This window comes from Triticum aestivum, chromosome 6A (assembly GCF_018294505.1).
Source record: "Triticum aestivum cultivar Chinese Spring chromosome 6A, IWGSC CS RefSeq v2.1, whole genome shotgun sequence".
Taxonomy (NCBI): domain Eukaryota; kingdom Viridiplantae; phylum Streptophyta; class Magnoliopsida; order Poales; family Poaceae; genus Triticum; species Triticum aestivum.
Window position 1 is genome coordinate 20704261 of NC_057809.1, and position 70669 is coordinate 20774929.

The 70669-nt window shown below is 45.5% G+C and overlaps 3 protein-coding genes, 11 non-coding genes and 4 pseudogenes across 14 annotated transcripts; 17 read left to right on the forward strand and 1 right to left on the reverse strand.

Moving 5' to 3' along the window:
• Positions 1-18165: 18165 nt before the first annotated feature.
• On the forward strand, positions 18166-20306 carry LOC123130064 (transcription repressor MYB6). Its single transcript, XM_044550019.1, has 3 exons — positions 18166-18414; positions 18922-19051; positions 19256-20306. The coding sequence occupies exons 1-3, from the start codon at positions 18279-18281 to the stop codon at positions 19914-19916; spliced, it is 927 nt and encodes a 308-aa protein (XP_044405954.1). The 5' UTR covers positions 18166-18278; the 3' UTR covers positions 19917-20306.
• A 295-nt stretch (positions 20307-20601) lies between these two features.
• Positions 20602-24046, reverse strand: LOC123131736 (RNA-binding NOB1-like protein). The gene is made up of 5 exons (XM_044551411.1): positions 23605-24046; positions 22052-22994; positions 21763-21931; positions 21147-21263; positions 20602-20955 (listed from the first exon to the last, which is right to left on the reverse strand). The coding sequence occupies exons 1-5, from the start codon at positions 23987-23989 to the stop codon at positions 20809-20811; spliced, it is 1761 nt and encodes a 586-aa protein (XP_044407346.1). The 5' UTR covers positions 23990-24046; the 3' UTR covers positions 20602-20808.
• Positions 24047-24296: 250 nt separating this feature from the next.
• LOC123131737 (F-box/kelch-repeat protein SKIP4) lies at positions 24297-28814 on the forward strand. The gene is made up of 3 exons (XM_044551412.1): positions 24297-24451; positions 27369-27863; positions 27973-28814. Exons 2-3 carry the CDS (start codon positions 27370-27372, stop codon positions 28568-28570), a joined length of 1092 nt encoding a protein of 363 aa, XP_044407347.1. The 5' UTR covers positions 24297-24451; position 27369; the 3' UTR covers positions 28571-28814.
• LOC123132755 (uncharacterized) lies at positions 24670-24765 on the forward strand (annotated as a pseudogene).
• On the forward strand, positions 24853-24961 carry LOC123132750 (small nucleolar RNA Z118/Z121/Z120). The gene has a single exon (XR_006465019.1). It is a non-coding gene; the product is annotated as a small nucleolar RNA Z118/Z121/Z120 (small nucleolar RNA).
• Positions 25055-25163, forward strand: LOC123132748 (small nucleolar RNA Z118/Z121/Z120). The gene has a single exon (XR_006465017.1). It is a non-coding gene; the product is annotated as a small nucleolar RNA Z118/Z121/Z120 (small nucleolar RNA).
• On the forward strand, positions 25245-25352 carry LOC123132745 (small nucleolar RNA Z118/Z121/Z120). The gene has a single exon (XR_006465014.1). It is a non-coding gene; the product is annotated as a small nucleolar RNA Z118/Z121/Z120 (small nucleolar RNA).
• LOC123132751 (small nucleolar RNA Z118/Z121/Z120) lies at positions 25501-25607 on the forward strand. The gene has a single exon (XR_006465020.1). It is a non-coding gene; the product is annotated as a small nucleolar RNA Z118/Z121/Z120 (small nucleolar RNA).
• Positions 25720-25827, forward strand: LOC123132752 (small nucleolar RNA Z118/Z121/Z120). The gene has a single exon (XR_006465021.1). It is a non-coding gene; the product is annotated as a small nucleolar RNA Z118/Z121/Z120 (small nucleolar RNA).
• Positions 25974-26082, forward strand: LOC123132746 (small nucleolar RNA Z118/Z121/Z120). Its single transcript, XR_006465015.1, has one exon. It is a non-coding gene; the product is annotated as a small nucleolar RNA Z118/Z121/Z120 (small nucleolar RNA).
• On the forward strand, positions 26311-26413 carry LOC123132754 (small nucleolar RNA Z118/Z121/Z120). Its single transcript, XR_006465023.1, has one exon. It is a non-coding gene; the product is annotated as a small nucleolar RNA Z118/Z121/Z120 (small nucleolar RNA).
• LOC123132749 (small nucleolar RNA Z118/Z121/Z120) lies at positions 26530-26636 on the forward strand. The gene has a single exon (XR_006465018.1). It is a non-coding gene; the product is annotated as a small nucleolar RNA Z118/Z121/Z120 (small nucleolar RNA).
• On the forward strand, positions 26961-27068 carry LOC123132753 (small nucleolar RNA Z118/Z121/Z120). The gene has a single exon (XR_006465022.1). It is a non-coding gene; the product is annotated as a small nucleolar RNA Z118/Z121/Z120 (small nucleolar RNA).
• Positions 28815-30240: 1426 nt separating the features above from the next.
• Positions 30241-31355, forward strand: LOC123129331 (F-box/kelch-repeat protein SKIP4-like; annotated as a pseudogene).
• Positions 31356-31887: 532 nt separating this feature from the next.
• Positions 31888-43410, forward strand: LOC123129332 (F-box/kelch-repeat protein SKIP4-like; annotated as a pseudogene).
• Positions 43411-44972: 1562 nt separating this feature from the next.
• On the forward strand, positions 44973-46320 carry LOC123129333 (F-box/kelch-repeat protein SKIP4-like; annotated as a pseudogene).
• Positions 46321-52923: 6603 nt separating this feature from the next.
• LOC123132907 (U2 spliceosomal RNA) lies at positions 52924-53120 on the forward strand. Its single transcript, XR_006465127.1, has one exon. It is a non-coding gene; the product is annotated as a U2 spliceosomal RNA (small nuclear RNA).
• Positions 53121-57957: 4837 nt separating this feature from the next.
• LOC123132905 (U2 spliceosomal RNA) lies at positions 57958-58154 on the forward strand. Its single transcript, XR_006465125.1, has one exon. It is a non-coding gene; the product is annotated as a U2 spliceosomal RNA (small nuclear RNA).
• Positions 58155-70669: the final 12515 nt, after the last annotated feature.

The window sequence follows — 70669 nt, forward strand, 5'->3', positions numbered from 1 at the left end:
ACCGAGACTTAGAGTCATCTAGATTAGTGTCAAAACTTGCATCGGCGTAACCCTTTACGACGAACCGTTTTGCCATGTCCATAATCGAGAAACGTATCCTTATTTCACTAAGGATAATTCTGACCGCTGTCCAGTGATCTACTCCTAGATCACTATTGTACCCCCTTGCCAAATCAGTGCAGGGTATACAATAGATCTGGTACACAGCATAACATACTTTATAGAACCTATGGCCAAGGCATAGGGAATGACTTTCATTCTCTTTCTATCTTCTGCCGTGGTCGGGCTTTGAGTCTTACTCAACTTCACAACTTGTAATACAGGCAAGAACTCTTTCTTTGACTGCTCCATTTTGAACTACTTCAAAATCTTGTTAAGGTATGTACTCATTGAAAAAACTTATCAAGTGTCTTGATCTATCTCTATAGATCTTGAAGCTCAATATGTAAGCAGCTTCACCGAAGTCTTTCTTTGAAAAACTCCTTTAAAACACTCATTTATGCTTTACAGAATAATTCTACATTATTTCTGATCAACAATATGTCATTCACATATACTTATCAGAAATGCTGTAGTGCTCCCACTCACTTTTTTGTAAATACAGGCTTCACCGCAAGTCTGTATAAAACTATATGCTTTGATCAACTTATCAAAGCGTGTATTCCAACTCCGAGATGCTTGCACCAGTCCATAGATGAATCGCTAGAGCTTGCATATTTTGTTAGCACCTTTAGGATTGACAAAACCTACTGGTTGCATCATATACAACTCTTCTTTAAGAAATCCATTAAGGAATGCAGTTTTGTTTATCCATTTGCCAGATTTCATAAAATGCGGCAATTGCTAACATGATTCGGACAGACTTAAGCATAGATACGAGTGAGAAACTCTCATCGTAGTCAACACTTCAAACTTGTCGAAAACCTTTTGCGACAATTCTAGCTTTGTAGATAGTAACACTACTATCAACGTCCGTCTTCCTCTTGAAGATCCATTTATTTCTATGGCTTGCCGATCATCGGGCAAATCCATCAAAGTCCATACTTTGTTCTCATACATGGATCATATCTCAGATTTCATGGCCTCAAACCATTTCGTGGAATCTGGGCTCATCATCGCTTCCTCATAGTTCGCAAGTTCATCATGGTCTAGTAACATGACTTCCAGAACAGGATTACCGTACCACTCTGGTGCGGATCTCACTCTGGTTACCTACGAGATTCGGTAGTAACTTGATCTGAAGTTACATGATCATCATCATTAGCTTCCTCACTAATTGGTGTAGTAGTCACAAGAATAGACTTCTGTGATGAACTACTTTCCAATAAGGAAGAAGGTACAATTACCTTATCAAGTTTTCTAATTTCCTCCCACTCACTTCTTTCGAGAAAAACTCCTTCTCTAGAAAGGATCCATTCTTACCAACGAATGTCTTGCCTTCGGATCTGTGATAGAAGGTGTACCGAACAGTCTCCTTTGGGTATCCTATGAAGACATATTTCTCCGATTTGAGTTTGAGCTTATCGAGATGAAACTTTTTCACATAAGCATCGCAACTCCAAACTTTCAGAAACGACAGCTTAGGTTTCTTGCCAAACCATAGTTCACACGGTGTCGTCTCAACGGATTTATATGGTGCCCTATTTAACGTGAATGCAGTTGTCTCTAATGCATAACCCCAAAACGATAGTGGTAGATCGGTAAGAGACATCATAGATCGCACTATATCTAATAAAGTACGGTTATGACGTTCGGACACACCATTACACTATGGTGTTCCATGTGTCGTGAGTAGTGAAACTATTTCACATTGTTTTTAACTGAAGGCCAAACTCGTAACTCAAATACTCTTCTCTACGATCAGATCACAGAAACTTTATTTTCTTGTTACGATGATTCTTCACTTCACTCTGAAATTCTTTGAACTTTTCAAATGTTTCAGACTTATGTTTCATCAAGTAGATATACTCATATCTGCTCAAATCGTATGTGAAGATCAGAAAATAATGATACTTGTCGCGAGCCTCAATATTCATCGGACCACATACATCAGTATGTGCGATTTCCAACAAATCTGTTGCTCGCTCCATTGTTCCAAAGAATAGAGTTTTAGTCATCTTGCCCATGAGGCATGGTTCGCAAGCATCAACTGATTCATAATCAAGTGATTCAAAAAGCCCATCAGCATGGAGTTTCTTCATGCGCTTTACACCAATATGACCTAAACGTCAGTGCCACAAATAAGTTGCACTATCATTATTAACTTTGCATCTTTTGGTTTCAATATCATGAATATGTGTATCACTACGATCGAGATCCAATGAACTTGTTTCATTGGGTGTATGACCATCGAAGGTTTTATTCATGTAAACAGAATAACAGTTATTCTCTAACTTTAATGGATAACCGTATTGCAATAAACATGATCAAATCATATTCATGCTCAACGCAAAAACCAAATAACACTTATTTAGGTTCAACACTAATCCCGAAATTATAGGGAGTGTGCGATGATGATCATATCAATCTTGGAACTACTTCCAACACACATCGTCACTTCATCCTTAACTAGTCTCTGTTTATTCTGCAACTCCTGTTTCTAGTTACTAATCTTAGCAACTGAACTAGTATCAAATACTGAGGGGTTGCTATAAACACTAGTAAAGTACACATCAATAACATGTATATCAAATATACTTTTGTTCACTTTGCCATCCTTCTTATCTGCCAATCACTTGGGGTAGTTCCGCTTCCAATGACCAGTCCCTTTGCAGTAGAAGCACTTAGTCTCAGGTTTAGGATCAGACTTGGGCTTCTTCACTTGAGCAGCAACTTGCTTGCCATTCTTCTTGAAGTTCCCCTTCTTCCCTTTGCCTTTTTCTTGAAACTAGTGGTCTTGTCAACCATCAACACTTGATGTTTTTCTTGATTTCTACCTTCGTTGATTTCAGCATCACGAAGAGCTTGGGGTTTGTTTCTGTTATCCCTTGCATATTATAGTTCATCACAAAGTTCTACTAACTTGATGATGGTGACTAGAGAATTCTGTCAATCACTATCTTATCTGGAAGATTAACTCCCATTTGATTCAAGCGATTGTAGTACCCAGACAATCTGAGCACGTGCTCACTAGTTGAGCGATTCTCCTCCATCTTTTAGCTATAGAACTTGTTGGAGACTTCATATCTCTCAACTCGGGTATTTGCTTGAAATATTATCTTCAACTCCTGGAACATCTCATATGGTCCATGACGTTCAAAACGTCTTTGAAGTCCCGATTCTAAGCCATTAAGCATGGTGCACTAACTATCAAGTAGTCATCATATTGAGCTAGCCAAACGTTTATAACGTCTGCATTTGCTCCTGCAATAGGTCTGTCACCTAGCGGTGCATCAAGGGCATAATTCTTCTGTACAGCAATGAGGATAAACCTCGGATCACGGATCCAATCCGCATCATTGCTACTAATATCTTTCAACACAATTTTCTCTAGGAACATATCAAAATAAACACAGGGAAGCAACAACGCGAGCTATTGATCTACAACATAATTTGCAAAATACTACCAGGACTAAGTTCATGATAAATTTAAGTTCAATTAATCAAATTACTTAAAGAACTCCCACTTAGATAGACATCCCTCTAATCCTCTAAGTGATCACGTGATCCATATCAACTAAACCATGTCCGATCATCACGTGAGATGGAGTAGTTTCAATGGTGAACATCACTATGTTGATCATATCTACTATATGATTCACGCTCGACCTTTCGGTCTCCGTGTTCCGAGGCCATATCTGTATATGCTTGGCTCGTCAAGTATAACCTGAGTATTCCGTGTGTGCAACTGTTTTGCACCCGTTGTATTTGAATGTAGAGCCTATCACACCCGATCATCACGTGGTGTCTCAGCACGAAGAACTTTCGCAACGGTGCATACTCAGGGAGAACACTTCTTGATAATTTAGTGAGAGATCATCTTATAATGCTACCGTCAATCAAAGCATGATAAGATGCATAAAAGATAAACATCACATGCAATCAATATAAGTGATATGATATGGCCATCATCATCTTGTGCTTGTGATCTCCATCTCTGAAGCACCGTCATGATCACCATCGTCACCGGCGCGACACCTTGATCTCCATCGTAGCATCATTATCGTCTCGCCAATCTTATGCTTCCACGACTATCGCTACCGCTTAGTGATAAAGTAAAGCATTACATCGCGATTGCATTGCATACAATAAAGCGACAACCATATGGCTCCTGCCAGTTGCCGATAACTCGGTTACAAAACATGATCATCTCATACAATAAAATTTAGCATCATGTCTTGGCCATATCACATCACAACATGCCCTGCAAAAACAAGTTAGACGTCCTCTACTTTGTTGTTGCAAGTTTTACGTGGCTGCTACGGGCTTAAGTAAGAACCAATCTCACCTACGCATCAAAACCACAACGATAGTTTGTCAAATAGATTCCGTTTTAACCTTCGCAAGGACCGGGCGTAGCCACACTCGGTTCAACTAAAGTTGGAGAGACAGTCGCCCACAAGCCATCTATGTGCAAAGCACGTCGAGGGAACCGGTCTCGCGTAAGCGTACGCGTAATGTTGGTCCGGGTCGTCTCGTCCAACAATACCGCCGAACCAAAGTATGATATGCTGGTAGGCAGTATGACTTATATCGCCCACAACTCACTTGTGTTCTACTCATGCAAATAACATCAATCCATAAAACCTAGGCTCTGATACCACTGTTGGGGAACGTAGTAATTTCAAAAAAATTCCTACGCACACGCAAGATCATGGTGATGCATAGCAACGAGGGGGAGAGTATGATCTATGTACCCTTGTAGATCGCAACGGAAGCGTTGACACAACATAGAGGAAGTAGTCGTACGTCTTCTTCCCGATCCGGCCGATCCAAGCACCGTTACTCCGGCACCTCCGAGTTCTTAGCACACGTACAACTCGATGACGATCCCCGGGCTCCGATCCAGCAAAGCTTCGGGGAGGAGTTCCGTCAGCACGACGGCGTGGTGACGATCTTGATGTTCTACCAACGTAGGGCTTCGCCTAAGCACTACAACGATATGATCGAGGTGGAATATGGTGGCAGGGGGCACCGCACACGGCTAAGGAACGATCTCAATGATCAACTTGTGTGTCTATGGGGTGCCCCTGCCCCCGTATATAAAGGAGTGGAGGAGGGGAGGGCCGGCCCTCTCTATGGCGCGCCCTAGGGGAGTCCTACTCCCACCGGGAGTAGGATTCCCCCTTTCCTAGTCCAACTAGGAGTCCTTCCATGTATTAGGAGTAGGAGACAAGGAAGAGGAAAAGAGAAGGGAAGGAAGGAGGGGGTGCAGCCCCTCCCCCTAGTCCAATTTGGACTAGACCTTGGGGGGCGCGCGGCCTGCCCTAGGCAGCCCCTCTCTCTTTCCCGTATGGCCCAATAAGGCCCAATACTTCTCCCCCGTATTCCCGTAACTCCCCGGTACTCCGAAAAATACCCGAATCACTCGGAACCTTTCCGATGTCCGAATATAGTCGTCCAATATATCGATCTTTACGTCTCGACCATTTCGAGACTCCTTGTCATGTCCCCGATCTCATCCAGGACTCCGAACTCCTTCGGTACATCAAAACTCATAAACTCATAATATAACTGTCATCGAAACCTTAAGCGTGCGGACCCTACGGTTCGAGAACAATGTAGACATGACCGAGACACGTCTCCGGTCAATAACCAATAGCGGGACCTGGATGCCCATATTGCCTCCTACATATTCTACGAAGGTCTTTTATCGGTCAGACCGCATAACAACATACGTTGTTCCCTTTGTCATCGGTATGTTACTTGCCCGAGATTCGATCGTCGGTATCAAATACCTAGTTCAATCTCGTTACCGGCAAGTCTCTTTACTCGTTCCGTAATACATCATGCCGCAACTAACTTATTAGTTGCAATGCTTGCAAGGCTTATGTGATGTGCATTACTGAGAGGGCCCAGAGATACCTCTCCGACAATCGGAGTGACAAATCCTAATCTCGAAATACGCCAACCCAACATCTACCTTTGGAGACACCTGTAGAGCTCCTTTATAATCACCCAGTTACGTTGTGACGTTTGGTAGCACACAAAGTGTTCCTTCGGTAAACGGGAGTTGCATAATCTCATAGTCATAGGAACATGTATAAGTCATGAAGAAAGCAATAGCAACATACTAAACGATCGGGTGCTAAGCTAATGGAATGGGTCATGTCAATCAGATCATTCAACTAATGATGTGACCTCGTTAATCAAATAACAACTCTTTGTCTATGGTTAGGAAACATAACCATCTTTGATTAACGAGCTAGTCAAGTAGAGGCATACTAGTGACACTCTGTTTGTCTATGTATTCACACATGTATTATGTTTCCGGTTAATACAATTCTAGCATGAATAATAAACATTTATCATGATATAAGGAAATAAATAATAACTTTATTATTGCCTCTAGGGCATATTTCCTTCAGTGCACAAGGCTCCATCTATGCCCACCAATGTCAAGTGGGGTGACGCCTCTTCTTCTAAGGTATTGGGACTTGGCAAGGTTGTCATATCTCATGATCTCACGATCGAGAAGGTCATGCTTGTTGAGTCCCTTGCATACAATTTACTTTCCGTTCGTCAACTTGCAATCATGGGCTTTGCCACCTTCTTTGATATCGATACCGTGGCCCTCTTGTGGAGCAAGACTCTTAAAGTAGCCTTTGTTGGGCATGTCGAGAACGGTTTATATGTGATTAACTTTTCGGAGCGACCCACTAAGACCGCGACATGCCTAATGGCTAAAGTTGATGTGGGATGGCTTTGGCATCGCCGTTTAGCCCATGTCAATATGAGATCTTTGCAAAGTCTCCTAAAGGGGGACCATGTCCGTGGACTAATGAATGTTAGTTTTGCTAAAGATCGTGCTTGCAGTGCCTGTATCGAAGGAAAGCTACATGAGAAGGCTCACCCTCCCACGACTATCATTTATTCAAAGAGGCCTTTGGAGCTCCTTCACATGGATCTCTTTGGGCCTCCATCCTTCGATAGTCTTGGAGGTAGGAAGTATTGCTTGGTGATTGTGGATGACTACTCAAGGTATACGTGGGTGTATTTCTTCAACAGGAAGAGCGAGACCCAACAAACCGTCATTGACTTTGCAAATGAAGCACAACGTCAACACAATGCAAAGATCTTGACAATAAGAAGTGACAACGGCACCGAGTTCAAGAACTACACCTTGGATTAATTTCTTAGTGATGAGGGAATCAAGCATCAATATTCCGCACCATACACCCCTCAACAAAACGGTGTTGCGGAGAGAAAGAACCGGACGTTGATGGATGCGGCAAAGACCATGATGGCGGAGTTCAAGTCTCCGTACAACTTTTGGGCCGAAGCCATCAACACCGCGTGTCATGCATCCAATCGGCTCTACCTCCGCAAGGGCTTGAACAAGACTCCATATGAGATACTCACCGGTAACAAGCCCAACCTCAAGTACTTCCGGGTATTCGGGTGTAAGTGTTTCATTCTCAAGAAAGGTGTTCGGTTGTCTAAATTTGAGGCTAGAGCTCATGAGGGCATATTTGTTGGTTATGCTACAAACTCTCATGCTTACCGTGTCCTCAATAAATCCACGGGACTTATTGAGGAGACGTGTAACGTGGAGTTTGATGAGAATAACGGCTCCCAAGTGGAGCAAAGTGGCACTTGTGATGTAGGTGATGAAATTCCTCCTCAAGCCATAAGAAGAATGGGTGTTGGTTTCATCCTTCCCATTGAGGAACCCCTTGTGGCCGAAGTAGAAGGACAATGCTCCACTCTAGTGGAGCCATCACCAACCCAAGGCCCACACGCTTCCGAAGAACAAAGTGAAGGCCCTCAACCTCATGAACAAGACCAAGGGCAAGATCATACTCAAGACGGTGTTGACACACCAAGGGATGCCCAAGGTCAAGTTCTCTTCCCCGAGCAAGTTCAAGACCAAGAACAAGTTCATGACGACGCTCAAGATGATCAAGTAACCGATCCTCAACTCACCACCGAGGAGGAATTAGAGCGTCATGCCGCCAAGGTTACTTCCAAGCTCTCCACCAAGGATCATCTCATGACGAATGTGCTTGGAAGCTTAAGAAAGGGGGTAAGCACTCGTAGACAATTAGCAAATTATTGTGAGCATCACGCGTTTGTCTCTTGTGTGGAACCTCTCAAGGTGTATGAGGCGCTAGAAGATCCGGATTGGCTCAATGCCATGCATGAAGAACTCAACAACTTCGAGCGCAACAAAGTGTGGAGATTGGTGCCAAGGCCAACGGGGAACCACAATGTCATTGGAACCAAGTGGATATTCAAGAACAAGCAAGATGCCCATGGGATCATCATTCGCAACCAGGCTCGTTTGGTAGCACAAGGCTACTCCCAAGTCGAGGGTATCGACTACGGTGAAACCTTTGCTCCCGTCGCTCGTCTTGAATCCATTCGCATGTTGATTGCATATGCTTCTCATCATAACTTTAAGTTACATCAAATGGATGTGAAGAGTGCTTTCCTTAATGGTCCCATTAATGAATTGGTGTACGTCAAGCAACCCCCCGGGTTCGAGGATCCCTACTTTCCTGATCATGTGTATCAACTCGATAAGGCACTCTATGGCCTTAAACAAGCCCCACGTGCGTGGTATGACCACCTTACCGAGTTGTTGCAAGACCGTGGGTTTGAAGTTGGGATAATCGACCCCACTCTTTTTACTAAGAAGGTCAAAGGGGAGTTGTTTGTGTGCCAATTATATGTTGATGATATTATCTTTGGTTCTCCTAACAAAGCTTTCAATGAGGAATTTGCCGCACTCATGACCTCAAAGTTCGAGATGTCTTCCATGGGGGAGTTGAAGTTCTTTCTAGGGTTCGAAGTGAAGCAAAGAAGAGAAGGAACATTCATCAATCAATCCAAATACACTCAAGACATGCTCAAAAGATTCAAGCTAAGTGACGTCAAGCCGGCTTCCACTCCAATGCCCACCAAGTGCCAACTTGACTTAGACCCCAATGGTAAAGTGGTGGATCAAAAGGTATATCGTTCCATGATTGGATCCTTGCTTTACCTTTGTGCATCTAGACCGGACATCATGTTGAGTGTGGGAATTTGTGCACGGTTTCAAGCTGCACCTAAGGAAAGTCACTATGTGGCGGTCAAACGAATCTTTCGATATTTGGCTCATACCCCAAACTTTGGCTTATGGTACCCAAGAGGATCAAACTTCAAGCTTGTAGGGTACTCGGATTCCGATTGGGCGGGAGACAAAGTGGATAGGAAGTCCACTTCCGGAGGGTGCCAATTCCTTGGCTGCTCTTTGGTAAGTTGGTCTTCCAAAAAGCAAAGTTGTGTGTCTCTCTCGTCCACCGAAGCGGAGTATGTTGCGGCCGGTAGTTGTTGTGCACAACTCTTATGGATGAGGCAAACTTTAAAGGATTATGGTGTCACTTGTGACAAAGTGCCTCTTTGGTGTGACAATGAAAGTGCCATCAAGATCTCTCTCAACCCGGTGCAACACTTCAAGACGAAGCATATTGAGATCCGGTATCACTTCATCCGGGATCACATTAGGCGAGGAGAGATCGAGCTCAACTACGTCAACACTCATGATAACCTTGCAGATATCTTCACGAAGCCCTTGGATGAAGCAAGATTTCGCGAGTTAAGGCATGAGCTAAATATCATTGATTCGAGCAATGTTGCTTGAACCCTTGCACACCCCACTGCACGCAACTTGTTGTCTTGTTTAGATGTAGGCATGGACATAGGGGGAGTGTTGTTCTCTCAATGAACTCTCCCTCCCCCCATTATGCAAAAATTAATCGAGTCTTTCACATTTAGCCATGTTTGATGGTGCTTGTGCTTCAAAGACGAGTTTTGGTCATGGACCCAAGGATAATTCTTCGCGGTGCCATACCACTTGACTCAAACATAGGTGGCTACGGCCACCGCTTTCTCTTTTGGAGAGGTGGTGTCTCGTGTTTGGTTCGTTTGTCGTTTGCCCGTCTGGTTTATGTGTTGCGTGGTTTTGTGGTGTTGTGCTTGCTCGGAGCAGTTTTGTGCAAAGATCCTGTCTTTTTCGTGCTCGAAACATGCATTCTCTTGAGCCCACGGTACTACCGCGCCTTGGCGCGGTACTACCGCTTGGGAGGCACGGTACTACCGCACCCAGCACGGTACTACCGCTCTTCGCGGTACTACCGTGTCTGGGCACGGTACTACCGTGCCGTCAAGGGCGCGTGGGGAGGTTATGACTCGGGCAGGGGAGTTCTAACTCCACATACCCATTCATTGTCTCTCTCTCTCCCTATGTCTCTCCCTCTCAAGAACGGAGCCAGAGGCCCTCGCCGGATCTCCGTCTCCGGCCACTCTCCTCGAATTCTGACCGGTGGGATCGTTCCCCACCACTTCCTCTTGCCATGGACCAAGGTTTTTCCCCAAATCCCTCCTTTTCTTGGCTGTTTTCTCGCTTCTAGGCTTTTGGGGAGAAACTTGTTGTTCTTGAGATTTCAGGCTAAATCTTTGCAAGAGTAGGATGTAGGAGAGTCGTGATGCGTAGGAAACATACTTGATATGCTGTCTTATGGTAGCTTTGTCCAACCGCAGTACCGCCGTGATTTCGCGGGCTTTCTCAGATTTGAACCGTCTCAGATCTAGCACGGTGTGGTACTACCGTGCCCGATGTGCGGTACTACAGCTTGCGCGGTACTACCGCCTGTCAGGCGCGGTACTACCGCGCCGGCCGTACTACCGTAGGGTTCAAAACTCCCTCTAGGCATGTATCATGTGTGCTTTCTATTTATTTCCCTTGTCTTTGTTGCGATCTTTGCATTAATCTCTCTTGGCTTTTGTGGGTATTTTGCGTTGTGTATCTCAGGTGGTGGCTCTCGCCATTCCAATCCCAGCCGTGACACCAGCTCCAAGCGTCTGCGCAACCCCCAAGATGAAGCCCCAGAGGGCTCCAAGGCCCCCAAGCGCAATGTCAAGACTACTGCCAGCAAGCTCAAGGAACCGGCTAAGGCCATGGACGAGATCTCCGCCACTGAGTATGTCGAGCGCCGGAAGATCAATCCCTATGTGAATCCTCGGGCTACCCTCAAAGGCACCGAGTTATTCTGGACCAAGCAACAGGTTCTCATCTATCTGGATGTGATCAAGAACAAGCAGAACACCTATGTGGATGTCAAGTGGATTGATATGCATCACCTACGGAAAGACAAGTTTCGTGACTATTTTGGAGAGGCTCTGGACTTGGTGGAGCAGTTTGCTATTGAGTCGGTGATCTCCTTTCACCTTGACTATGACCCTGAGCTTATCTGTCAGTTCTTTGCCTCAGTGTACTTTCATCCCGGGGTGGAGCGGAGGATGACTTGGATGACCAATGGCCGTCAGCTGTCAGCTACATGGAAAGAGTTCATGGATCTGCTGCACATTCCTGATGACGGGCTCCACACCCCAGTTGGTGTCCGTCCCCATGCCAACTCTGAGTCTGCCAACAAGAACCTGCTTCAGCCCTTCCTTGTTGAGAAGGTACTCCCCAATGGCAAGTCTACTTGGGTGTTGAACTCTTTTCTGGACATCATGCATCGCATCTTCCGCAACACTCTGTTCCCACGCATTGGCGACAAGGACAAGGTTCATGCATATCTAGTGGACATGTTGCTCCTGTGTGCAGAGGCTTGTTCTTCTCAGACTCAGCCACTTGATGTCTCTCACATCATGTGGTGTGAGCTTCGGTTTGCAGTGTTCACTCGCAAGGTTCCTATTTATGGCCCATACCTGCATCTGCTACTCTCTACCACTTGGGAGAAGACGTATCCAGGTGATGAGTTCCTTGCTCCAGACTAGGTCCGCCATGAGTCCATCTGCCTCCGCGTCAAGCCCAACTGGGCCAACACCACTACTCGTGCTGAGGCATCTTCTGCTAGGAGGGCTACTGGTCAGGGGGAGACTGCTGAGGACCGTGCTGAGGATCGTGCTGCTGAGGACCGTGATGCCAGGTTCACCACTTCTTCCTCTAAGCCATCATGGGCCAAGAAGCTGAAGGACAAGATGAAGACTCTCTTCTGCATGCAGGCGAAGGGACAGTACAGGGCTCACGTGTCTGACAAGGAAAGTCGCCGCCGTGACAAGAAAGTGATGAGGCTCTTTGGCGAGGATGTGTCTGGCGGGTCGGAGGACGTCATCACTCCTGAGGCTGCCTGGATGTCTAAGCAGGGCTACACGTGGACCAGTTCAGAGGAGGACGTGGAGGAGACTATCCCAGCCGCCGAGTCTGACGAGGAGCACCAGGAGTAGTGGGACGACTTCTCTGCTTGAGCTACCACTTGTGCTGTAGGTGTCCTCTCTGCCTTTTTGGCGTCTCGATGCCAAAGGGGGAGAGAGTGTAGGGATTTGCGTTTTGCGTGTGTCGTGCTTAGTGTGTGTGGTGTGTTTGCTTGGACCTCGTTTGCTTTTGTTTGGTTTGTGTCTTCGAGACCTATCCTCCATATGGTGTAAAACATATGCACTCTATCTATCTATCTTAGTTATCTTATGTTTGCTACATCTTGTCTAGTGATAGATATGCTTTGTTTCTATAACATAGGGGGAGCTGTGATCCTAGTATTCATGTGCCGTGCAGTCCAAAGCACTCATCTAGGTGGCACACATCTAGGGGGAGCCCGTCTATATTATAGAGAGGAGGGGCTTGCATTTACTTAATATTATTTTCTTTATGCAAATCCAGTTTTGTCATCAATCCACCAAAAAGGGGGAGATTGTAAGGTCATATTTATCCCTAAGTGTTTTGGTGATTGATGACAACGCATTTGCGGACTAATCGTGTGTCATGAGCTTTCCAGACTCTTCTCTGCTAGGCACAAGACGATTGGGTGTCCCTCGAAGACTGACGAAGACGGCATCTTTTCTACGTTTCCTTTTGGTGGATTTGAGTCGTAGGGAAGCAGTACTATTAAGAGGGGGTCCGCGTTGGAAAGGTTTGGGTGGAATCATCACGTACACGTCTCCTTGCATCCCTCTCTTTCTTCCTTGGAGCTTCGTCCATTTTCTCTGCCTCAAGTGACTAGTTGTTCTTGTGCTCGCGGTAGTACCGCTCCCCCTGGAGCCATACTACCGCAGCCCACTCGCTAGTGCCGCCCGGGTGCGGTAGTAGGGGCGGATGTAAAATTTTACATCCGTACCTCCGCGGTACTACCGCTTTCGCTGTACGGTAGTACCGCGCTAGGAAGCCAGGCGGTAGTACTGCCCCTCGGCAGTACTACTGTGTTGCGTTTTTGTTACTTCCGTTATTTTGCGCAAGTATGCTCGGTTGTACCCTGTCCTCCTATCGGGCTCTTGCCTCGTGGTAGTACCGCGTTGTGGGCGCGGTAGTACCGCACCACCGTGCGGTAGTACCGCCTAACCGCAAGCCGTACTACCGCGTGGCCGTGCGGTAGTACCGCTGACCTTGCGCGGTAGTACCGCTGGCCGCGGGCTGGTTGGTGGGCAACGGTTGGATCTTTTCTCCACACTATATAAAGGGTCTCCTTCTTCCCCGTTGACTCACCTCTTCCACCATTAATGCTCCATTATTGCTCCAAGCTCCATTTTCGCCCGATCTCTCTCCCTAGCCAACCAAACTTGTTGATTTGCTCGGGAGAGGTCGAGAAGGCCCCGATCTACACTTCCACCGAGAGATATTTGATTCCCCCTTTCTAATCCCTTGCGGATCTTGTTACTCTTGGGTGTTTGAGCATCCTAGACGGTTGAGGTCACCACGAAGCCATAGTCCATTGTGGTGAAGCTTCGTGGCGTCGTTGGGAGCCTCCAATTAAGTTGTGGAGATTGCCCCAACCTCGTTTGTAAAGGCTCGGTCTCCGCCTCCAAGGGCACCAATAGTGGAATCACGGCATCTCGCATTGTGTGAGGGCGTGAGGAGATTACGGTGGCCTTAGTGGCTTCTTGGGGAGCATTGTGCCTCCACACCGCTCCAACGAAGACGTACTTCCTCTCAAAGGGAAGGAACTTCGGCAACACATCCTCGTCTCCACCGTCTCCACTTTTGGTTATCTCGTGCCTTTACTTGAGTAGCTTATTTGTTTCATATATCTTGCTTGCTTGTGTTCCTACTAGTGTTGCATCATATAGGTTGCTCATCTAGTTGCATATCTAGACAACCTATTTTGATGCAAAGTTTAAATTGCTAAAGAAACGCTAAAAATTGTTAGTTGCCTATTCACCCCCCCCCTCTAGTCAACCATATCGATCCTTTCACACACTCTGTGAGCCTTTTTGGCATTTGAGAGGGCGATGCGGCAATTGTTGGCGCGGGAGCGGGATTGGGCGGCAAAATGTTAGCAAGTGCTGACTAGATCGTGTGGGAGTTTTCTAGGGATGCAACCTGAACGAGAACTTCCTTGGAGAGGTTCCAAAGGAGATAGGCCATGATATGCTGGTCCTGGACGAGCCACGAGTTGTAGGTGGGGTTGGAAACAGTCTCTTCTTTCCCATGGGAGTTCTTGGTCATGATGGTCTTGGTAGGTTCGGGTGTAGATTGATCGATGTACCCATATAGCCCAGCCCCCATGATTTGGGAGCGAGGTTGGGCTTTCTAGAGGACATAGTTGGTTCGGCTGAGAGGCTCGAATGTGGTGTAATTGAGGCCAAGGGAAGAGACTTGGGTGGAGGAGGACATGGCAGCTCAAGGTGAAAGATGAAGGTTGCAGTGGTGAGGGGTCTGCTAGATGTGATGGAAGAAGGAGGCTTTGTATACCATGTCAAGATGGGTAAAGCGTCTCAACTCTCCTGGTGGAGAGCCCACATGTTATATATTCATAGGATGGGGCTTATCCCATAAATGCATACATTTGATTGTTACAATTGTGCATAGTACGTTGAGAGAAAGAGAGATACATGGAGATTTACAGGAGATATTAAAGGAGAGTTAAAGAAGAGAGTTACACTAATAAATACAAGCATCAAGTTCAAATAACCTAATCGTGTACGTTTAATCTTGATGTTTAACAATGATCTGTATATATGCCTGATATTGCTACAAGGTTGATGTCTTGTGTTGTTTGAAATGTTGTCAGGTATTTGGAATGAAGGTTGTCAATTTGTTTATCTGTTTTTTGTTTGAACCAAGCTTGACGAGACTGTTTGAAATGTTGTCCTTTGCTCCTGTCCCCCCTCCCCCTAAACAAAAAAAAAAACGGGTTTTGTTTACATGGGCCTAATCAACTTGCTTATTACTGATCCACTTTGTCAACCATTAATAATCATGATTAGATCTTAGTGGGCTCCGTTTGTTAGCCCATTTATGTATGTGCTGTGATGTAGTGACCATTATTCATTGCTAAGCATGGACCTTAAAGAGATACGTCAAGGATGACGCAAAAACCATTATAATCTAAACAAATAGCTTATCTCTCATTTAGACTCATAAAGCTTTTAAGTAAACTCGATTTATATGATCTAGGTCGGGTTAAGTGGTAGCAGTGTGCTCATGGATCCCCTCTTCTCCTCCACTTAAGCCACTAATCTCATTACATGGCATTAACTGTCATGAACTCATGATAATGTACTTCCATCCATAGGATAATCTTATTCTTTGCCAGTGTGTGTACAGTGTCACATACATGCTTAAACATGGCACAACCTTAATTTTCTATCTGTCGCAGAGACAAAGTGTACTTGTTAGCAGTAATAACCAAGGAAATCAACATCATCTCTAAATCCTCAGGAACTCCTTGAATTTCTTTAATGTGCATGCTTAGCAGGCTGGCCCATTTTTTTTTCCAGCTCCCCTCTTCTTCTACTTAATCCTGCAAAGATATACTGACACAACTTGCAGTGGATTTAACTAATTAAATAACCTATGCATGATGGGTGAGCTGTGCTTGTGTATACAATTAGGCCATCTTGCCTGTCTGATCTGTGGATTAATCTCTGGACCAAAGCATTGACTTGCATCCCATCATTGCCAGTACATCAACAAATCAGAAGCCCCCTCCCCTTTCCTGCTGCATGTTCTTGGCTCACTTATTTAATCAGCAGCATATTTTGCACATCCCCATTCTTTAATCATTCGCCGAAAACATTTTCAAATTTAAATATTTTAAAAAACCATCCTATTAATCTAGAAGATGTGATAAGGGCAGGAAAGTCCTCCTCTTGCAAGTCAGGGAGCTGTTCTCAGTTCTCACTGGGGACAGAAGATTCCTCCCATCCTTCCCTTTGAGAAGAAATGCGCATTAGTTTAACCGGTGGTGCATAATGTATTGTGCAAGATGCTGAGTTTGTATGGAGATTAGGTGTTTGTCCACATGCAACTGTGCCCAAGTCAATTAGGTTTTCTTCTGGTTTTATAGGTGTCGGCTAATTTCAAAGAGGGAGAAATCTCTAGGCTTTGATTCTTTCTTTCTTCTTTTTGTTCTCATCAGCATCAGCAAATCCCCTTGTTTGGTGCTGATGAGATTAGGGTGACCTTGAGCTCACATGGAGCCGCCCCGTTTTGTAGGTCATTGCCGCGTATTAAAATGCGGCGAAGAGAAAGATAGGACCTCATGGCGTATGATTAGTCAATAATCACCCCTCTAGTCAAGGAAATTTACAGATCAGAAACTTTGCTGATATGTGTGTCTTGGCAAATAGTATGCTGCGTACATGCTAGATCATGCTCTTTCTTTTTGGTTCCCGTGTCGAGAAGAACCAAATGGATGGATGTTCTGCAAAACAGAAACCTTGTGGGCTCATGCAGAGAATCAGCAAGACACTGTAAAATTCTGAATCCGAAGACTTTGCACGAGTCCCAAAGCAAAGCGGTTATCGCGCAAACCAAATGGTTGTATGTTCTGCAGAACAGAAACCTTTGTGGATTCATGCAGGGAATGATGTCAAGAGGCGAAGGACATTGACAACTTCCAAACTTGAATGAAGACTTTAGGTTGTTGTGCATGAGCCAAAACTTGTCTTTCTGTTCATCTGTCACTATAGACAGAGTCTTTGTTTTTCATGGGTGAGGAGCTTGAGCAGAGATAAAGAAAAAGGGGGTTAGAGTCACACCCACACTAAGATTTCCTGAAAACAACTGGTGTGCACAAAGGACAAAGTCTCGAGACATGCATGGTGATGTGAGCTGCCAAACTGAAGCAGGTAGCCACTCTGCAGCTTAGCATATAATCTCAGTCCTACTAACCATATGCCATATGGAGTGCCATTCACCGACAGACAGCTGGTGAACACTTGTACTCTTCGTAAACGAGCACACGAAAACAGGTCGATTCGCCTCGATGAATATTACGAGTGGTGCCATTGTGCCAACTCAGTCTGTTCCAGAACTTGGTGAATGTGAAAGAAAAAAAATTATGGTTGGCATCCAAGTCCCTCATCATGGCTAACCTGTGTCAGAAAGGTCCTTGTTTATGGATGCATTTCATCTCTTCTTGATACTTGCAGTGCAAATCCTTCTGGATCCTGACTGTTCTGTCTCTTCCTGGCCTTCGTAATGATTGACATTTGGAAGAGGCCTTGTCATTGATGATTAATCCAAGAGCCCGTTTCATTGCAAGAACAGCTCATGTCAATGCTCCACCCGTATCATTGGTGCACAAAGTCTGACCTTCATCGCGCCGATTATTGGATAATAGTGTTTTCTTACTACGCAAATTTGATCATCCGAAGAGGGCGGCACATTCTCGGATTATCAGCGCTCGCGTTTATCTCAGAATGCTCTCTAAATTTTAAGTCCAGTAAAACTCAGAAGAAAATAAACAAACTGTTGATGATCCAAGTGACCTATCATATAAATAATCGCCGATTAGAGAAACATCCCAGTTACTGACTCGAGAACAAAATGTGTTCCGAGTGCCAGCGAGCATCCTTCCATCCACACAATCATTAGCCCGAGGCCAAAACCGAGTGAATAACCCTCGAGAATCTTTGAGGAAGGAGGTGACATCCTCTGACCAAGCCTCCAAGCTCATGATCTGAACCATGTGCAGCCATTACCAACTCAATTCCACGGGACTAAACTAAGCCGGGCAGCGAAATGCAGCAGCCCTTTAAATCACAGGGTGCACATGGAGCCTGGGGGAAGAAGTCCTAGCGCTGCCACTACCTCTGCTGCTGCAACAGCTCACATTCTTGTCTTGTGGGACAGAAGAGGAGGAGAAAGCTTAGGGGGTATATCAGAGGAAGGAGAGGGGAGGCGGCATCGATCGATGGGGTGCCGGTCCTGCGACAAGCCCAAGATGAACTACAGGAAGGGGCTGTGGTCTCCTGAGGAGGACCAGAGGCTGAGGGACTACATCCTCAAGCACGGCCTCGGCTGCTGGAGTGCTGTTCCTGCAAAAGCTGGTGAGCTCCCTCTCTGTCTCTGAATGTAGGAGTGATTAGTTGATACTTCTTTCCCCTTTCATGCATGGAAATTGCTCCATGCCAATGCTTGCAGAAACAGCTTATGGCTGATTGTGAATCATAGTCTACTAGTCCAGTAGCATTAGCAATAATTTGATCAACCTGCATCGTTTTCAATGGTTTTGTTTGTATTTATCTTGGAGTTCTACTTGGAACCTTACATCCATGATCCAGCTCTAGTCTTGACATATTTAAAAAAAAAATCAATATACTCTGCTATTTAGCACCAATGCACCTACAAAGAGCTAATTGCCTAGAAATCTGTTTGACCTTCACATGATCCAAGCTTGAACATAGTCCCCATGTCAGTCAAGAACTCAAAATTCTAGCACAAAATGTGATGTGGCAATTTGAGCTAGTTGCCTAGTAGTATCTCTGAAACACTTCTTTTTACCTGAATTATGCCTGAATTTGTTGTGCTCTGTGTGTTTGTTTGGTAACTCGCAGGTCTGCAGAGGAATGGCAAGAGCTGCCGGCTGCGTTGGATCAACTACCTGCGGCCCGGATTGAAGCGCGGGATGTTCTCTCAGGAAGAGGAGGACGTTGTCATCAACCTCCAAGCCAAGTTGGGCAACAAGTAAGGAATCCTCACCTAAACATCTCGAAAACTTGAGAACAATACAAAACAAAAAACCAAAATTCCGACTACACAAACAAAAATCAACTGAATTTTGAAATCAAAACCCCTTCGAAAGCGGCATGTTTCGCGGCGAAAAGATGACACAATTCAGACTTGGTTTTCCATGGCGCTGATGGTCTGAGATCTCTGTTCTTTGGTCAGGTGGTCGCAGATCGCGATGCATCTGCCGGGGAGGACGGACAACGAGGTGAAGAACTACTGGAACTCGTACCTCAAGAAGCGGGTGATGCAGCTGGGCTCCAACTCCAGCTCCAACCCGGCCAGCAAGAACGCCTCGCCGGAGCTGCTCACCTCCATGAGCGCCACCACCGAGCTCATCATGACCAGCGGCGGCGGCGGCGGCGGCGGCAGCACGGCGACGTCGACCCACGACCACGACGCCAACATCAGCAGCAGCGGCGCCATCTCGGCCGCGGAGCCGTTCGTCGACCAGCACGAGCACCAGCACCACCACCAGCAGCAGGCCAAGAACTTCGTCTTCGCCGACTGGATGCCGACTGCCGCGGTGACGCCGGCGGGGCCGGAGAGCTACTCCATGTCCGCGCACTGGCCCGCCTCCACGGCCAGCTCCGGCAACGTGACGCCGTCGCACGGCGCCTTCGTCGGGGACCAGATGAGCGGCAGCAGCTACGCCGCGCTGCAGCACCCGCACCAGCACCACCACCACCAGAGCGCGGTCACCGTGGCGGGCGCTCATGCCAGCGCCGGCGGCATGGTCGCCGGAGGCGGCTACTTCGACCTGCTCAACATGGGCGACATCTACGGGGGGTTCAGCACGACGAACGACGATCTGCTCTTCTGAAGCTCAGAGCTAAAATTCTGATGATGCCGTGACCCCTGTGCATGTGTGACAAACAAAATTTGTTCTTTGTGTTCATGTTGTCTATGAAAAATGGAAAGAGGTGGGTATACTGCTTGATTAATTTGATTCTTCTTCTGTAAGGAAAAGTTTAAATGTGATCATGTTAATTAGAGGGAATTCCCCTTAGGTTGGACATAATTCTTTCGTTGTTGTTTTCCCCGCAATAAAAAGGCGTATCGATTTGTATCGTGTAAAGTGCAAATGTGAGCTCAATTGTAATAGATTTGGTAAATTTTAGCAAATATTCGTCCCAGGGGTAAATTTTAACAAGTTATGATGTTGAACTACACTTTATCTACCCATGTGAGTGGAGAAAATGTATGATTGTAATGTCTTGCCATCTTAATTATGAGATTGAATTATGCTCGAGTGCTTCCTAAAAGCAAAGATAAAACTTTTAAAAAGCCAAGGTCAGTTGGAAATTTTCTAAGAAATATAGCTAGCAAAAAGAAGTCAACTGAAATTTCCTACTCCTAAATTCTTATGAAATTTCAAACTGTGCCTTGGCAAATTGTGGCCTGAAACAAACAGGAATTAAATCATGCACAGCTCAGTGCTGCTCCAAGAGTTCTTGCATTCAAAGAATATGGACTTGAACTCAGTGGAGTTGATACAGAAAAGGCAGTAATAAAACACCAACATTTCATAGATGTTCATTCTAAAGTAAACCTTACACAGATGTTGTAAAACTGTGTAACCTTACATGCTTAACTCTAGTAGATATTCTCGCCAAAGGAGAGAGGTATATAGATAGCACTCTGATTTTCTCGTTACATATAATGTGATACTACAATGACATGGATGACAAAGGAACAAAAGGGCAAACAGGAACTTAGTTCTTCTTGCGAGAAAAGTGGTTGTCGTTCGGATTCCGTTTCCCGCTGAACATTGCGAGCGCCTTCCTTACTGGAGGTTTCAGCTCCACCTTCTTCTCGCCGCTGTGCGTGAATATGTCCTCAGCGCCCAAGAAATCATCCCCCTGTAGCAAACAGCAATGGTTATGAGAGTTGTTCCTCTAAGAACTAGCTGATATACTCTGTGCCAGTAGAAGAGGGAACAGAGACGCCATGATAGTATATAAAACTAACTTATGGGTGTTTATGGAATTAACATCTCAAAATTATGTGTCCTTGTCAACACGATGGTGTAAAAACTAGCAGGGGTACTGACCAGCTTGCTTGACTTCTTCGATTTAGGATGCAGAACCTTCTGGGGAAGTTGGTCTTCACGTAAAATGGGATTCTTAATGACGGCATCTCTTCCACCTTGGGGCATTGGAAGGGAAAACTGCAAAGTAAACAGGCAATTAAAAACAACATCATCAATGTCACTACATGAATCAACCAAAGCAAAGGTTAGGCGCAGGGAAAAGTTTTAACCAAAGTATCCAGAAAAAGACATGAAATGAACATGAAGGCACACATGGAAAATCATCACTGCAAGATATTTACAGTCTGCTTCAGCAAAGAGAGATCAGATGTCTCTAACAAATATCAAGGCGTGCATATGGAACTGTTGAAAAGCTCCTGGCAGAGTTCTGGGTATTCATCACCATTGATTCTAAAAAGCACAATTCTTCACTGAACGTCATGGAAAGAAATATGCAGATGTTCTATGATAAACTTATCACATGTGTAATTATTTTAATTTCTTGGAGAACAGTGGAACATACAGGGAAGAGGGAACAATTAACCAGAGCTCACACACTTAATCACAGAAGTGACAGAACAAAAGGTCTAGGGAATAGAAAAAAGAGAGCATTAAGTGTGTAGTTAACCAGACTCACTTTTGTGCCTCGGAGAGTAACACGCGGGCGCCGTGAAGCCATAGTGATCCCATTTTCACCAACTGTTACTGAAACCTTTCGCAAGGTGCCACCATTGCCACACTTTGGACAGAATATTTTTCCAATCTCTTGTGTCACCTTGTAGCAAGCATGACACCTCAGAACCCACCTGGCCAATCAGCACCAACACATGAGAGACAGATAAGAGTGTGCAAGCTTCTATACATAGTATAGAATCTAAATGGCTGTAGAGTGGTAAAAGAGATGCGAAAATGTAAAATTCACATACCTGTGCAACTGCCGTATTTGCATGCCACCTGGTGCCAAGAGACGGAGACCAATCTGGAGGATAACGTTTTGCATGGCATAGTCACTAGTAACACACGCTACAGTAGATTCAGATAAGGACCTCAGGGCCCAACTCTGCTCACTGCTCTCATCATCGACAAAAGATGCACTCACACCTTCCTCTGTCCCACTTTTTATATCCAAATTATCCAATTGTTCAGTGCATGCATCAGTATCATTTCTGCCCTCAACAGTACCAGTATTGCCTACCACATTCTCCCCATTAGCTAGTTGATCTCCAACAATTTTGGGTTCATCCTCTTCCGGAAATTCCAAGCTGTCAGTATTTGACCTTGTTTTCTCTGGAACAACAGAAGGGCCATCCACTGAATCCAAACCATTTTCAGACAAGTTATCTTCATCGACTGATGGAGCAACAGAACTTGTCTCAAAACCTTGTTCAGATGCCTTGAGGGCATCACGCCTCGCTTTCCTCCGCAAATATTTTCTGTGCGTGGTGCGGCCAACAGCAGGCAACCAACCTTCATTGTTCTCATCATCTTCCCAAGGAATACATGCATCCTTCTTTGAAGGCTGAAACTCTTCACCGCCTTGTGTCTCAGAAATACTGTTGGTCTCGCTTGTAGGGATTTCTTGGTTCTCAAGATCCTTCAGTGGGAGGATCCGAGAATTAAGATCCCCGCCTGCCTCAGACATCTTATCCAATGCTTCCCACTCTGCTAGGTTAGGCACATTAGAGCCCCAGCCTGGCAGTGGTGCCTCTTGCAAGGTCCGGACGCTGACCACGTGAAGTGGAGGTGGCTGCTCCCGCAAATGGCTGGTCCCATGGACCTCAGCCTCCAACATGTATGCTAGAGCGATAATCTTCATATCAACATCTGAAAGTGTCTGGAGATCTCCTGTTTCCCTGGCAAACTTGACAACTGCAAGCAATGATGATATACAAAGTTAGTCTCACGACTCTCACCTATGAATATGTGGTTCTTAGGCAAGAGAAATTTTTACAGAGGCATGGTAATTCTATTCTACAGAAGTAACTTCAAGACTATGGACAAACCAAGATAATTTGACAGTAAAATGCTACTTCTATCGAACAGTAGTAACTTCCAGCATACGGGCTACCAAATGTCAACATGTTGCAGTGGGAAAACAAACTATAACAACTACCAAATTCTAGCCAAACAGCAAGTAATGCCGACTCCCAAATGATCTATGGACAGCATGATATCCACCATCCTTTTAAACAGCACCCTGTTGCATACTCAAGGTCACTCCAAACAACAAAACACTGAATAAACACTACTTGATGCCCAATTTCTGCTAATGACAAGTAAGATAAAAAGATGAAAACCAACCCAGTCACGCAAACCATCATCCTGTACATCGTGCAACATAAACTACCTATAATAACCTGGTAAATAATTCGATGACGAAAAATGAACTTTTTAGTCCATGAAACCGCAGTGTTTTAGCTCTATTCAGCAAATGAAAGTGTCAGTATGAATGAAGCTCTGTGCGGGCTAAACAGTGGACCTTTCTTGACGAACTCGGGCGCGGGCTCGACGGTCTCGACGGGGGTGGGCAGGAGCGCCAGCCTCCGGCGCGCGGCGGCGTCGCGCACCTCCTCGAGCACCTCGGGCACGGTGACGAGCCGCCCCGCGGCGGAGGCCAGCGCGGCGCCGCCCGAGATGACGGCGTTGGCGTCGACGACGGCCACGGCCAGGCCGCTCGAGTTGGCGCAGCTGGACACGATCCGGCTCACGGCCTGCGCGGGCGACTCCTTGGCCACCGCCTCCCGCCGCGCCGTCGCGGCCGCGCCCCACGCCACGGGGCCACCGAGCGCTGCGCCGGGCGGTGGCGGGGGCGGGAAGGCCGCGTCGCCGGCCGCCGGGCCGAGGGCCGGCCACGCTTCTTCCATCGCCGAGGAGGGATGCGGCGGCGGGGGTGGCGGCGCGCTAGGGTTTTGGGGTTCCGATTTTCCCTTTGCCCCCTTCTATTTTGCCGCTAAATAAGCTGCCGTTTTTACGCTCAACCCCCCACAACAGCGCTTAATTCCACACTTCTCCCTGAGTGGCGCGGATCGGGTTAGGGTGTGCGAATAGTCGGAACATGAGGGGCCTGTACGGATAACATCCATCTCCACCCACGATATAACGGCCGGCAGACGGAGCCATCCGCTCCCCTCTCCGCATCCATGGCCGCCACCAAACCCTAGCCGCTAACCCTAGCCTCGCCCGCCGCCCGCCGCCACCCCCCACCCCCTCCCCCGCGCCAGATCTAGGTGTCCCCCGCCTCCCCGGCCTCTCGCCGCCGGTAGTTCCCCAGTCCCGCCTCTCCGCACTCCCCTCAGATCCGATGGGCGCGCACGCACCTTCACAAGGTGCGACTGGCTCCCCCCTCCGATGCTACCCCAGTCGTTGTCCGCCTAATGTGCTTTGCTCAGGGTTCGTTCGTGGATTGGATTGGATTAGATCGCTGGTAGGGTTCGTTCGTTGGCCCGATCTGGGCCTGGTTGACGTTGAGTAGCAGTAGCAGGAGCAGTGACCGTTCTCCATTTCTGGATTGGCCCTGGTTCCTCTGCCCCTCGAGGCTGGCGGTTGTTTTGCCGTGATGATTCCGCTAGGACGGTATATGAGCGACGGGTCCGCCCGCCGCGTGATTATACCCAATCTGAGAATAACATCTGAGCAAGCACAACACCCTTCCTTCAGAGCGTTTCTTTGCTTCCATGCACTTAAATGTGCAGCGTACACTCCAGTTATATCTTGTGTTGTCTTGATTTGTTTGCTGTGATGAATCACAGGGACGGTATCTGAGCGAGGCGGCTCTTGGAAAAGGGCCTCCTTCCTTGATTACACACCCTTAACTGATCATAAATTCTGAGCAAATGCACTCCCATGGTTCCCATCACTTTGTTTTGTTTTTGTTCTCTTGCATTGAAATATTAAACATATGCTTACAAGACATGTTGTGTGAACTTAATTGTTTGCTGTGATGAATCACAAGGACGGTATCTGAGCGAGGTGGGTCTTGAAAAAGGGCCTTCTTACTTGATTACACACCCTTAACTGATCATAAATTCTGAGCAAACGCACTCCCATGGTTCTCATCACTTCATTTTGTTTTTCTTCTTTTTCATTGAAATATTAAACATATGCTTGTGTGAACTTAATTGTTTGCTATGATGAATCACAAGGACGGTATCTGAGCAAGGTGGCTCTTGTAAAAGGCCACCTTCCTTGATTATACACCCTAAACTGATCATATATTCTGAGCAAACATATTCGAATCTGAATTGGACATATCAACCAGTCAGTCGCTTTACAATGTTTTTGTTTCTTTTGTCGTGCAACCTTTCTTGTTTGAAATGTAAACCATCTACTTCACTGGTTTCATCGGGTGGTGCATAAGTGTGACTAGCTTTTTTTTTGTTGCTGTGATGAATCGCAAGGACGGTATCTGAGGAAGTTGGCTCTTGAAAAGGCCCTCCTTCCTTGATTATACAACCTAAACTGATCTTAATTTCTGAGCAAACACCCTTCCATGTTTCTTTTTTGTTCTCTTGCATTTGAAATGGAAAGCATGTACTTCGCTGTGTTCAATGGTAGCATGAGTATGACTAGTTTACATAGCTATTTTGTGCTTGCATGGTTGCTGTGATGAATCGCAAGGACGGTATCTGAGTAATTTGGCTCTTGAAAAAGGCCACCTTCCTTGATTACACATCCTAAACTGATCATATATTCTGAGCAGGCATCTGAAAACATGAATTGACAAGTGATCCACAATCACCAAAGTGTGTCTTTACAATGCCTTCTTCATTTGAAGTGTATATCCTGCTTGAAATGTAAATCCATATGATTTGCTAGGTTCATGGGTTATGTAACCTTCGTCTGCTTCTTTGTTTGCTGTGACGAATCACAAGGACGGTATCTGAGTAAGGGTGGCTCTTGAAAAAGTCCTCCTTCATTGATTACACATCCTAAACTGATCATACATTCTGAGCAAACAATGGCAAACCTGAATTCAATGGCAATCCACATGCTCTTCTTGCATTTTAGGCAGAATTACATGTTTTTTCGATGTTTGGTATACATTAAATAATATCTCACCTTGCCCTCATTTGGTGTTTGCTTTGTCATCCTTACAATGTTTTGGCTCTTCAATCAGTGATTAAGCATCCTAAACTGATAAAATATTCATTGCAAAGTGCTGTAATTGAATTATAGAAGAACTAAAATTTTGCTGTGATCACAAGGACGGTATCTGAGAAAGGTGTCTCTTAAAAAGTGCTCCTTCATTGATTATACATTCTGAACTGATCAAATTTTCTCAGCAAATGGATTTCAGACCACAACAGCCTTTTGTCATTTGCACATGTGTCAGCTTAAAGAACAATATATTCTGCTTGTTAGTAGTGCCATTAGAGTATCTGTTTTGTTTCCCAGTTTTTGTGCTTCTTTGCTGTGATGAGATCAAAGGACGGTATCTGAGAAAGGTGTACTTTATAAAGTCCTCTTTCCTTGATTATACCTCCAAAACTGATCAAATTTTCTGAGCAACGATGCGCGTAAACAATTGTTGCAACTAATATTTTGTTGCTTGAAAATACTAGGGATCCATTGTATTCACCGTTTTAGTGTGGTGCTGTCCACCCATTTAAGAATCACTATTACAGAAGTTAACAGATAATTCCTTTTAGTTTCCTTTTAGGGTTTGTCTAGGGCACATCTAGATGTGTAGTTATTGCACATCTAAGTGACACAATCAAGTATGGAAAGGAAAAGAAAAACCCAAAAGAAAATTTCCACATGAATCTCTTCATAAGATGAATGACATAGGACTTAGATGTGCAATACTCAAAAACTGTTCCTTTTATTATTTCTGCTTGTTTGCTATGATGAGATCACAAGGACAGTATCTGAGAAAGGTGGCTCTTTAAGAAGTTACCCTACCTGATTATAAATCCTAAACTGATCAAATTTTCTGAGAAAATGTGCCTATTAAGAATGAAACAATGATTATAATATTTTTGGTAACAAGGTTTGTCAGTATCACTATGTTCATCATAAATACTTGTTGACTGTTCCTCTTTATTTTAGTAGTGCCATCAGAAAATTGTGTGTTTCTGGACAAGCTCACCACCTCTTGATTTCTGTGTTGTTCATATAACTTATTTTGTCCATATCCTTTATGGGTTTTCGGCACTTTGTCCAACTCCGTTTGCTTTAGTTATGTTTTATGGCTTCAATTTGAACAGCTGTCCCTTTCTCACCTGCTTTATTCTGTGTTACTAGGATGAACCATCACCTTGAAAGTGGTGATTACCAGAAGCTATTCTGTAGGAAGATGGAATCTGCTGAGCTCCAGACTCCACTTCTACATGGTCTTCCGGACGAGATCGCTCTTCTTTGCCTGGCAAGGGTTCCTCGCAAGTATCACAATGCTCTTAGATGTGTCTCGAGGGGATGGAAGGCATTGTTATGTAGTGAAGAGTGGCACTCTTACCGCAAGAGGAACAACTTGGATGAGTCCTGGATATATGTGATTTGTAGGGGTACAGGCTTCAAATGCTATGTTCTTGTTCCTGACCCTACGACCCGGTGCTTGAAAGTCATCCAAGTCATGGAACCTCCATGCTCAGGGCGGGAAGGCGTTTCCATAGAGACCTTGGACCGGAGGTTATTTCTCATGGGGGGTTGTAGTTGGCTAAAGGATGCTACTGATGAAGTGTATTGTTATGATGCTGCTTCAAATCACTGGAGCAAAGCAGCACCAATGCCTACTGCTAGGTACTCCAGCTTCAGCTTCTGTTCTCTGTTTGTTTTCTCCATTACATATGTGGCCTAGTATCCTAGTTACTATGGGCGATCCACTTATGTCCTGCTGTTTTGGTTTCAGGTGCTTCTTTGTAACAGCAGCTCTGAACAACAAGATTTATGTTACTGGAGGACTTGGACTGACAGACAAATCACCTAATTCTTGGGACATCTACGACAAAGCCACGGACTCCTGGTTCTCGCATAAGAACCCGATGCTCACTCCTGACATCGTCAAATTTGTCGCATTGGATGATGAGCTGGTGACCATCCACAAGGCGTCCTGGAACAGGATGTACTTTGCGGGTATATACGACCCGGTCGACCAGTCCTGGAGGGGCAAGGAGAATGAGATTGCCCTGTGCTGGTCTGGCCCGACGGTCGTCGTTGACGGGACGCTCTACATGCTCGACCAGTCCCTCGGCACCAAGCTGATGATGTGGATTAACGAGACCAAGGAGTGGGTGATGGTTGGCAGGCTGTCGGACAAGCTTACACGCCCACCCTGCGAGCTTGTGGCCATCGGCAGGAAGATCTATGTGATCGGCAAGGGGCTGAGCACGGTGACCATCGACATGGACATGGCAGCCAGGGTGGACGGGTTCCTCGTCTCCTCGTCAACCGGGCCGCTGATGGAGCACGACTTCTCGCCGGAGAAGTGCAGTGTCATCACCATCTGAAGACCGCCACCTGCTGGGTTGCTTGTACCGTGAACTGAAATAGCTCTGGACGTTTTGGCTTTTCTTGTGGCTGTATATCGACTTCTGTATTTTGGTGGGATGGCTGTACATCGATTGACTTTTAACTGTAACATGAGGGAAGAAAAGCACAGTTTGTTTATTCCTCGGTGAGTCGAGTGAATAAATTCTGATTGTAAAACTGAAACAATGTGGAAAAGTCCAGGTGTGCGCCCTGTCTGTTTCAGTATGGATCCCCCCCAGCATGAGAGTAAAACTGAATGTTGTAGCTTCACTACCCATCATGGCCCGGCACAGTGCCAGAGAACCAATGTTCATCAAAGTTCTAAAAAATTCCCAACGCATTTCATTCCCCGGGAAATTGCACTATTTGACCTGTATAACACTATCATGCTCATTGTTGCCCTCACGTGACCCTTCGGCAACTAAACGTGATTCTGCTATACAAGGTAGTGTAAGACCTTCTAGAGATTATAAGACAGATCCCACTATGTCCATTCACAGCCCTTTCCTTTCTTTTCTTGACGTAAAAAGGTAATCAATCCTTTCTTTTCAAGATTCTTGCGTGAAGCCATCCTTTCTGCACGTTGCTGAATAGGCATGCCATCCTTCGGGATCCTATCCTAGCACTTGTCCTCGTTGCTTTGCATCATTTCCTCCATTTCTCGGAACTTATCGCGGAATCTCACTTTTGAACTTAGGGAAACAGTGAAAGAAGCCCTCGTTCCTGCTCTTCTTTCCCCCGACTTACCCTTAGAAGGAAAGTAGGGGCCTCGGTTTCTGCAGAGAAACCCCTTGTGGCGGCTACTCATAAGAAGATGAAGGCCGAATATCTCCTATGTGCTTAACACATTGAAGTCGGCGGCTAAGCTTTCTTTCTAATGGTAAGCCGGGGATGTAATTGCTCAAGAACTGTTGACGCTTTGTGGTGCCCATCTACGGTTTAAGCAACCCAAAAGTATTGCAACAAATAAGGCCAAAGTAACGATTGCGAATTGGAACAACCGAGAAATAAAACTCTTGTTTTTTATGAGAAAGTAGGAGAATATCCTACTATATATTATCCTACTATATATTATCCTACTATATATTATTAAAAAAATATGTAAAGAAAACGTACTAGTATTGCTTGATTTCCATCGCGGTAAAGAAATAAAATATATGTTCTACCCAACCCTGTTTGTAAGAACATCTACAACTGGACTATCGAAATCCGCCCCCTAAACATCCACAGACGCGCTCGCGCACCACTCCGGACAGTGTCGGACGACCCTTCAGAAGGCTTACCGAACAACCACACTCCTCATATCAAAACCCCCAAATTCATGCAAATCCATGCACTTCAATCATATAGCACAAATTCATCTATTCAACAATGCAACAAAGCAAAATGAACCGCAATTCGTATTTGTGACATTTGTGGAAGTGCCGAAGAAAATGAGTACCATGTGGTGGTCTCATGTACAAAAAGCAAAGCCCTCCCACAAGCTATGCGAGCGCAGCGGAACATTTCCGAAAAGGGAAGGCCTTTTGGCACACTGGGAAATATTGATTTCAAGTACTCCTCAGCATATGTGATGAATAAACGATTGCAAAAATTCTGCTCCTCCTATGGAGAGCATGGTTTCTTCGAGACAACATATAACACAGCGATGGCGAAGAATCGATCTCGGGTTCAGTGTCGTTCTTGGTCAGGTATATGGAGGAAATCAGCCATGCCCAGGTGCGAACGGAAAACGAGAAAAGTAGCTGCTGCAGTAATCTTTCGAAATACTTTAACGCCGTTGTGCAGGTGGAACTGGACTGCCTATTATTGCTGATATTCGTGCTTCACTAAGCTTGTCCAGGTCTGTTCAGTTTGGTTAGGTGAGAAGGGATCAGAACATGTTGGCACACATGCTCGCTGCCATGGCAACAAGTCAAGACGATTTCTTCTTGCTGGCGGCTCTCCCACCTGAGCTTAGCGATATTATGTTCTGTGATTGCAAGCTTGTTGCATGACAGCGGTGATTGCTTTGATCCTCAAAACAAAATGAAAAACAATTCAAACATGCCAAAATGAAATTTAACGTGTGTGCGTTGTCCGGCCAAGATGCTGGATCACTCGACAGTCGCTATCTGGGTCATGCCCGCGACTGCTGTGGCCGCTCTCGCCCCCTCGTACTCCCTATGCAGGTTGATCTGAATGATAAGAAGCTTTGAATGACATGATTTATGTTACGATGGGATTGGATTAACACACAAATCACCTAATTCTTAGGACATCTATGACAAAGCCACAGACTCTTGGTGCTCCCACAAGAACCTGATGCTCACCCCTGACATTGTCAAATTCATGGCATTGGATAATGAGCTGGTGATAATCCACAAGGCGTCCTAGAACAAAATGTACTTTACGGGTATATACGACCCGGTCGGCCAGTATTGGAGGGGCAAAGAGAATGGGATTGCCCTATGCTGGCCTGGCTCGATGGTCGTTGTTGATGGAACGCTCTACATGATCGACCAGTCTCTCGACACCAAGCTGATGATGTGTTGAACAAGACCAAGGAGTGGGTGATGGTTGGCAGACTGTCGGACAAGCTCACACGCCCGCCTTGTGAGCTTGTGGCCATTGGCTGGAAGATCTATGCGATCGGCCCGGGGCTGAGCACAGTATCGACATGGACACGACAGCTAGGGTGACAGGTTCCTTGTGTCCTCGTAGACGGATCCGCTGATGGAGCATGACTTCCCACATGAGAAATGTAGGGTCTTTACCATTTGAAGACCACTTACTACCTTGGTTGCTTGTACTGCAAACTAAAATAATAGTGGACATTTTACTTTTCTTCTGGCTGTATATCGACTTGTGTATTTTGGTGACATGGATGTACATTGATTGATCTTTAACTTTAAACATGAGGTAAGGAAAGCTCAGGTTGTTTATTCTTCGACCAGTCCCTCGGTTGTTGGTTATTTTTGTTTGTAGTTTTTGAATGTGAATAAGTTCTGATCGTAACAGGTTTTCGCTATGTCTACAATTTTTGCCCTGTCCTCGACACGTCGAGGTGAAAACTGAAACAATGTCAACATTAAGTGGGTGTGGTATGGATTGTCCCCCCTCCCCCCCACAAAAGAGTAATTGCTGGAAGTTACAACAGTTGACAAACACAGCTTGCCTAGCAATAGGTAGGGCTCCATATGCCCACCACAGCCGGGCACACTGGAAGCCATTGGAAGAAACAGGATAGAGCGGAACAACTGGTGGAGGTGAGAAGAACAATCACGGTAAGCATCTTAAGGAAGTAATGCCCAAGATGCCCCCTTTGGCTTGCTCCGTTCCATGGCACCACTCTGGTGAGTAATCATGGTAACTTTAGAAGAATAGGACTCCAGAGATGCTAGGTTTGTCAAAGTTCCAATCAAATTCCCAACCCATCTCATTCCCCGGGAAATTGCACTATTTGACTTTTGACACTCATCATGCTCATCATTGTTGCCCTCCTCACACACTTCATTCTTTCTCCCTCTAGCAACTAAATGTGATTCTTACATACAAGTAAGATAGTACTACCTCCATTCCAAAATAAATGATGTTTTAGTAGGCTAAACTAGCATATCAAAACGTCATGTACTTTGGAACGGAGGTAGTAGTAGTTATTTATAGAAGGTCAGCGCATGGGCTTGGTGTGTGGCCCAGACATCACTCCTTCATCAAAATTCACATGTCAATTGTTGTGGCCATTTATTCCAACAGTAGGTGATGTAATTGTTCAAGAACTTTGGACGCTTTGTGGTGACCATCTACGGTTTAAGCAACCCAAAACTGAATATTGCAACAAACAGGGACAAAGCAACGATTGCGAAGTGGAACAACAGAGAAATACAACTCTTATTTTTTTATGAAAAAGTAGGAGAATATCCTATTGTATATTATTAAAAAGGTATAAGTATGTAAAGAAAAATTTATAGTATCGCTTGATTTCCATCGCGGTACAGAAATAAAATGTATTTTGGTGACATGGATGTACATTGATTGATTTTTAACTTTAAACATGAGGGAAGGAAAGCTCAGGTTGTTTATTCTTCGACCAGTCCCTCGGTTGTTGGTTATTTTTGTTTGTAGTTTTTGAATGTGAATAAGTTCTGATCGTAACAGGTTTTCGCTATGTCTACAATTTTTGCCCTGTCCTCGACACGTCGAGGTGAAAACTGAAACAATGTCAACATTAAGTGGGTGTGGTATGGATTGTCCCCCCTCCCCCTCCCCCCCCACAAAAGAGTAATTGCTGGAAGTTACAACAGTTGACAAACACAGCTTGCCTAGCAATAGGTAGGGCTCCATATGCCCACCACAGCCGGGCACACTGGAAGCCATTGGAAGAAACAGGATAGAGCGGAACAACTGGTGGAGGTGAGAAGAACAATCACGGTAAGCATCTTAAGGAAGTAATGCCCAAGATGCCCCCTTTGGCTTGCTCCGTTCCATGGCACCACGGTGAGTAATCATGGTAACTTTAGAAGAATAGGACTCCAGAGATGCTAGGTTTGTCAAAGTTCCAATCAAATTCCCAACCCATCTCATTCCCCGGGAAATTGCACTATTTGACTTTTGACACTCATCATGCTCATCATTGTTGCCCTCCTCACACACTTCATTCTTTCTCCCTCTAGCAACTAAATGTGATTCTTACATACAAGTAAGATAGTACTACCTCCATTCCAAAATAAATGATGTTTTAGTAGGCTAAACTAGCATACCAAAACGTCATGTACTTTGGAACGGAGGTAGTAGTAGTTATTTATAGAAGGTCAGCGCATGGGCTTGGTGTGTGGCCCAGACATCACTCCTTCATCAAAATTCACATGTCAATTGTTGTGGCCATTTATTCCAACAGTAGGTGATGTAATTGTTCAAGAACTTTGGACACTTTATGGTGACCATCTACGGTTTAAGCAACCCAAAACTGAATATTGCAACAAACAGGGACAAAGCAACGATTGCGAAGTGGAACAACAGAGAAATACAACTCTTATTTTTTTATGAAAAAGTAGGAGAATATCCTATTGTATATTATTAAAAAGTTATAAGTATGTAAAGAAAAACTTAAAGTATCACTTGATTTCCGTCACGGTACAGAAATAAAATGTATGTGCTAACCATGTTTGTAAGAGCATCTACAGCCGGACTACAGAAATCCGCCCCCTAAACATCCGCAGAGCCGCCCGGGCAAGACTCAGGACAACGTTGGACGCCCCCTCAAAAGTCTTACCGACGAATCACACTCACATCAAAATCCTCAAATTCATGCAGATCCATGCACGTCAATCATATAGCACAAATTGATCACCAATTCAACAATGCAACAAAGCAAGGCAAACCACAATTCAACTACTCAAGCATGCCAAAATGAAATTCGGCGTCTAGCCAACATGATGAATCACTCGATTGTCGCCATATGGGTCACGCCTGTGATAGCCGTGGTCGCTCTTTGAAGGAAATATGCCCTAGAGGCAATAATAAAGTTATTATTTATTTCCTTATATCATGATAAATGTTTATTATTCATGCTAGAATTGTATTAACCGGAAACATAATACATGTGTGAATACATAAACCAACAGAGTGTCACTAGTATGCCTCTACTTGACTAGCTCGTTAATCAAAGATGGTTATGTTTCCTAACCATGAACAAAGAGTTGTTATTTGATTAACGGGGTCACATCATTAGTTGAATGATCTGATTGACATGACCCATTCCATTAGCTTAGCACCCGATCGTTTAGTATGTTGCTATTGCTTTCTTCATGACTTATACATGTTCCTATAACTATGAGATTATGCAACTCCCGTTTACCGGAGGAACACTTTGGGTACTACCAAACGTCACAACGTAACTGGGTGATTATAAAGGAGTACTACAGGTGTCTCCAATGGTAGATGTTGGGTTGGCGTATTTCGAGATTAGGGTTTGTCACTCCGATTGTCGGAGAGGTATCTCTGGGCCCTCTCGGTAATACACATCACATAAGCCTTGCAAGCATAATAACTAAGATGTTAGTTATGAGATGATGTATTACGGAACGAGTAAAGAGACTTGCTAGCAACGAGATTGAACTAGGTATTGGATACCGATGATCGAATCTCGGGCAAGTAACATACCGATGACAAAGGGAACAACGTATGTTGTTATGCGTTCTGACCGATAAAGATCTTCGTAGAATATGTAGGAGCCAATATGGGCATCCAGGTCCCGCTATTGGTTATTGACCGGAGACGTGTCTCGGTCATGTCTACATTGTTCTCGAACCGTAGGGTCCGCACGCTTAACGTTACGATGACAGTTATTATGAGTTTATGCATTTTGATGTACCGAAGGTTGTTCGGAGTCCCGGATGTGATCACGGACATGACGAGGAGTCTCGAAATGGTCGAGACATAAAGATTGATATATTGGAAGCCTATGTTTGGACACCGGAAGTGTTCCGGGTGAAATCGGGATTTTACCGGACTACCGGGAGGGTTACCGGAACCCCCCGGGAGCCAAATGGGCCAACATGGGCCTTAGTGGAAAGGTGAGAGGGCAGCCCACATAGGGCTGCGCCTCCCCCCTCTCCCTAGTCCTATTAGGACTAGGAGAGGGGCCGGCCACCTCTCTCTTTCACTTCCCTCTTGAGGAAACCTAGTTGGACTAGGATTGGAGGGGGGAGTCCTACTCCTACCGGGAGTAGGACTCCCCCTGCGCCTCCCACCTTGGCCGGCCAGCTCCTCCTCCTCCATCCTTTATATACGGGGGCAGGGGACACCCCAAGACACACAAGTTGATCCTTGAGATCGTTCCTTAGCCGTGTGCGGTGCCCCCTGCCACCAAATTCCACCTCGATCATACCGTTACAGTGCTTAGGCGAAGCCCTGCGTCGGTAGTACATCAAGATCGTCACCACGCCGTCGTGCTGACAGAACTCTTCCTCGACGCTTTGCTGGATCGGAGCCCGAGGATCGTCATCGAGCTGAACGTGTGCTAAGAACTCGGAGGTGCCGGAGTAACGGTGCTTGGATCGGTCGGATCGGGAAGAAGACATACGACTACTTCCTCTACGTTGTGTGATCGCTTCCACAGTCGGTCTGCGTTGGTACGTAGACAACACTCTCCCCCTCGTTGCTATGCATCACCATGATCTTGCGTGTGCGTAGGAAAATTTTCGAAATTACTACGTTCCCCAACAGTGGCATCCGAGCCTAGGTTTTATGGTTTGATGTTATTTGCACGAGTAGAACACAAGTGAGTTGTGGGCGATACAAGTCATACTGCCTACCAGCATGTCATACTTTGGTTCGGCGGTATTGTTGGACGAGACGATCCCGACCAACCTTACGCGTACTCTTACGCGAGACCGGTTCCCTCGACGTGCTTTGCACATAGATGGCTTGCGGAAGACTGTCTCTCCAACTTTAGTTGAACCAAGTGTGACTACGCCCGGTCCTTGAGAAGGTTAAAACGGAGTCTATTTGATGAACTATCGTTGTGGTTTTGATGCGTAGGTGAGATGAGTTCTTACTTAAGCCCGTAGCAGCCACGTAAAACTTGCAACAACAAAGTAGAGGACGTCTAACTTGTTTTTGCAGGGCATGTTGTGATGTGATATGGTCAAGGCATGATGCTGATTTTATTGTATGAGATAATCATGTTTTGTAACCGAGTTATCGGCAACTGGCAGGAGCCATATGGTTGTCGCTTTATTGTATGCAATGCAATCGCGATGTAATGCTTTACTTTATTACTAAGAGGTAGTGATAGTCGTGGAAGCATAAGATTGGCGAGACGACAACGATGCTACGATGGAGATCAAGGTGTCGCGCCGGTGACGATGGTGATCATGACGGTGCTTCGAAGATGGAGATCACAAGCACAAGATGATGATGGCCATATCATATCACTTATATTAATTGCATGTGATGTTTATCCTTTTATGCATCTTATCTTGCTTTGATTAACGGTAGCATTATAAGATGATCTCTCACTAAATTATCAAGAAGTGTTCTCCCTGAGTATGCACCGTTGCCAAAGTTCGTCGTGCCCAGACACCACGTGATGATCGGGTGTGATAAGCTCTACGTCCATCTACAACGGGTGCAAGCCAGTTTTGCACACGCAGAATACTCAGGTTAAACTTGACGAGCCTAGCATATGCAGATATGGCCTCGGAACACAGAGACCGAAAGGTCGAGCGTGAATCATATAGTAGATATGATCAACATGACGATGTTCACCATTGAAAACTACTCCATCTCACGTGATGATCGGTTATGGTTTAGTTGATTTGGATCACGTGATCACTTAGAGGATTAGAGGGATGTCTATCTAAGTGGGAGTTCCTAAGAAATTTGATTAACTGAACTTAAACTTATCATGAACTTAGTACCTGATAGTATCTTGCTTGTTTATGTTGATTGTAGATAGATGGCTCGTGCTGTTGTTCCGTTGAATTTTAATGCGTTCCTTGAGAAAGCAAAGTTGAAAGATGATGGTAGCAATTACACGGACTGGGTCCGTAACCTGAGGATCATCCTCATTGCTGCACAGAAGAATTACGTCCTGGAAGCACCGCTGGGTGCCAGGCCTGCTGCTGGAGCAACGCCAGATGTTATGAACGTCTGGCAGAGCAAAGCTGATGACTACTCGATAGTTCAGTGTGCCATGCTTTACGGCTTAGAATCGGGACTTCAACGACGTTTTGAACGTCATGGAGCATATGAGATGTTCCAGGAGTTGAAGTTAATATTTCAAGCAAATGCCCGAATTGAGAGATATGAAGTCTCCAATAAGTTCTATAGCTGCAAGATGGAGGAGAACAGTTCTGTCAGTGAGCACATACTCAAAATGTCTGGGTATAATAATCACTTGATTCAGATGGGAGTTAATCTTCCAGATGATTGTGTCATTGACAGAATTCTCCAATCACTGCCACCAAGCTACAAGAGCTTCGTGATGAACTATAATATGCAAGGGATGAACAAGACTATTCCCGAGATCTTCGCAATGCTGAAAGCTACGGAGGTAGAAATCAAAAAGGAGCATCAAGTGTTGATGGTTAGCAAAACCACTAGTTTCAAAAAAAAGGGCAAAGGGAAGAAGAAGGGAAACTTCAAGAAGAACAGCAAGCAAGTTGCTGCTCAGGAGAAGAAACCCAAGTCTGGACCTAAGCCTGAAACTGAGTGCTTCTACTGCAAGCAGACTGGTCACTAGAAGCGGAACTGCCCCAAGTATTTGGCGGATAAGAAGGATGGCAAGGTGAACAAAGGTATATGTGATATACATGTTATTGATGTGTTCCTTACTAGAGCTCGCAGTAGCACCTGGGTATTTGATACTGTTTCTGTTGCTAATATTTGCAACTCGAAACAGGGACTACGGAATAAGCGTACGCTAGCAAAGGACGAGGTGACGATGCGCGTGGGAAACGGTTCCAAAGTCGATGTGATCGCGGTCGGCACGCTACCTCTACATCTACCTTCAGGATTAATATTAGACCTAAATAATTGTTATTTGGTGCCAACGTTGAGCATGAACATTATATCTGGATCTTGTTTGATGCGAGACGGTTATTCATTTAAATCAGAGAATAATGGTTGTTCTATTTATATGAGTAATATCTTTTATGGTCATGCACCCTTGAAGAGTGGTCTATTCTTATTGAATCTCGATAGTAGTGATACACATATTCATAATGTAGAAGTCAAAAGATGTAGAGTTGATAATGATAGTGCAACTTATTTGTGGCACTGCCGTTTAGGTCATATCGGTATAAAGTGCATGAAGAAACTCCATACTGATGGGCTTTTGGAACCACTTGATTATGAATCACTTGGTACTTGCGAACCGTGCCTCATAGGCAAGATGACTAAAACACCGTTCTCCGGTACTATGGAGAGATCAACAAATTTATTGGAAATCATACATACCGATGTATGTGGTCCGATGAATATTGAGGCTCGTGGCGGATATCGTTATTTTCTCACCTTCACAGATGATTTAAGCAGATATGGGTATATCTACTTAATGAAACATAAGTCTGAAACATTTGAAAAGTTTAAGGAATTTCAGAGTGAAGTTGAAAATCATCGTAACAAGAAAATAAAGTTTCTACGATCTGATCGTGGAGGAGAATATTTGAGTTACGAGTTTGGTATACATTTGAAAAATTGTGGAATAGTTTCGCAACTCACGCCACCCGGAACACCACAGCGTAATGGTGTGTCCGAACGTCGTAATCGTACTTTACTAGATATGGTGCGATCTATGATGTCTCTTACTGATTTACCGCTATCGTTTTGGGGTTATGCTTTAAAGACGGCCGCATTCACGTTAAATAGGGCACCATCAAAATCCGTTGAGACGACGCCTTATGAACTATGGTTTGGCAAGAAACCAAAGTTGTCGTTTCTTAAAGTTTGGGGCTGCGATGCTTATGTGAAAAAGTTTCAACCTGATAAGCTCGAACCCAAAGCGGAGAAATGTGTCTTCATAGGATACCCAAAGGAAACTGTTGGGTATACCTTCTATCACAGATCCGAAGGCAAGACATTCGTTGCTAAGAATGGATCATTTCTAGAGAAGGAGTTTCTCTCGAAAGAAGTGAGTGGGAGGAAAGTAGAACTTGACGAGGTAACTGTACCTGCTCCCTTATTGGAAAATAGTACATCACAGAAAACTGTTTCTGCGACACCTATACCAATTAGTGAGGAAGCTAATGATGATGATCATGAAGCTTCAGGACAAGATACTACTGAACCACGTAGATCAACCAGAGTGAGATCCGCACCAGAGTGGTACGGTAATCCAGTTCTGGAAGTCATGCTACTAGATCATGATGAACCTACAAACTATGAAGAAGCGATGGTGAGCCCAGATTCCGCAAAGTGGCTTGAGGCCATGAAATCTGAGATGGGATCCATGTATGAGAACAGAGTATGGACTTTGGTTGACTTGCCCGATGATCGGCAAGCAATTGAGAATAAATGGATCTTCAAGAAAAAGACTGACGCTGACGGTAATATTACTGTTTATAAAGCTCGACTTGTCGCAAAAGGTTTTCGACAAGTTCAAGGGGTTGACTACGATGAGACCTTCTCACCCGTAGCGATGCTTAAGTCTGTCAGAATTATGTTAGCAATTGCTGCGTTTTATGATTATGAAATATGGCAAATGGATGTCAAAACTGCATTCCTGAATGGATTTCTGGAAGAAGAGTTGTATATGATGCAACCAGAAGGTTTTGTCGATCCGAAGGGAGCTAACAAAGTGTGCAAACTCCAGCGATCTATTTATGGACTGGTGCAAGCATCTCGGAGTTGGAATAAACGCTTTGATGGTGTGATCAAAGCATTTGGCTTTATACAGACTTTTGGAGAAGCCTGTATTTACAAGAAAGTGAGTGGGAGCTCTGTAGCATTTCTAATATTATATGTGGATGACATATTGCTGATTGGAAATGATATAGAATTTCTGGATAGCATAAAGGGATACTTGAATAAAAGTTTTTCGATGAAAGACCTCGGGGAAGCTGCTTACATATTAGGCATAAAAATCTATAGAGATAGATCAAAACGCTTAATTGGACTTTCACAAAGCACATACCTTGACAAGATTTTGAAGAAGTTCAAAATGGATCAAGCAAAGAAAGGGTTCTTGCCTGTGTTACAAGGTGTGAAGTTGAGTCAGACTCAATGCCCGACCAATGCAGAAGATAGAGAGAAAATGAAAGATGTTCCCTATGCTTCAGCCATAGGCTCTATCATGTATGCAATGCTGTGTACCAGACCTGATGTGTGCCTTGCTATAAGTTTAGCAGGGAGGTACCAAAGTAATCCAGGAGTGGATCACTGGACAGCGGTCAAGAACATCCTGAAATACCTGAAAAGGACTAGGGATATGTTTCTCGTATATGGAGGTGACAAAGAGCTCACCGTAAGAGGTTACGTTGATGCAAGCTTTGACACTGATCCGGACGATTCTAAATCGCAAACCGGATACGTGTTTACTTTAAACGGTGGAGCTGTCAGTTGGTGCAGTTCTAAACAAAGCGTCGTAGCGGGATCTACATGTGAAGCGGAGTACATAGCAGCTTCGGAAGCAGCAAACGAAGGAGTCTGGATGAAGGAGTTCATATCCAATCTAGGTGTCATACCTAGTGCATCGGGTCCAATGAAAATCTTCTGTGACAATACTGGTGCAATTGCCTTGGCAAAGGAATCCAGATTTCACAAAAGAACCAAACACATCAAGAGACGCTTCAACTCCATCCGGGATTTAGTCCAGGTGGGAGACATAGAGATTTGCAAGATACATACGGATCTGAATGTTGTAGACCCGTTGATCAAGCCTCTTCCACGAGCAAAACATGATCAGCACCAAGGCTCCATGGGTGTTAGAATCATTACTGTGTAATCTAGATTATTGACTCTAGTGCAAGTGGGAGACTGAAGGAAATATGCCCTAGAGGCAATAATAAAGTTATTATTTATTTCCTTATATCATGATAAATGTTTATTATTCATGCTAGAATTGTATTAACCGGAAACATAATACATGTGTGAATACATAAACCAACAGAGTGTCACTAGTATGCCTCTACTTGACTAGCTCGTTAATCAAAGATGGTTATGTTTCCTAACCATGAACAAAGAGTTGTTATTTGATTAACGGGGTCACATCATTAGTTGAATGATCTGATTGACATGACCCATTCCATTAGCTTAGCACCCGATCGTTTAGTATGTTGCTATTGCTTTCTTCATGACTTATACATGTTCCTATAACTATGAGATTATGCAACTCCCGTTTACCGGAGGAACACTTTGGGTACTACCAAACGTCACAACGTAACTGGGTGATTATAAAGGAGTACTACAGGTGTCTCCAATGGTAGATGTTGGGTTGGCGTATTTCGAGATTAGGGTTTGTCACTCCGATTGTCGGAGAGGTATCTCTGGGCCCTCTCGGTAATACACATCACATAAGCCTTGCAAGCATAATAACTAAGATGTTAGTTATGAGATGATGTATTACGGAACGAGTAAAGAGACTTGCTAGCAACGAGATTGAACTAGGTATTGGATACCGACGATCGAATCTCGGGCAAGTAACATACCGATGACAAAGGGAACAACGTATGTTGTTATGCGGTCTGACCGATAAAGATCTTCGCAGAATATGTAGGAGCCAATATGGGCATCCAGGTCCCGCTATTGGTTATTGACCGGAGACGTGTCTCGGTCATGTCTACATTGTTCTCAAACCGTAGGGTCCGCACGCTTAACGTTACGATGACAGTTATTATGAGTTTATGCATTTTGATGTACCGAAGGTTGTTCGGAGTCCCGGATGTGATCACGGACATGACGAGGAGTCTCGAAATGGTCGAGACATAAAGATTGATATATTGGAAGCCTATGTTTGGACACCGGAAGTGTTCCGGATGAAATCGGGATTTTACCGGACTACCGGGAGGGTTACCGGAACCCCCCGGGAGCCAAATGGGCCAACATGGGCCTTAGTGGAAAGGTGAGAGGGCAGCCCACATAGGGCTGCGCCTCCCCCCCTCTCCCTAGTCCTATTAGGACTAGGAGAGGGGCCGGCCACCTCTCTCTTTCACTTCCCTCTTGAGGAAACCTAGTTGGACTAGGATTGGAGGGGGGAGTCCTACTCCCGGTAGGAGTAGGACTCCCCCTGCGCCTCCCACCTTGGCCGGCCAGCTCCTCCTCCTCCATCCTTTATATACGGGGGCAGGGGACACCCCAAGACACACAAGCTGATCCTTGAGATCGTTCCTTAGCCGTGTGCGGTGCCCCCTGCCACCAAATTCCACCTCGATCATACCGTTACAGTGCTTAGGCGAAGCCCTGCGTCGGTAGTACATCAAGATCGTCACCACGCCGTCGTGCTGACGGAACTCTTCCTCGACGCTTTGCTGGATCGGAGCCCGAGGATCGTCATCGAGCTGAACGTGTGCTAAGAACTCGGAGGTGCCGGAGTAACGGTGCTTGGATCGGTCGGATCGGGAAGAAGACGTACGACCACTTCCTCTACGTTGTGTGATCGCTTCCGCAGTCGGTCTGCGTTGGTACGTAGACAACACTCTCCCCCTCGTTGCTATGCATCACCATGATCTTGCGTGTGCGTAGGAAATTTTTCGAAATTACTACGTTCCCCAACACTCTTGCGCCCTCATACTCTCTATGCAGGTTGGTCTCGATGACAAGTAGCTTTGAATGACAAGATTTGTGTTATGGGTGGGATTTGATTAATGTACAAATCACCTAATTCTTGGGACATCTATGGCAAAGCCACAGACTATTAGTGCTCCCACAAGAACCCGATGCCCACCCCTGACATCGTCAAATTCATGGCGTTCGTGATGAGCTGGTGACCACCCATAAGGCATGCCGGAATAGGATGTACTTGCCGGGTATATACCACATTGTTGACCAGTCCTGGAGGGGCAAAGAGAATGAGATTGCCCTATGCCGGTCTGGCCCGACGGTCGTTGTGGACCGGATGCTCTGCATGCTTGATCAGTCCCTCGGCACCCAGCTGATGATATAGCTGAATGAGACTAAGGAGTTGGTGATGGTTGGCAGGCTATTGGACAAGCCGCGCCCACCCTGTGAGCTCGTGGCTGTCAGCAGGAAGATCTACGTGATCGGCCGCGGGCTGAGCATAGTGACCATCGACATGGACATGGTGGCCAGGGTGGGCGGGTTCCTTGTATCCTCATCGACGGGCCTACTGATGGAGCATGACTTCTTGCTCGAGAAATGCAGGGTCATCACCATCTGAAGACTGCCACTAGCTGGGTTGCTTGTACCGTGAACTGAAATAACATTGGACATTTATTTTCTTTTCTTATGGCTGTATATTGACTTGTATTTTGGTGAGATGGATGTACATTGACTTTTAAGTGTTAACATGTTGAAAGGAAATATCATTTATTCCTTGATTTGAATGTAAATAAATTATGTCCATAACATATATTCTGATCGTAACTGAAACAATGTCATCATTCGGTGTATAGAATGGACGCCCCACCCCCCCCCCCCCCCCCCCCCCCCCCCCCCCCCCCCGCGCACATGATAGTAAAGCTGAATGTTGCAACAGTTCACAAATATATTTCACCATCCAGGCACACTGGAAGAGTTGGACAGGAAGATTCACTATGTATTGAGTTACAGGACCTTTACACATATATGCGCCAACCCTACAATGTAGGCACGCAGGCATGGGCTACAATGTAGAAACTAGGATGGTTACAACAATATGTGGGACATGCCCAACGTGACATATACATGCGCTAATAGTAAGAGAAGAATCACTGGTGGAGGCGAGGTAACACTCACCGTAAGCATCTTTGAGGAAGTAATGCTAAAGACACTCATGTGGCTTGCTCAGTTCCATCGTGCCACTCCGGTGAGTAATCATGGTAACGCTAAAAGAGAACTCCAAGGATACTTGGTTTGTCAAAGTTCCAATCAAATTCCCAACGTATCTCATTCGGTGGGAAATTGCACTATCTGACTGGTGACACACTCATCATGATCATCACTGTTGACCTCCTCATACACTTGGTCATGCTTTCTCCCTCTAGCAACTAAATGTGATTCTGCTATACAAGTAGTAGTTATTTATAGAAAGTCGGCGAATGGACATGGTGTGTGTGGCCCAGGCAAATTTCCTTCACCAAACTTTACATGGCGGTTGTTGTGGACATTCATTTCTACCCCTTGTGACATTTGTTCCCACAACATGTGATGCAAGTGTTGAAGAACTGTTGACGCTTTGTGGTGCCAATCTACAGTTTAAGCAACCCAAAACTGAATATTGCAACAAACAAGGACAAAGCAACGATAGCGAAGTAGGAGAATATCCTATTGTACATATTATAAAAACAAACAAGGACAAGAACAACAGGGAAATAAAACTCTTGTTTTTCTATTAGAAAGTAGGAGAATATCCTATTGTATATATTATAAAAAAGTTAGAAGTATGTAAAGGAAAACTTTTTAATATTACTTGATTTCTATCATGGTACAGAAATAAAATATATGTGCTACCAAACCCTGTTCATAAGAGCATCTGCAACCAGACTATGCAAATGCGCCCCCTAAACATCCACAGACGTGCCTGGGCACGACTCCGGACAACATCGGACGGCCCCTCAAAAGTCCTACCGAACAACCATACTCCTCATACCCGAACCCTCAAAATCCATGCAAATCCATGCACGCCAATCATATAACACAAATTCATCACCAATTTGACAATGCAACAAAGTAAAATGAACCACAATTCAACAATCAAACATGTCAAAATGAAACTCAACGTCCGGGCCGCGTCTGGCCAACATGATGAATCACTTGACAATCGCCATCTGGGTCACGTCCACGAATGCCGTGGCCAATCTCACCCCTCGTACTACCTACACAGGTTGATCACCTTCTTCCTCACCTCAGGGCACTTCTTGCCTTGTGGATCCAAGAGGTTTGCGTCGACTAACATTATCCTCGAATCCTACGTGTCCTGAGCAAGTTGCAACCTCTCCTACAACTTCTTACTCTTCGTCATCCAATCCAATAGATTGTTGGGAGCTTGAGCCACCATCTCTCTTCAACCTCTTGTTGTTGTTCTTGAGATCATCGACAAGTTGTTGCCAGTTCGGTTTGCCATTCAATTTCAACCAACAATAGCTTAAATGTGAATGGCTTCTTCTTGATTTGTTTGTACGAAATGGCCGCCAACCCCATCTATCAAACAAGAATTACTCATGAGAATGCAACAAACAAAGCTAGCAATGCAAATGATGACAAAACGAACAATGTCAACTTACATGACTAGTGACTCCAACCCCCACTTTGATTCCTGACAAGCACAGAGGAATAGTGCCAGACATACTTGTTTACTTTGTCTTGAATGGTGGACCATCTATGTTGGAGAGATGCCTCAATGTGGGTGGCATGGATAGGGTTCGGCTCCACATATTTTTGATGTTCATGGTAGTGCTTGTGAATCTTTTCCTAGTACTTGTTTCCCTTAAGCTTCGTTCCACATATAGGGTCCATAATCTTGGCTAACCAAGCTTCAACCAATGAAACATCCTCATGGGTTGTATTGGCAGCTCTGAACGACAAGATTTATGTTACTGGAGGACTCGAATTGACAGACAAGTCACCTAGTTCTGGGGACATCCACGACAAAGCCACATACTCCTGGTGCTCCCACAAGAACCCGATGCTCACCCCTGACATCTTCAAATTCGTGGCATTGGATGATGAGTTGGTGACCATCCACAAGGCATCCTGGAACAAGCTGTACTTTGCAGGATTATATGACCCCGTCGACCAGTCCTGGATGGGCAAGGACAATGAGATTGTCCTATGCTGGTCTGGCCCAACGGTCATTGTCGAGAGGCCGCTCTACATGCCTTACCAGTCCCTCGGCCGTGGCTGATGATGTGACTGGATGAGACCAAGGAGTGGGTGATGGTCGATAGACTGTCGGACAAGCTCACGCACCCGCCCTGCGAGCTCGTCGTCGGCGCTAGGAAGATCTATGCGATCGACCGGGGGCCTGAACACAGTGATCGTCGACATGGACACGATGACTAGGGTGGAGAGGTTCCTGGTGTGCTCGCCGATGGGCCCGCTGATGGAGCATGACTTCCCGCCGGAGAAGTGTGGAGTCATCACCATCTGAAAATCCTTACTAGCTGGGTTTGCTTTGTACTGTGAACTGAAATAACAGTGGATATTTTTCTTTTCCTCTGGTTGTATATCGACTTGTGTATTTTGGTGAAATGGTTTTACATCGACTTTTAACTCTTAACATGTGGAAAGAAAAGGTTGTTTGTTCCTGGGTTGAATGCGAATAAATCCTGATCGTAGCAGGTTTTTGCTCTATCCTACTCACATTAATTCATACACTTTTTGCCTGCTTCTCCTGTTCAAAACTGAAACAATGTCATCAATCGGTGGATATAATGGATTTCCCCCCACATGATAGTAAAGGTGAATGTTGCAACAGTTGACAAACATATTATCACCACAACTGAGCACACTGAAAGAGCCGAACCACTGTTGGAGGCGAGGTAACACTCACGGTAAGCATCTTTGATGAAGTAATGCTCAAGACGCTCATGTGGCTTGCTCACTTCCATCCCGCCAGTCTAGAGTAATCAGGATAGCGCTAAAAGAGGACTCTAAGGATACTTGGATTGTCCAAGTTCCAATCAAATTCCCAACGCAACTCATTCTATGGGAAATTGCACTCTTCGCTGGTGACACTCAGCATGCTCATCATTGTTGCCCTCCCCACACACTTGATCATGCATTCTCCCTCCAGCAACTAAACATGATACTGCTAAAAGTAAGGTAGTTATCTATAGAAGGTGAGACAAACTAAAGGCGATTTTAGTATACAAACGTGTTATGTCATGGATTCTCGTGGTATGTCAATTGTTTTTCTTAGATTTTCAAATATGAAAATGATGATTTTTGAACGGGATTGATTAGATTAGGGAATTAAGCGAATCGAAAAGAAATGTCATGGGGTTATGCGAAATAGAGTAGAAATCACCACAGACCGCGATCCCCTCTGTCAGTTCTCACCGGAAGTTTCTCCGCTCGCCGGCGCCGCCGTCTGCACCATGCTCCGCCTCCTGAAGTGCATCCTCACCCAACAGCTCTCTTCTCCCTCCGCCTCCACCATACCCCCTTTCTTCTCCCTCCGCCTCCTCTCAACCGCGGCGCCCCCCATTCTTGCAAACCCCGGCGCCGGCGGCTTCGCCGTCCAAGACTACCTCGTCGCCACCTGCGGCCTCACTCGAGCGCGAGCGCTCAAGGCGTCCACCTCAACTCCCCCACCAAACCCGACGCCGTCCTCGCCTTCCTCGCCGGGCTCGGCTTCTCCAGGGCCGACGTCGCCGCCGCCGTGGCAAGGAACCCCAGTTTACTCTGCGCCAAAGTGGAGGGTACCCTCTCCCCCATCGTCGCCGGGCTCACCGGCCTCGGCCTGTCACACTCCGAGATCGCGCGCCTCGCCTCGCTCACCGACTACTGCTTCCGCACCAAATCCGTGGTCGCCAAGCTGCGCTACTACCACCACCTCTTCGGCTCCTCCGACAAGCTCCTCCGGGTGCTCAAGGTCAGCCCCCTCCTTCTCTCCTGCAGCATCGGGACGGTGGTCCAGCCCAATGTCGCATTCCTGCGGGAGTGCGGGGTAGATGTTCAACATATTGCCTCTCTGTGCGTCAATGTGCCGAGGCTTCTGACCACCAACCCCGAGCGCGTCCGGGCGATGGCAGCCTGCGCCGAAGGTGTAGGCGTGCCCCGCCGCTCTGGGATGTTCAGGGAAGCGCTGCAGGCCGCCGTGTTCCTCAGCTAGGAGGAGATCGCCGCCAAACTGGACTACCTGAAGAACACGTTCAGGTGGTCCGATGCCGAGGTGCGGATTGCTCTGTCTGGGTATCCATCGTTCCTGAGGAGATCAAAGGACATGCTCCTGCGTAAGTCCGAGTTCCTTATCTCTGAGGTGGGGTTGGAACCGGCCTACATTGCTCGTCTGCCGGTAATGCTCTGTCTTAGCCTGGAGGGCCGGCTCAGGCCCAGGTACGATGTTATAATGTTTCTAATGGCAAATGGATTGCTCAAGCGCGTCCCCAAGTACTATCCAATCTTCAGGGCAACCGATAAGGCATTCTTTGAGGCGTATATATACCCTCATAAGGAAGCTGCACCGCACCTCGCTGAGTACTATGCCACAGCTTGCCGAGGGGAAGTGCCCACTGGATTCACATTGACAGGAACCAAGAATGGGCTATGAAAATTGGGACTACGTATGGCACAACCAAAATTTCTCTCCGTGCGGTAAGGTGCTAATTCCTGTCATGGTGTTCTTTGCCTTAGTGGATGTTGTTTGTCCGCTGTTGGCTGTTATATGTCTGTTCGATACTTGTTTTGTCGTTGCTAATTCGTGATGAAACTGATTATTTGATTCCTGAATCCTGATATATTAATGTCATCATGTGTGTCTCTGAGGTTGATCCAAATCTGAGATAACCTACATGTAAAAAGGCGTGATATATGTAAATACTTAGACGACTGCAAACCCTCAGCTTGCATTTTCTTTTCTTAACATTCCTGAAGCTAGATGATATATCCTTTATGAGATGCATGAAGACTGCAATGATAATTGGATGCACCTCAGCAACTATACAGGGTTGAAGAAGTTCAACTCAGTATTTCCATAGCTCTGTACTATGTCCTTATCTCCAATAATATTTTGTTAATTCAGCAACTCTGTACGCTGCAAAGATTTATGTTAACTCGGAATAAGAAAAGGATTGACTCGCTGAAAGCCCGAACTATCTGTTCTATTTTGAATTTTATGAGGCAGATGTTTGTGATCAGCACAGTGCAGATCAATGTCTTGAATGAATCTTCCATGGTGCCCTAGCTACTATATACATACACCAAACCTCGATATTTTTTTTGTAGGTGGTGCATGTCATGTTCTAACCAATGAAAAAAATAGCGCGCTACAGAAAAATAGCGGCGCGTGCTATATCGTGCTATTAGCGAGACGTTGTACACCGATATATTTAGCGAGACAATTCTTAATACGCTATAGCGTGCTGTTTTTTCAGTGTTCTAACTGTCTACTTTTATAAAGATGACCTGAAACTGAAAGGTTCAGATTTATCATTTTACGCGTGGCATCTGTTTTTCACTTGGGAATGAGTGGAGTTAGTTTTGTCACTGGAAAATGGAGCAGTGCCATCCTCTGCACCAGAACAAAACTTGAGGCTAGGATAGATAGAACTAGTTCAGCATTAGCCTGCCATCTTCGCTTGAACGACCAGCATGGAATATTTCTGAATATTGGAAAGCACTGAGGGCTGAGGCAGAACCAGTTCATTCTTCGATTTGTTGGCGTACAGCAATTTAGTTGAACTTATTCACAACCTGTGCACGTAGTTGGTCCAAGCATTCTTCAGCACCATACATGAAATTTCAGAGAACGTCAGGTTTTGACCACTGCAGTTTGAAAGGAACACCAAATCTTTGAATTCGATCCATGGCAGCAGCAATCAGCCAATCATTCGGAAGTGACAGTACAAGTAACTGTGAACCTGAAGGAAAAGTAATAACTCTACAAAAAGGGCAAAAAAAAACAGAAACTAAATAAAATTATAAGAGCCATGTTCAGATCCTGGGACCTATGGGTTATGGGCCCACCAAGCTTCCGCTAAGCCAATCTGATTCACTTGTTTATGGATCTTCTGTTCTCGTAATAATGGAATACATTTCTTCCCTTGAACGCGATCCGTGCCTGCTAATTTGCCCAGTGGTACCGACCGGCACAAGCTCCTGCTCGCAGTGGTACATTGCGTTTGTCTTGGCAACTTGGTGGTTACTGGACGAATCAGGCTCTTCGTGAACCACTTCAGTGAAACCGTTTCCTAGTAACTAGTTTTAGTCTTCGTGCTCATACTTTGGCACAAGTCGCAACAACAGCTGCTATTTGCAGCACCTTGGCTATTATTGTTTCCGGCACCGAATATCTTCCTCATGCAGGTGCTTATCATCCTGATGCTTCGCATGCTCACATTGAAGCGTAAAACCCCGAAAAAAGGTCCAGATCTTGCATGCCACATTTTGGCGGATGTTCAAGAACGAACAAAACACTGCCTAGAAGGTGTGGAGTGGGAGTGACCTTCTCTCCGTGGTCAATTCCTCACTCTATTGAAGCATAAGCCACTGTAACAACCTATGATTGCCATTAGGAATATTTATAGTCGCAACATAAAGTTCCATTCCTTCTAGCTGAAGATATACTCCATTTATAGCCGGTTGTTGCATCTAGAATTCACGGTGGAGAGTTGAGATAGAGGGAACACTAGTAAAGTTATGAACCAACAACCACTACTACACGCATTTTGTTTAGTCACTTTCTTACACCTTTGAAATTTTGAACACATGTGCTTTCATGGCCCTTAAGCTACCAAGGGCATCTCCAACAATGTAGATCAAACACTCTGACAAATGTCCACATGCTCATATTGAAGAGTAAAACCCCGAAAAAAGGTCTAGATCTTGCATGCCACATTTTGGCGGATGTTCAAGAACGAACAATACACTGCCTAGAAGGTCTGGAGCGTAAGTTGTCCATGTCCGGACGTGTCCATGGACAATCGGCTGGGCGGACGTCGTCCAACCCAATTTCACGAAGAAGACAGACACGAGCCATTCAATGTTGATCATACTACAAGTTCACATGATTTTTACAATGCAAAAGATCTCTAAAACTACAAAAAACAACAACTGAGTTTTGCTTCGATACAACCCCCCCCCCCCCCCCCAAAAGTTTACACGTATCTTAAAGTTACTTAAAAATGATATTGTCAACCTGCAAATCAATTGTATGGAATAGATCGGTATGCATACAAATGATTATATTGCCTTTCTTGATTGAAGTGATAACTTCTAATATCCACATTTTATCTGCATCAAAATATGTAACATATTCAGGGAGGGGTGAGGGGTGTACCGATTACCGAAGCAAAGTTCAAAACAACTAAATCCCAATCCTCCCCGTTGGAGGTGAGGCCTGGCCGTCGGCTTACCTCCACCACGTGGCGGTCCGTGGTTCGTCTGGTGCAGTGACGGCACCGTCAACGGCCGTCCCGTGGAAAACTCCCCGATGGTCATTCTACACCGACGGCCGTACGGACGCCGTCTGCCTAGGCCCTATGCCGACGGTCTAACCAGACTTCGTTGACGTCATCTACGCCGACGGCAGCCGTCGGCTTAGATCTATGCCAACGGAAAGAAGCCTATGCCACCGTCGGCATAGGCCTTTGATCTGGTAGTGTAGAATTCATGGTCGAGAGTAGATGTAGAGTGAAACTAGTAAAGCGCTGAACTAATAACCACTCCTACACGCATTTTCCTCAGTCACTTTCTTCAAGTATAGACCATTGAAGACATGTGCTTTAAATGGCCCTTAAGCTACTAAGGGCATCTCCAACAGCGTTCATCAAATAGACTCCCCAAATGTGCACCGGCACGTCAGGTGTCTGTGTCCGGATGTGTCCGCGAACATCCGGGCTAGACAAACGCCATCCAACCTTATCTCTCAAACAAGACGGACATGGACACCGGGCAATTCAACGTTGAACATACTAGTTCATAGGATTTTTACCATGCAAAAGATCCCTAAAACTACTAAAAACATATAATACCACTCCTTCACGTGAGAGGTGAGATCAATGACCCCGGCGTCCCGCCCACCCTATGGCGATTCCAAGTCTAAGTTGTGGGGTCAGCTAACCCGAGAGTTTTCTATAACATGCTTAATTTTATGTATATTTATGCAAAAAAATAGGATCTTTAAAGGAGATTACGCTAGACTAACCCACAACTATTTTGTGTTGGCGCCACCACTGCGCCCACCTCGTTGTCGTTAGCCGCTGGCCAGAACGTGCCGGAGTCATCAACATGCAAATCTTTGGCATCATCATCATGTTGCTCCACCTCCTCGTTGTACTCAGCCACGAGCTCCTCGAAGAGCTAGATGTACCCTTCCTCGTTGATGCGGAACTAGCAGCGCTTGCCGTCAACCGTGCGGTGCTCTAGACTGTAGAGAGCACTGCCCGATTCTCGTCGATGATCTCCAGGTCCACAAGGAGAGCCAAGACAGTAGTGACGACATCCACGAGCTCCACCTCCAGTTGCGTAACACCTCCTTGATAATCCCCAAATGAAGGAAGTTACTATAGCACTTTCCAAAGTGAAGGCGGTAAGTATGGAGTGTCGATATCTCGAAAGAGTTAAAGGTAGGATACATATTCTGTCATATTCTATCTGCCAATGATACAACCTTTTGCACACTAAATGTTTGCTTTACCTAGACTCTCTAACTAGGTCATGATGATCTTGGTGGTGGCCCTCATGGAGGCGAGGCCAACTCGAACGAGCGACCCCATGCTATCCGCCCGCGTCCGTTTGGGGATAAACGGATAAAGCAGGCCTTCCAACGTGCGGCTGCAAATGGACCGTCGTCCATTTTATGTCCGCTTTCGACCCATTCCCTACCCAAGTTTAGGCCGAGTTTGCGGCCGAACGGACACGCGCGGACGCGAGCGGCGCATGCCCTTGTCCTGCCCTGGGCTCATGGCCGCCGCATTCACAAATGGCATCGTGCGACAACAGGCTCTCAGTTTAGTACCACATCGTGCACGGAGGAGGAGCGCAGACGACGGACGGCTACAAAAGGAGACCTGCCTCAGCATTGCAACTCATACCTTTCTCGGCCTTTTGGCTAAGATCAAGTGTAGTATCTGTTCTTATCAGTTTAATATCTGATATGTGAGCCATGTGTCCACAACGATATTAAATTTATTTTTTATGGGGGTGGGCCCACCACAGTAGCTTGCTATTGGGGTCCACACGCGTCGGCTGGGCGTTGCACTGCTGCCCTGGTCCGGCGCACCCAACCAATTCAAGAATTAAACCTTTGAGTTATGTAAAGCGCAAAGTAAAGTTTGATTTAGGCTGATTCACTTGTTTATGGATCTTCTGTTCTCGTAATAATGGAATACTTTTCTTCCCTTGAACGCGATCCGTGCCTGCTAATTTGCCCAGTGGTACCGACCGGCACAAGCTCCCGCTCGCAGTGGTACATCGCATTTGTCTTGGCAACTTGGTGGTTACTGGACGAATCAGGCTCTTCGTGAACCACTTCAGTGAAACCGTTTCCTAGTAACTAGTTGTTGGGGAATGTAGTAATGTCAAAAAATTTCTTATGCACATGCAAGATCATGATGATGCATAGCAATGAAAGGGGAGAGTGTGATCTACGTACCGTTGTAGATCGACAACGGAAGCGTTTGGTTGATGTAGTCGTATGTCTCTACGGCCCGACCGATCAAGCACCGAAACTACGGCACCTCCGAGTTCTAGCACACGTTCAGCTCGATGACGATCCCCGGACTCCGATCCAGCAAAGTATCGGGAAAGAGTTCCGTCAACACGACGGCATGGTGACGATCTTGATGTACGTCGCAGGGCTTCGCCTAAGCACCGCTACAATATTATCGAGGACTATGGTGGCAGGGGGCGCCGCACACGGCTAAGAATATGATCACATGGATCAAGTTGTGTTCCTCTGGGGTGCCCCTGCCTCCGTATATAAAGGCTCAAGGGAGGGGGGGGGGTTGCGGCCGGCCTAGAGGTGGCGCGCCAGGAGGAGTCCTACTCCCTCCGAGAGTAGGATCCCCCCCCCCCCCCCCAATCCTAGTTGGAATAGGATTCGCGGAGGGGGGAAAAGAGAAAGGGGGCCGGCCCCCTCTCCTTGTCCTATTCGGACCAAGGGAGGGGAGGGGCGCGCGGCCCATCTAGGCTGCCTCTCCTCTTTTGCACTAAGGCCCACTAAGGCCCATATAGCTCCCGGGGGGTTCCGGTAACCTCCCGGTACTCCGGTAAAATCCCGATTTCACCCGGAACACTTCCGATATCCAAACATAGGCTTCGAATATATCAATCTTTATGTCTCGACCATTTCGAGAGTCCTCGTCATGTCCGTGATCACATCCGGGACTCCGAACAACCTTCGGTACATCAAAATGTATAAACTCATAATATAACTGTCATCCAAACCTTAAGCGTGCGGACCCTATGGGTTCGAGAACAATGTAGACATGACCGAGACATGTCTCCGGTCAATAACCAATAGCGGGACCTGGATGCCCATATTGGCTCCTACATATTCTACGAAGATCTTTATCGGTCAGACCGCATAACAACATATGTTGTTCCCTTTGTCGTCGGTATGTTACTTGCCCGAGATTCGATCGTCGGTATCCAATACCTAGTTCAATCTCGTTACCGGCAAGTCTCTTTACTCGTTCCGTAATACATCATCTTGCAACTAACTCATTAGTTGCATTGCTTGCAAGGCTTAAGTGATGTGCATTACCGAGAGGGCCCAGAGATACCTCTCCGACGATCGGAGTGACAAATCCTAATCTCGAAATACGTCAACTCAACATGTACCTTTGGAGACACCTGTAGAGCACCTTTATAATCACCCAGTTACGTTGTGACGTTTGGTAGCACACAAAGTGTTCCTCCGGCATACGGGAGTTACATAATCTCATAGTCATAGTAACATGTATAAGTCATGAAGAAAAGCAATAGCAACATACTAAACGACCGGGTGCTAAGCTAATGGAATGGGTCATGTCAATCAGATCATTCAACTAATGATGTGACCCCGTATAATCAAATGACAACTCTTTGTTCATGGTTAGGAAACATAACCATCTTTGATTAACGAGCTAGTCAAGTAGAGGCATACTAGTGACACTTAGTTTGTCTATGTATTCACACATGTATTATGTTTCTGGTTAATACAATTCTAGCATGAATAATAAACTTTTATCATGATATAAGGAAACAAATAATAACTTTATTATTGCCTCTAGGGCATATTTCCTTCACTAGTTTTAGTCTTCGTGCTCATACTTTGGCACAAGTCGCAACAACAGCTGCTATTTGCAGCACCTTGGCTATTATTGTTTCCGGCACCGAGTATCTTCCTCATGCTGGTGCTTATCATCCTGATGCTTTGCATGCTCACATTGAAGCGTAAAACCCCGAAAAAAGGTCCAGATCTTGCATGCCACATTTTGGTGGATGTTCAAGAACGAACAAAACACTGCCTAGAAGGTGTGGAGTGCGAGTGACCTTCTCTCCGTGGTCAATTCCTCACTCTATTGAAGCATAAGCCACTGTAACAACCTATGTATGCCATTAGGAATATTTATAGTCGCAACATAAAGTTCCATTCCTTCTAGCTGAAGATATACTCGTTTATAGCCGGTTGTTGCATCTAGAATTCACGGTGGAGAGTTGAGATAGTGGTAACACTAGTAAAGTTATGAACCAACAACCACTACTACACGCATTTTGTTTAGTCACTTTCTTACACCTTTGAAATTTTGAACACATGTGCTTTCATGGCCCTTAAGCTACCAAGGGCATCTCCAACAATGTAGATCAAACACTCTGACAAATGTCCACATGCTCATATTGAAGAGTAAAACCCCGAAAAAAGGTCCAGATCTTGCATGCCACATTTTGGCGGATGTTCAAGAACGAACACGACATTGCCTAGAAGGTCTGGAGTGCACGTAAGTTGTCCATGTCCGGACGTGTCCATGGACAATCGGCTGGGCGGACATCGTCCAACCCAATTTCACGAAGAAGACAGACACGAGCCATTCAATGTTGATCATACTACAAGTTCACATGATTTTTACAATGCAAAAGATCTCTAAAACTACAAAAAAACAACAACTGAGTTTTGCTTCGATACAACCCTCCGTCCCCCCCAAAAGTTTACACGAATCTTAAAGTTACTCAAAAATGATATTGTCAACCTGCAAATCAATTGTATGGAATAGATCGGTATGCATACAAATGATTATATTGCCTTTCTTGATTGAAGTGATAACTTCTAATATCCACATTTTATCTGCATCAAAATATGTAACATATTCAGGGAGGGGTGAGGGGTGTACCGATTACCGAAGCAAAGTTCAAAACAACTAAATCCCAATCCTCCCCGTTGGAGGTGAGGCCTGGCCGTCGGCTTACCTCCGCCACGTGGCGGCCCGTGGTTCGTCTGGTGCAGTGTCGGCGCCGTCAACGGCCGTCCCGTGGAAAACTACGCCGATGGTCATTCTACGCCGACGGCCGTACGGACGCCGTCTGCCTAGGCCCTATGCCGACGGTCTGACCAGACTTCGCTGACGTCATCTACGCCGACGGCAGCCATCAGCTTAGATCTATGCCGACAGAAAGAAGCCTATGCCGCCGTCGGCATAGGCCTTTGATCTGGTAGTGTAGAATTCATGGTCGAGAGTAGATGTAGAGTGAAACTAGTAAAGCGCTGAACTAATAACCACTCCTACACGCATTTTCCTCAGTCACTTTCTTCAAGTATAGACCATTGAAGACTTGTGCTTTAAATGGCCCTTAAGCTAGTAAGGGCATCTCCAACAGCGTTCATCAAATAGACTCCCCAAATGTGCACCGGCACGTCAGGTGTCTGTGTCCGGATGTGTCCGCGAACATCCGGGCTAGACAAACGCCATCCAACCTTATCTCTCAAACAAGACGGACATGGACACCGGGCAATTTAACGTTGAACATACTAGTTCATAGGATTTTTACCACGCAAAAGATCCCTAAAACTACTAAAAACATATAATACCACTCCTTCACGTGAGAGGTGAGATCAATGACCCCGGCGTCCCGCACACCCTATGGCGATTCCAAGTCTAAGTTGTGGGGTCAGCTAACCCCAGAGTTTTCTATAACATGCTTAATTTTATGTATATTTATGCAAAAAATAGGATCTTTAAAGGAGATTACGCTAGACTAACCCACAACTATTTTGTGTTGGCGCCACCACTGCGCCCACCTCGTTGTCGTTAGCCGCTGGCCAGAACGTGCCGGAGTCATCAACATGCAAATCTTTGGCATCATCATCATGTTGCTCCACCTCCTCGTTGTACTCAGCCACGAGCTCCTCGAAGAGCTAGATGTACCCTTCCTCGTTGATGCGGAACTAGCAGCGCTTGCCGTCAACCGTGCGGTGCTCTAGACTGTAGAGAGCACTGCCCGATTCTCGTCGATGATCTCCAGGTCCACAAGGAGAGCCAAGACAGTAGTGACGACATCCACGAGCTCCACCTCCAGTTGCGTAACACCTCCTTGATAATCCCCAAATGAAGGAAGTTACTATAGCACTTTCCAAAGTGAAGGCGGTAAGTATGGAGTGTCGATATCTCGAAAGAGTTAAGGTAGGATACATATTCTGTCATATTCTATCTGCCAATGATACAACCTTTTGCACACTAAATGTTTGCTTTACCTAGACTCTCTAACTAGGTCATGATGATCTTGGTGGTGGCCCTCATGGAGGCGAGGCCAACTTGAACGAGCGACCCCATCCTGTCCGCCCGCGTCCGTTTGGGGATAAACGGATAAAGCATGCCTTCCAACGCGCGGCTGCAAATGGACCGTTGTCCATTTTATGTCCGCTTTCGACCCATTCCCTACCCAAGTTTAGGCCGAGTTTGCGGCCAAACGGACACGCGCGGACGCAAGCGGCGCATGCCCTTGTCCTGCCCTGGGCTCATGGCCGCCGCATCCACAAATGGCATCATGCGACAACAGGCTCTCAGTTTAGTACCACATCGTGCACGGAGGAGGAGCGCAGAGGACGGACGGCTATAAAAGGAGACCTGCCTCAGCATTGCAACTCATACCTTTCTCGGCCTTTTGGCTAAGATCAAGTGTAGTATCTGTTCTTATCAGTTTAATATCTGATATGTGGGCCATGTGTCCACAATGATATTAAATTTATTTTTTATGGGGGTGGGCCCACCACAGTAGCTTGCTATTGGGGTCCACACGCGTCGCCTGGGCGTTGCACTGCTGCCCTGGTCCGGCACACCCAACCAATTCAAGAATTAAACCTTTGAGTTATGTGAAACGCAAAGTAAAGTTTGATTTGGGCTGATTCACTTGTTTATGGATCTTCTGTTCTCGTAATAATGGAATACATTTCTTCCCTTGAACGCGATCCGTGCCTGCTAATTTGCCCAGTGGTACCGACCGGCACAAGCTCCCGCTCGCAGTGGTACATCGCGTTTGTCTTGGCAACTTGGTTGTTACTGGACGAATCAGGCTCTTTGTGAACCACTTCAGTGAAACCGTTTCCTAGTAACTAGTTGTCGGGGAACGTAGTAATTTCAAAAATTTTGCTATGCACACGCAAGATCATGGTGATGCATAGCAACGAAAGGGGAGAGTGTGATCTACGTACCCTTGTAGATCGACAACGGAAGTGTTTGGTTGATGTAGTCGTATGTCTCCACGGCCCGACTGATCAAGCACCGAAACTACGGCACCTCCGAGTTCTAGCACACGTTCAGCTCGATGACGATCCCCGGACTCCGATCCAGCAAAGTATCGGGGAAGAGTTCCGTCAGCACGACGGCATGGTGACGATCTTGATGTACTACTGTCGCAGCGCTTCGCCTAAGCACCGCTACAATATTATCGAGGACTATGGTGGCAGGGGGCGCCGCACATGGCTAAGAATATGATCACGTGGATCAACTTGTGTTCCTCTGGGGTGCCCCTGCCTCCGTATATAAAGGCTCAAGGGAGGGGGGGGGGGGTTGCGGCCGGCCTAGAGGTGGCGCGCCCGGAGGAGTCCTACTCCCTCCGAGAGTAGGATCCCCCCAATCCTAGTTGGAATAGGATTCGCGGAGGGGGGAAAAGAGAAAGGGGGCCGGCCCCCTCTCCTTGTCCTATTCGGACCAAGGGAGGGGAGGGGCGCGCGGCCCATCTAGGCTGCCTCTTCTCTTTTCCACTAAGGCCCACTAAGGCCCATATAGCTCCCGGGGGGTTCCGGTAACCTCCCGGTACTCCGGTAAAATCCCAATTTCACCCGGAACACTTCCGATATCCAAACATAGGCTTCCAATATATCAATCTTTATGTCTCGACCATTTCGAGACTCCTCGTCATGTCCGTGATCACATCGGGGACTCTGAACAACCTTCGGTACATCAAAATGTATAAACTCATAATATAACTGTCATCGAAACCTTAAGCGTGCGGACCCTACGGGTTCGAGAACAATGTAGACATGACCGAGACATGTCTCCGGTCAATAACCAATGGCGGGACCTGGATGCCCATATTGGCTCCTACATATTCTACGAAGATCTTTATCGGTCAGACCGCATAACAACATACGTTGTTCCCTTTGTCATCGGTATGTTACTTGCCCGAGATTCGATCGTCGGTGTCCAATACCTAGTTCAATCTCGTTACCGGCAAGTCTCTTTACTCGTTCCGTAATACATCATCTTGCAACTAACTCATTAGTTGTATTGCTTGCAAGGCTTAAGTGATGTGCATTACCGAGAGGGCCCAGAGATACCTCTCCGACGATCAGAGTGACAAATCCTAATCTCGAAATACGTCAACTCAACATGTACCTTTGGAGACACCTGTAGAGCACCTTTATAATCACCCAGTTACGTTGTGACGTTTGGTAGCACACAAAGTGTTCCTCCGGCATACGGGAGTTACATAATCTCATAGTCATAGGAACATGTATAAGTCATGAAGAAAAGCAATAGCAACATACTAAACGACCGGGTGCTAAGCTAATGGAATGGGTCATGTCAATCAGATCATTCAACTAATGATGTGATCCCGTTTAATGAAATGACAACTCTTTGTCCATGGTTAGGACACATAACCATCTTTGATTAACGAGCTAGTCAAGTAGAGGCATACTAGTGACACTTAGTTTGTCTATGTATTCACACATGTATTATGTTTCCGGTTAATACAATTCTAGCATGAATAATAAAATTTTATCATGATATAAGGAAATAAATAATAACTTTATTATTGCCTCTAGGGCATATTTCCTTCAGTCTCCCACTTGCACTAGAGTCAATAATCTAGATTACACAGTAATGATTCTAACACCCATGGAGCTTTGGTGCTGATCATGTTTTGCTCGTGGAAGAGGCTTAGTCAACGGGTCTACTACATTCAGCTCCGTATGTATCTTGCAAATCTCTATGTCTCCCACCTGGAGTAGATCCCGGATGGAATTGAAGCGTCTCTTGATGTGTTTGGTCCTCTTGTGAAATCTGCATTCCTTTGCCAAGGCAATTGCACCAGTATTGTCACAAAAGATTTTCATTGGACCCGATGCACTAGGTATGACACCTAGATCGGATATGAACTCCTTCATCCAGACTTCTTCATTTGCTGCTTCCTAAGCAGCTATGTACTCCGCTTCACATGTAGATCCCGCCACGACGCTTTGTTTAGAACTGCACCAACTAACAGCTCCACCGTTTAATGTAAACACGTATCCGGTTTGCGATTTAGAATCGTCCGGATCAGTGTCAAAGCTTGCATCAACGTAACCTCTTACGGTGAACTCTTTGTCACCTCCATATACGAGAAACATATCCTTAGTCCTTTTCAGGTATTTCAGGATGTTCTTGACCGCTGTCCAGTGATCCACTCCTGGATTACTTTGGTACCTTCCTGCTAAACTTATAGCAAGTCACACATCAGGTCTGGTACACAACATTGCATACATGATAGAGCCTATGACTAAAGCATAGGGAACATCTTTCATTTTCTCTCTATCTTCTGCAGTGGTCGGGCATTGAGTCTGACTCAACTTCACACCTTGTAACACAGGGAAGAACCCTTTCTTTGCTTGATCCATTTTGAACTTCTTCAAAATCTTGTCAAGGTATGTGCTTTGTGAAAGTCCAATTAAGCGTCCTGATCTATCTCTATAGATCTTTATGCCTAATATGTAAGCAGCTTCACCGAGGTCTTTCATTGAAAAACTTTTATTCAAGTATCACTTTATGCTATCCAGAAATTCTATATCATTTCCAATTAGTAATATGTCATCCACATATAATATCAGAAATGTTACAGAGCTCCCACTCACTTTCTTGTAAATATAGGCTTCTCCGGAAGTCTGTATAAAACCAAATGCTTTGATCACACTATCAAAGCATTTATTCCAACTCCGAGAGGCTTGCACCAGTCCATAAATGGATCGCCGAAGCTTGCACACTTTGTTAGCTCCCTTTGGATCGACAAAACCTTCCAGTTGCATCATATAGAACTCTTCTTCCAGAAATCCATTCAGGAATGCAGTTTTGACATCCATCTGCCAAATTTCATAATCATAAAATGCGGCAATTGCTAACATGGTTCGGACAGACTTAAGCATCGCTACGGGTGAGAAGGTCTCATCGTAGTCAACCCCTTGCACTTGTCGAAAACTTTTTGCGACAAGTCGAGCTTTGTAGATAGTAATATTACCGTCAGCGTCAGTCTTCTTCTTGAAGACCCATTTATTCTCAATTGCTTGCCGATCATCGGGCAAGTCAATCAAAGTCCATACTTTGTTCTCATACATGGATCCCATCTCAGATTTCATGGCTTCAAGCCATTTTGCGGAATCTGGGCTCACCATCGCTTCTTCATAGTTCGTAGGTTCATCATGATCTAGTAGCATGATTTCCAGAACAGGATTACCGTACTACTCTGGCGCGGATCTTACTCTGGTTGATCTACGAGGTTCAGTAGTATCTTGTTCTGAAGTTTCATGATCATTATCATTAGCTTCCTCACTTATTGGTGTAGGTGTCGCAGAAACAGGTTTCTGTGATGTACTACTTTCCAAGAAGGGCGCAGGTACAGTTACCTCGTCAAGTTCTACTTTCCTCCCACTCACTCCTTTCGAGAGAAACTCCTTCTCTAGAAAGGATCCATTCTTGGCAACGAATGTCTTGCCTTCGGATCTGTGATAGAAGGTGTACCCAACAGTCTCTTTTGGGTATCCTATGAAGACACATTTCTCCGATTTGGGTTCGAGCTTATCAGGTTGAAGCTTTTTCAGATAAGCATCGCAGCCCCAAACTTTAAGAAATGACAACTTTGGTTTCTTGCCAAACCATAGTTCATAAGGCGTCGTCTCAACGGATTTTGATGGTGCCCTATTTAACGTGAATGCGGCCGTCTCTAAAGCATAACCCCAAAACGATAGCGGTAAATCAGTAAGAGACATCATAGATCGCACCATATCTAGTAAAGTACGATTACGACGTTCGGACACACCATTACGCTATGGTGTTCCGGGTGGCGTGAGTTGCGAAACTATTCCGCATTGCTTCAAATGTATACCAAACTCGTAACTCAAATATTCTCCTCCATGATCAGATCGTAGAAACTTTATTTTCTTGTTACGATGATTTTCAACTTCACTCTGAAAATCTTTGAACTTTTCAAATGTTTCAGACTTATGTTTCATTAAGTAGATATACCCATATCTGCTTAAGCCATCTGTGAAGGTGAGAAAATAACGATATCCGTCACGAGCCTCAATATTCATCGGACCACATACATTTGTATGTATGATTTCCAACAAATCTGTTGCTCTCTCCATAGTGCCGGAGAACGGTGTTTTAGTCATCTTGCCCATGAGGCACGGTTCGCAAGTACCAAGTGATTCATAATCAAGTGGTTCCAAAAGCCCATCAGTATGGAGTTTCTTCATGCGCTTTATACCGATATGACCTAAACGGCAGTGCCACAAATAAGTTGCACTATCATTATCAACTCTGCATCTTTTGGTTTCAACATCATGAATATGTGTGTTACTACTATCGAGATTCATCAAAAATAGACCACTCTTTAAAGGTGCATGACCATAAAAGATATTACTCATATAAATAGAACAACCATTATTCTCTGATTTAAATGAATAACCGTCTCGCATTAAAAAAGATCCAGATATAATGTTCAAGCTCAACGGTGGTACCAAATAACAATTATTTAGGTCTAATATTAATCCCGAAGGTAGATGTAGAGGTAGTGTGCCGACCGCGATCACATCGACTTTGGAACCGTTTCCCACGCGCATCGTCACCTCGTGCTTTGCCAGTGTTCGCTTAATCCGTAGTCCCTGTTTCGAGTTCCAAATATTAGCAACAGAACCAGTATCAAATACCCAGGTGCTACTGCGAGCTCTAGTAAGGTACACATCAATAACATATATATCACATATACCTTTGTTCACCTTGTCATCCTTCTTATCCACCAAATACTTGGGGCAGTTCTGCTTCCAGTGACCAGTCTGCTTGCAGTAGAAGCACTCAGTTTCAGGCTTAGGTCCAGACTTGGGTTTCTTCTCTTGAGCAGCAACTTGCTTGCTGTTCTTCTTGAAGTTCCCCTTCTTCTTCCCTTTGCCCTTTTTCTTGAAACTAGTGGTCTTGTTGACCATCAACACTTGATGCTCCTTTTTGATTTCTACCTCCGCAGCTTTCAGCATTGCGAAGAGCTCGGGAATAGTCTTATTCATCCCTTGCATATTATAGTTCATCATGAAGCTCTTGTAGCTTGGTGGCAGTGATTGGAGAATTCTGTCAATGACGCAATCATCTGGAAGATTAACTCCCATCTGAATCAAGTGATTATTATACCCAGACATTTTGAGTATATGCTCACTGACAGAACTGTTCTCCTCCATCTTGCAGCTATAGAACTTATTGGAGACTTCATATCTCTCAATTCGGGCATTAGCTTGAAATATTAACTTCAACTCCTGGAACATCTCATATGCTCCATGACGTTCAAAACGTCGTTGAAGTCCCGATTCTAAGACGTAAAGCATGGCACACTGAACTATCGAGTAGTCATAAGCTTTGCTCTGCCAGACGTTCAAAACATCTGGTGTTGCTCCAGCAGCAGGCCTGGCACCCAGCGGTGCTTCCAGGACGTAATTCTTCTGTGCAGCAATGAGGATAATCCTCAAGTTACGGACCCAGTCCATGTAATTGCTACCATCATCTTTCAACTTTGCTTTCTCAAGGAACACATTAAAATTCAACGGAACAACAGCACGGGCCATCTATCTACAATCAAACATACATAAGCAAGATACTATCAGGTACTAAGTTCATGATAAATTTAAGTTCAATTAATCATATTACTTAAGAACTCCCACTTAGATAGACATCCCTCTAATCTTCTAAGTGATCACGTGATCCAAATCAACTAAACCATAACCGATCATCACGTGAAATGGAGTAGTTTTCAATGGTGAACATCACTATGTTGATCATATCTACTATATGACTCACGCTCGATCTTTCGATCTCAGTGTTCCGAGGCCATATCTGCATATGCTAGGCTCGTCAAGTTTAACCTGAGTATTCTGCGTGTGCAAAACTGGCTTGCACCCGTTGTAGATGGACGTAGAGCTTATCACACCCGATCATCACGTGGTGTCTGGGCACGACGAATTTTGGCAACGGTGCATACTCAGGGAGAACACTTTTATCTTGATAATTTAGTGAGAGATCATCTTATAATGCTACCGCCAATCAAAGCAAGATAAGATGCATAAAAGATAAACATCACATACAATCAATATAAGTGATATGATATGGCCATCATCATCTTGTGCTTGTGATCTCCATCTCCGAAGCACCGTCATGATCACCATCGTCACCGGCGCGACACCTTGATCTCCATCGCAGCATCGTTGTCGTCTCACCAATCTTATGCTTCCACGACTATCGCTACCGCTTAGTGATAAAGTAAAGCATTACAGCGCGATTGCATTGCATACAATAAAGCGACAACCATATGGCTCCTGCCAGTTGCCGATAACTCAGTTACAAAACATGATCATCTCATACAATAAAATTTAGCATCATGTCTTGACCATATCACATCACAACATGCCCTGCAAAAACAAGTTAGACGTCCTCTACTTTGTTGTTGCAAGTTTTACGTGGCTGCTACGGGCTTAAGCAAGAACCAATCTTACCTACGCATCAAAACCACAACAATAGTTTGTCAAGTTGGTGCTGTTTTAACCTTCACAAGGACCGGGCGTAGCCACACTCGGTTTAACTAAAGTTGGAGAAACTGTCACCCGCAAGCCACCTATGTGCAAAGCACGTCGGGAGAACCGGTCTCGCGTAAGCGTACGCGTAATGTCGGTCCGGGCCGCTTCATCCAACAATACCGCCGAACCAAAGTATGACATGCTGGTAAGCACTATGACTTATATTGCCCACAACTCACTTGTGTTCTACTCGTGCATATAACATCAACACATAAAACCTAGGCTCGGATGCCACTGTTGGGGAACGTAGTAATTTCAAAAAATTTCCTACACACACGTAAGATCATGGTGATGCATAGCAACGAAAGGGGAGAGTGTGATTTTCGTACCCTTGTAGATCGACAACGTAAGCGTTTGGTTGATGTAGTCGTATGTCTCCACGGCCCGACCGATCAAGCACCGAAACTACGGCACCTCCGAGTTCTAGCACACGTTCAGCTCGATGACGATCCCCGGACTCCGATCCAGCAAAGTATCGGGGAAGAGTTCCGTCAGCACGACGGCATGGTGACGATCTTGATGTACTACCGTTGCAGGGCTTCGCCTAAGCACCGCTACAATATTATCGAGGACTATGGTGGCAGGGGGCGCCGCACACGGCTAAGAATATGACCACGTGGATCAACTTGTCTTCCTCTGGGGTGCCCCTGCTTCCGTATATAAAGGCTCAAGGGCGGGGGGGGGGGGGGGGGGGGTTGCGGCCGGCCTAGAGGTGGCGCGCCAGGAGGAGTCCTACTCCCTCCGGGAGTAGGATTCCCACCTCGCAATCCTAGTTGGAATAGGATTCGCGGAGGGGGGAAAAGAGAAAGGGGGCCGGCCCCCTCTCCTTGTCCTATTTGGACCAAGGGAGGGGAGGGGCATGCGGCCCATCTAGGCTGCCTCTTCTCTTTTGCACTAAGGCCCACTAAGGCCCATATAGCTCCCGGGGGTTCCGGTAACCTCCCGGTACTCCGGTAAAATCCCGATTTCACCCGGAGCACTTCCGATATCCAAACATAGGCTTCCAATATATCAATCTTTATGTCTCGACCATTTCGAGACTCCTCGTCATGTCCGTGATCACATCCGGGACTCCGAACAACCTTCGGTACATCAAAATGTATAAACTCATAATATAACTGTCATCGAAACCTTAAGCGTGCGGACCCTACGGGTTCGAGAACAATGTAGACATGACCGAGACATGTCTCCGGTCAATAACCAATAGCGGGACCTGGATGCCCATATTGGCTCCTACATAGTCTACAAAGATCTTTATCGGTCAGAACGCATAACAACATACGTTCTTCCCTTTGTCGTCGGTATGTTACTTGCCCGAGATTCGATCGTCGGTATCCAATACCTAGTTCAATATCGTTACCGGCAAGTCTCTTTACTCGTTCCGTAATACATCATCTTGCAACTAACTCATTAGTTGCATTGCTTGCAAGGCTTAAGTGATGTGCATTACCGAGAGGGCCCAGAGATACCTCTCCGACGATCGGAGTGACAAATCCTAATCTCGAAATACGTCAACTCAAAATGTACATTTGGAGACACCTGTAGAGCACCTTTATAATCACCCAGTTACGTTGTGACGTTTGGTAGCACACAAAGTGTTCCTCCGGCATACGGGAGTTACATAATCTCATAGTCATAGGAACATGTATAAGTCATGAAGAAAAGCAATAGCAACATACTAGACGACCGGGTGGTAAGCTAATGGAATGGGTCATGTCAATCAGATCATTCAACCAATGATGTGACCCCGTTTAATCAAATGAAAACTCTTTGTCCATGGTTAGGAAACATAACCATCTTTGATTAACAAGCTAGTCAAGTAGAGGCATACTAGTGACACTTAGTTTGTCTACGTATTCACACATGTATTATGTTTCTGGTTAATACAATTCTAGCATGAATAATAAACTTTTATCATGATATAAGGAAACAAATAATAACTTTATTATTGCCTCTAGGGCATATTTCCTTCACTAGTTTTAGTCTTCGTGCTCATACTTTGGCACAAGTCGCAACAACAGCTGCTATTTGCAGCACCTTGGCTATTATTGTTTCCGGCACTGAGTATCTTCCTCATGCAGGTGCTTATCATCCTGATGCTTCGCATGCTCACATTGAACCGTAAAACCCCGAAAAAAGGTCCAGATCTTGCATGCCACATTTTGGCGGATGTTCAAGAACGAACAAAACACTGCCTAGAAGGTGTGGAGTGCGAGTGACCTTCTATCTGTGGTCAATTCCTCACTCTATTGAAGCATAAGCCACTGTAACAACCTATGTATGCCATTAGGAATATTTATAGTCGCAACATAAAGTTCCATTCCTTCTAGCTGAAGATATACTCCGTTTATGGCCGGTTGTTGCATCTAGAATTCACGGTGGAGAGTTGAGATAGAGGTAACACTAGTAAAGTTATGAACCAACAACCACTACTACGCGCATTTTGTTTAGTCACTTTCTTACACCTTTGAAATTTTGAACACATGTGCTTTCATGGCCCTTAAGCTACCAAGGGCATCTCCAACAATGTAGATCAAACACTCTGACAAATGTCCACATGCTCATACTGAAGAGTAAAACCCCGAAAAAGGTCCAGATCTTGCTTGCCACATTTTGGCGGATGTTCAAGAACGAACAAGACACTGCCTAGAAGGTCTGGAGTGCACGTAGGTTGTCCATGTCCGGACGTGTCCATGGACAATCGGCTGGGCGGACGTCGTCCAACCCAATTTCATGAAGAAGACAGACACGAGCCATTCAATGTTGATCATACTACAAGTTCACATGATTTTTACAATGCAAAAGATCTCTAAAACTACAAAAAAAACAACAACCGAGTTTTGCTTCGATACACCCCCCCCCCCAAAGTTTACATGAATCTTAAAGTTACTTAAAAATGATATTGTTAACCTGCAAATCAATTGTATGGAATAGATCGGTATGCATACAAATGATTATATTGCCTTTCTTGATTGAAGTGATAACTTCTAATATCCACATTTTATCTGCATCAAAATATGTAACATATTCAGGGAGGGGTGAGGGGTGTACCGATTACCGAAGCAAAGTTCAAAACAACTAAATCCCAATCCTCCCCGTTGGAGGTGAGGCCTGTCCGTCGGCTTACCTCCGCCATGTGGCATCCCGTGGTTCGTCTGGCGCAGTGACGGCGCCGTCAACGGCCGTCCCGTGGAAAACTACGCCGATGGTCATTCTACGCCGACGACCGTACGGACGCCGTCTGCCTAGGCCCTATGCCGACGGTCTGACTAGACTTTGCTGACGTCATCTACACCGACGGGCCTATGCCGACGGCAGCCGTCGGCTTAGATCTATGCCGACGGGAAGAAGCCTATGCCGCCGTCGGCATAGGCCGTTGATCTGGTAGTGTAGAATTCATGGTTGAGCGTAGATGTAGAGTGAAACTAGTAAAGCGCGGAACTCATAACCACTCCTACACGCATTTTCCTTAGTCACTTTCTTCAAGTATAGACCATTGAACACATGTGCTTTAAATGGCCCTTAAGCTACTAAGGGCATCTCCAACAGCGTTCATCAAATAGATTCCCCAAATGTGCACCGGCACGTCAGGTGTCTGTGTCCGGATGTGTCCACGAACATCCGAGCTAGACAAACGCCATCCAACCTTATCTCTCAAACAAGACGGACATGGACACCGGGCAATTCAACGTTGAACATACTAGTTCATAGGATGTTTACCATGCAAAAGATCCCTAAAACTACTAAAAACATATAATACCACTCCTTCACGTGAGAGGTGAGATCAATGACCCCGGCGTCCCGCCCACCCTATGGCGATTCCAAGTCTAAGTTGTGGGGTCAGCTAACCCCAGAGTTTTTATAACATGCTTAATTTATGTATATTTATGCAAAAAAAAAGGATCTTTAAAGGAGATTACGCTAGACTAACCCACAACTATTTTGTGTTGGCGCCACCACTGCGCCCACCTCGTTGTCGTTAGCCGCTGGCCAGAACGTGCCGGAGTCATCAACATGCAAATCTTTGGCATCATCATCATGTTGCTCCACCTCCTCGTTGTACTCAGCCACGAGCTCCTCGAAGAGCTAGATGTACCCTGCCTCGTTGATGCGGAACTAGCAGCGCTTGCCGTCAACCGTGCGGTGCTCTAGACTGTAGAGAGCACTGCCCGATTCTCGTCGATGATCTCCATGTCCACAAGGAGAGCCAAGACAGTAGTGACGACATCCACGAGCTCCACCTCCAGTTGCGTAACACCTCCTTGATAATCCCCAAATGAAGGAAGTTACTATAGCACTTTCCAAAGTGAAGGCGGTAAGTATGGAGTGTCGATATCTCGAAAGAGTTAAAGGTAGGATACATATTCTGTCATATTCTATCTGCCAATGATACAACCTTTTGCACACTAAATGTTTGCTTTACCTAGACTCTCTAACTAGGTCATGATGATCTTGGTGGTGGCCCTCATGGAGGCGAGGCCAAATCGAACAAGCGACCCCATCCTGTCCGCCCGCGTCCGTTTGGGGATAAACGGATAAAGCAGGCCTTCCAACGCGCGGCTGCAAATGGACCGTGGTCCATTTTATGTCCGCTTTCGACCCATTCCCTACCCAAGTTTAGGCCGAGTTTGCGGCCGAACGGACACGCGCGGACGCGAGCGGCGCATGCCCTTGTCCTGCCCTGGGCTCATGGCCGCCGCATCCACAAATCCGGGCGGACACGGCCCCTTTGCCACCCCCAAATGGATGAAAAGCGGACGAAGCGGACGTCCATTTGGGGTCGCGCGTTGGAGTTGGCTTGAGCATCCCCGGCTACATGTTCTTGTTCACAGGTTTGGAGGAGCCCGGCTATATCACCCTCTTCTTTAAGTACGAGTTCCAGTAGTTCTTCATCTCGTTATTCATCCTTCCTGGCACATGCATCGCGATGTGACCATCTAACCAATAAAAAGAAATCTCGTATAATTAGCACCATGAAAAACTAATTGTGAAACTTCATCGTGTTTCTCAAGCTTAGTCCATCGCAAAATACGTTGTTTCCAATGGGGTTTAGACTTCCCATTCAATTGATGTTTGTTTATATTTTCAGCAATTGATTTTGGTTTTGCATTGCCAGACTCAGAGATGAGGCGTGTGAGGATTCCTTAGTTGTTTCCTAACTTGGCTTTGATGTCGATGACGATGTCCTCCTCTTCCTGAGAGAACACTCCGTGTCTCAATCTGGGCCGCAGGTAGTTGATCCAATACAGGCAACAGCTTTTGCCATTTCTGCTGACCGTTGAGATACGAAGCCAAACCAAGGCCAAATTTGATATCTTGGTGTGCAAAAAAATAGGCCACAAATTCATGATCAAGTCCGAGGCAGAATACAAAGCATTGGCAAATGCAACAACTGAGATAATTTGGGTTAATTCCATGTAGAGAGAACTTAGAATATGTGACACTCAAACTCCATGTTTCCGGGTGATAATCTTGGCACCACATACTTTTT

Excerpts from the sequence above, each read along its gene's own strand:
- LOC123130064 (XM_044550019.1), top strand. The coding sequence starts at position 18,279 with ATGGGGTGCCGGTCCTGCGACAAGCCCAAGATGAACTACAGGAAGGGG. Across the intron at positions 18,415-18,921 it reads TGCTGTTCCTGCAAAAGCTG|GTCTGCAGAGGAATGGCAAG; the intron begins GTGAGCTCCCTC and ends GGTAACTCGCAG. Across the intron at positions 19,052-19,255 it reads CAAGCCAAGTTGGGCAACAA|GTGGTCGCAGATCGCGATGC; the intron begins GTAAGGAATCCT and ends TTCTTTGGTCAG.
- LOC123131737 (XM_044551412.1), top strand. The coding sequence starts at position 27,370 with ATGAACCATCACCTTGAAAGTGGTGATTACCAGAAGCTATTCTGTAGG. Across the intron at positions 27,864-27,972 it reads GCACCAATGCCTACTGCTAG|GTGCTTCTTTGTAACAGCAG; the intron begins GTACTCCAGCTT and ends TTTTGGTTTCAG.
- LOC123131736 (XM_044551411.1), bottom strand. The coding sequence starts at position 23,989 with ATGGAAGAAGCGTGGCCGGCCCTCGGCCCGGCGGCCGGCGACGCGGCC. Across the intron at positions 22,995-23,604 it reads GCCCGAGTTCGTCAAGAAAG|TTGTCAAGTTTGCCAGGGAA; the intron begins GTCCACTGTTTA and ends CATTGCTTGCAG. Across the intron at positions 21,264-21,762 it reads TTACTCTCCGAGGCACAAAA|TTTTCCCTTCCAATGCCCCA; the intron begins GTGAGTCTGGTT and ends TTTACTTTGCAG.